Source organism: Benincasa hispida, chromosome 3, assembly GCF_009727055.1.
Source record: "Benincasa hispida cultivar B227 chromosome 3, ASM972705v1, whole genome shotgun sequence".
Taxonomy (NCBI): domain Eukaryota; kingdom Viridiplantae; phylum Streptophyta; class Magnoliopsida; order Cucurbitales; family Cucurbitaceae; genus Benincasa; species Benincasa hispida.
In genome coordinates, this window is record NC_052351.1 from 22,515,472 (window position 1) to 22,587,560 (window position 72,089).

Here is a 72,089-nt window from a genome sequence, read left to right on the forward strand (position 1 = left end):
ATTAAGAGCATGGAGATGGATGATCACATCACGGAAGAGCTATTGATCTATGTTAATAAAAAGATTTGGTGGTGGGACGATTCAAGAATTCTATTGACCGTAAAATCGTTGAACTAGTGAAACACTGTAAATCAGTCAAGGAACTATTGGAATATTTGGATTTCCTTTATTCTAGGAAAGAGAATATTAATAGAGTGTTTAATGTTTGTAAGACTCTATATCAACCTGATCAAGGAGAAAAATCTCTTACAAGCTACTTTATGGAGGTTAAAAATATATGTGTGGAATTCAATGTCTTGATGCCAATCAGCACGGATCCAAAAATTCTAATGGATCAACATGAAAAGTTGTTTATCATGAGTTTTTTAGTGGGTCTTGCACCTAAATATGAGATGACCAAAGATCAATTGTTGTCAAGCTAAAATATCTCATCGCTGGAAGAAGTTTATACTCAAATACTTCGTACAGAGAAGACACAAGCAATTATGTCATCTGATTCTAGTAGTGCTTTGATTGGGCACACAAATGATTATAGAGGTAATAAGGGGGTTGAATCAAATAACTCTAAAAGTCATCCCAATAACCAAAGATCAAATCCAGGAGGTGTTGTTTGCTATTACTATCATAAACTTGGTTATACAAAATATGAATGCAAAAGATTGATGAATAAGGGTCAGAGGGTGTCATCTGCACTTGTCACTTCTACTCTTGTTAATCTTGACAAGTCCATACGATTTCTGCATAGGAGTTTACTAAATTTCAACAGTATCAAAAGTCATTAAGGGCATCATCTTCTACTCCCATTACGGCCATCATAGAGACAGGTAATATTTCTAAATGCATTCTTTCCTCCATGTCAAAATGGGCTAGCACCAGAGTCAAATGGGTCATTGACTCTGGTACTACAAACCATATGATAGGTAACCCTAGTTTATTCTCTAACCTTTATACATTTATCTCTTCATCTAATGTCACTATAACTGATGGAACCTACACTCATGTTTTAGGATCAAGAACCGTCCATCTTACTGAATCAATTTCTCTGTCATCAATTTTAAATTTACCACATTTTTCGTTTAATTTAATTTCATTCAATAAACTCACTCGTGATCTTCATTGTTGTGTCTCATTTTTTCCTGGTCATTGCTTATTTCAGGATCTTACGACGAACCAAACTATTGGTAAAGGGCGTAAATTTGGAGGTCTTTACATATTTGAACCACAAACACCTACAACCATCACATGCTCTAGCATGTCCTCTCCCTTTGAAGAGCATTGTCGTTTAGGTCATCCATCTATCTCTATGTTGAAGAGCCTTCATCCGCAAATTCAACATTTGTCTTCTTTAGATTGTAAGTCATGTCAGTTTGCTAAATTTCATTGTTAAGTTTGTATCCTTAAGTCAATAAACGAGCTAGCACTCCTTTTGAATTAGTCCATTCTAATGTTTGAGGTCCATATCCTATATTGAGTCCAAATGAGGGTTTAGGTATTTTATTACATTTATTGATGACTATTTGCGTGTTACGTGGTTATATTTAATGAAAAATCGTTCTGAGTTACTTTCTCATTTTTGTAACTTCCATGCTAAAATTCGAATTCAATTTAATGGTGCTCTTAAAATCCTACAGAGCGATAATGCTAAGGAATATTTCTCTCATGCACTCAAGTCTTATTTAGATGCCCATGGCATTCTTCATCAATCTTCTTGTGTCGATACTCCATCTCAAAATGGGGTTACATAACGAAAGAATCGTCGTCTCCTTGAGACAACCAGAGCTTTGATGTTTCCAGATGCATGTTTTAAAATCCTTTTGGGTTGATGTTGTTTCCACAAGTTGTTTCTTAATAAATCGTATGCCCTCTTCCATTCTTAAGGGTGAAATATATTTTCGTACTTTATGCTCCAAGCAACATTTGTTTCCCATTCCACCCAAAATATTTGGTTATACCTATTTTGTTCGAGATGTTCGGCCTCAACATACCAAGTTGGATCTAAAGTCCTTAAAATGTATTTTCCTTGGTCATTCATGTGTTCAAAAGGGGTATCGATGTTATTGTCCTAGTCTAAATAAATATTTTGTCTCTCCTGATGTCACATTTTTTGGACATCCCTCATTTTTTTCATTGTTGTCATTCTCTTCGAATAAGAGTCAGGGGGAGCATAAGGAATTAAAGGATGATTTCCTTGTCTATGCAGTTATTTCTCCTTACAATCCTCTTCCTGATTCATCTCTACCTGTGGCTAACTCTACTCTTTTGTTGGGATTGGTGTCCTAATTCTCCCGGAGTCTCATAGTTTGTAAACTGTACACATTGTTATGAATAAAATAAGAGTTATTTTATTTGGCATTTACTCATATTCAATAAACAAAGCTCCATGGTTATTGTATTTAAACTTAAGCATGTACATGAGATATACAAGTAGATCATGCCTTAAGTGATAACCTAAAAAGGTCTGTAGTATAAGGATTAAGGAGGGATATCTGATCCTGGTGACACTATGGATACAACCCGTTTTGTAGAGGTTTACAAGTGTTGTGAACTACTACAGATGGTAAATCCTGACCATTCATATGGAGACATGCGAGCGGGGTTGTCCTATGCAAAGAGTTTGTATAAGACCGAACCACGAGATGATTCGTCTTTTTATATAACGCCGTTGATACTTGAGACTTACATCTCACCTAAACGACCATAGGTGACATGACCTTAATCTCTGTCTCTTATACACATCTAGATGTGTATAAGAGACAAGTGTTGTGAACTACTACAGATGGTAAATCCTGACCATTCATATGGAGACATGCGAGCGGGGTTGTCCTATGCAAAGAGTTTGTATAAGACCGAACCACGAGATGATTCGTCTTTTTATATAACGCCGTTGATACTTGAGACTTACATCTCACCTAAACGACCATAGGTGACATGACCTTAATCTTGAGCATTTTGGGAACTCTTGCCTTTGAGAGCGATCCTTTGATTCGTATGGATGAGAATGGCCAGATTGCCAACTCAACATGCTTACCTTTTTAGGGATTTGTCTTATTTGGGAGTTGGGAGCTCAGTTACACAAAATGAAATTCACTTCTTCCCTGAAGCAGGGGTAAGTAAATAGATTGCTCCCTCAAGGGTTGATTCCGAGTCTTGAACATAGTGGCCATAACTTCTTTTTGGAAGAGAGAACTCAGTCATAGTAGGACTATCACTTATGTTCATTAGAGGAATCAACGGTACTTCAGGAGTTAGATGTAACCACAGGGGCATAACAGTATATTGGCCCAACTGTATTTACGAGCGATCTATGAAGGGTTATCACACTATTGATTGGTTGATATGGACACAAAATATATTTGTAGCAAGGAGAGTGCAAATGTCGGTTTTTAGTGGAGTGTCTGGCAGTTAACAGATGGTGGATCCCGTGACTAAAGAGTTTAGTCCGTTATTCACGTACCGTTGGAGCTTCAAGCTATAGGTCTATAAGGTCCCATTTGTAGCTCAATAGATTCAAGTTGAAAATCAGTTCTTGACATTGATTTGAAATGTTCAAATTGACAAGAAGAAATTCGATTATATATGATATGATTGGTGTGATGTATGAGATACATCAAGTAGAGGATTAATGTAAATGAGATTTACATTAAGTACCACAAAATAGGAAAAAAAAAAAAAAAACTATAGTTTACATGTTTTATGAGATGAAATATTAAAACTATAAATTATAAATATAATATGGTAAGTTGGGCTTACCATATTATATTTATAATAGTATTNTACATGTTTTATGAGATGAAATATTAAAACTATAAATTATAAATATAATATGGTAAGTTGGGCTTACCATATTATATTTATAATAGTATTAATTTTTGAATAATTATATTTTTTTTTCTCTAATAACCAGTTGAGAGTGAAGTTATTGATGGTTTTATGGTAACCGTGAGATAAAAGAAAAACAGTTTTCTTAAATTTAGAATAGTTGCTAGTTGATATTCTTGGAAAGGAACTCACAGATAACTATAGGTTATAAATATAATATGGTAAGTTGGAACTTACCAATTTGCTAGATCGCTCTTCGTTTCTAGACGATCGAGTACTCATTGTCTATACGATAGACTAACCTTTCTCCCACTTACTCGATCATTTAACTCGGTCGTATACATCCTCTTTCTCTCTACCAAATTCATACAGAGTCCACAGCTTCTGGATTCTCACTCCGAGAATACCAAGGTTACTGAGTGGTACTATCGAGGGTTGCCGTTCGAGGACCAGATAGTTCATGAATACACTGGGTGTACGTTGCTTCGTGATCGTTGAGACTTTGCTGGGATCCCTAACCAATATAGATCGAGGGAATACGTGAAGAAGAGTTATTCAAAGGTATGTCTCGATTCCCTTTGTTTTAGTAAGAAAACATGTTGTAATTTTCTCTATAATGCATAACTATTCTTGTATGTTTGTGCTGTAAGAAAGCATGTGTTTATTCTTTCACAATAGGCTTGGAAAGATCTTGCTTCCGCTCACTGGTTCTCTTAAATAAGAGTTCCTTCACTTATGGCGTTGACTATGCTAATACTTTTTCTCCTGTAGCAAAAATGACATCTATGAGGTTGTTTATGAAGGAAATCGTGCATGAGGATTTCTATGAGCAGCAAAAAGATCATTCCAAATTATAATCATTTATGAACTTTACAAATTACAGTCATAAACAGAAATATGCGGTTATGCAAACATTACAGAAATTACAACATGATACTACAAATAATCAAGGAGAAATCTACACATATTTGTAGACTCATCGCTAAGGTCCTTGATCACGAATGCTCAAAGTAACCTCGAACGCTCGAACAACACGACCGCTACACTACGACACCTCACACTCGAACTCAGCGATTGCCTCGGTCACGAACACCCAACAGCACGAACGACCTCTACAAAAACTCAACGGTGTCGAGTTGAATATGACACCACCAAGAAGGCTACCTTGGTATTCTCGGTGTGAGAATCCAGAGGGTGGGCTCTGTGTGGACTTGGTATGAGGCAGACGACGGAGGATACAATAATCGTGTAAAAGATTGAGCAAGTGGGAGAAGACTGAACCTATCGTATAGGTCGATGCCCAATCGTCTAACAAAAGCTAAGCGACTGTTTAGCTCATCGCTTAGCTGTGTATCTGTCGCCTACAAATACTACACAATCGTTTAGCTCGCTCCAAGTTGTCGCTTAGTAAATCCTATTTACTTGACAACTTCCATGTGATTATTTTTCGAGAGAGAATCTCAAATTCAAAAAATTTCACACTACTAAAATTATGAAAATAATTTTCTTTTTATCTCACGGTTACCATGAAACTACCAATAACCTCCCACTCAATTAGTTATTAGAGAAAAAGAATTAATTATCTAATAATTAATATTATTATAAATATAAATGATAATCAACTTATCATACTATATCTATAACCTATTCTTTTAATATTTCATTTTATGAAACATATAAACCATAGCTCTATATCTATTCCATGGCACTTAATGTAAATCTCATTTATATTAATCCTTCGCTAGATGTATCTTATACATCATACTGATCATATCATATATAATCGAATTACCTCTTGTCAATTTGAAATTTTCAAATCAACACCAATAACTGATCCTCAACTGAATCCATTAAGCTATCAAGGGGACCTTATGGACCTGTAGCTCGAAGCTCCAATGGTATATGAATAACTGACTAAACTCTTTAGTCACGGGATCCACCATCCGTTAACTGTTAGACACTCCACTAAAGATCGACAGTTGAACTTTCCTTACTACAGATATATTATGTGTCCATTTTAACCAATCATAAGTGCAACAACCCTTCACAGATCGCTCATAAGTACAACTAGGCCAATAACCATTATGCCCCTGTAGTTACATCTAACTCCTTAAGTACCACTGATCCCTCTAATGAACATAAGTCATAGTTCTACTATGACTAAGTCCTCTCTTCCAAAGAGGAGCTGTGGCCACTGTGTTCAAGCCCTGGAATTAGCCCTCAAGAGAGCAATCTCTTTACTTATCCCTGCTTTGGGAAAGGAGTGAATTCCATATTCTGGATTGAGTTCTCAGCTCCCAGATCAGACAAGTCCCCAAAAAGGTAGGCATGTTGAGTTGGCAATCTAGCCACTCTCACCCATACTAATCAAAGAACCATCCTCAAAGGCAGGAGTTCCCAAAATACTCAGGATTGAGGTCATGTCACCTATGGTCGTTTAGGTGAGATGTAAGTCTCTAGTATCAACGACGTTATATACAAAGTCTAGTTATCTCGTGGTTCGCTTATACAAACACTTTGTATAGGATACCCTCGCTTACATGTCTCCACATGAATGGTCAAGATCTACCATCTGTAGTAGTTTACATCACTTGTAAACCTCTACAAAGTGGACCATATCCGTAGTGTCACTAGGATCAGACATCCCACCTTAATCCTTATACTACAAACCTATTTAGGTTATCACTTAAGTCATGTCCACCCGTATATCACATATACATGCTTAAGTTCACATAAGATAACTAAGGAGCTTTGTTTATTGGATATGAATAAATGCCATAATGAAATAACATTTATTTTATTCATCAAACAACGTGTGTCATTATAAACAACGAGACTCCAGGAGAATTAGAACACCAATCCCAACAGTTTATCTCTTTGGCTTCGATCAATCATTGGCCTTTACATCAACTTTATATTAAAAATGCATTTCTTCATGGTGATCTTTAAGAAGAGGTGTATATGGAGAAACCACCGGGATTTGTTGCTCAGAGGGAGAATGGAACGGTGTGTCGCCTTCGTAAATCTTTATATGGATTAAAGCAAAGTCCACGGGCTTGGTTTGGTAAATTTAGTCAGGTGATTGAAAGCTTTGGAATGCGGAAGAGCACGTCAGATCATTCGGTCTTTTTTAAGAAACCTGATGGTGGTGTCATCTTGTTAGTCGTATATGTGAATGATATTATGATTACTGGTGATGATGCTTTAGGTATTCAATCCCTAAAGACCTCTCTTCATAGTAAAATCCATACAAAAGATTTGGGCATGTTGAAATACTTCTTAGGAATTGAGGTAATAAGAAGCAAGAAAGGAATACTATTATCTCAGAGAAAATATGTACTTGACTAAAACAAGGAAGCTAAGGGCTAAGCCATGTAGTGCCCCAATGATGCCCAACTTAGAGCTTACAAATGATGGAGAATCGCTAAAAGATCCTGAAAGATATATGAGGTTAGTGGGAATATTTAATTACCTTACAGTGACTCGACTCGACATAGCCTGTTCAGTGAGTATTGTGAATCAGTACATGTCCCTACAGTTGATCATTGGGTTGCATTGGAATAGATTCTGTGTTATCTGAAGTCTGCTCCCGGGCATGCTTTATTATATAATGATTATGGTCATACTAATATTGAATGTTTCTCAGACGTCGATTGGGCAGGATCTAAAGAAGACAGAAGATCAACTTCTTGTGTTTTTATTGGTGATAATTTGATTTCTTGGAAGAGTAAAAAGCAAAATGTGGTATCACGTTCAAGTGCAGAATCAGAATATAGAGCAATGACACCGTCTGTGTGTGAATTGATTTGGATATATCAACTTCTTGTTGAGTTGAGATTTTGAAATCACCACACTGACAAAGTTGTGGTGTGATAATCAACAGCACTTCAGGTGCATCTAATCCAGTATTTCACGAAAAGACTAAATATATTGAAGTTGATTGCCATTTTGTATGTGAGAAAATTCAACAAGGATTGGTATCTACATGATATGTGAAGACTAGAGAACAATTAGGAGATATCTTCACGAATGCATTGAATGGAACACATATAGATTATCTATGTAACAAGTGGGCATGATTAACATATATGCTCCAACTTGAGGGGAAGTGTTATAGTTCTATTGTTAGGGTTTTCCATTATTGTAAATATCTTTTTATATTTGTCCTTTTTGATGTTTTGTACATTTGTATATATTCATATATTTGATAAATGAATAGAGTATTCTGATTGTCTTTCAAAGCTAAGAGTTTTATGGTAAACATATGATCATACATCCGCTCGACTCGATAGTTTCCTCTTTCCATGTAACAAGGTTCAAGTTTAGTATGTCGGCCCATTGTTCAAACATGACAAATAATAATAATTACTATGAGAATACCATAAATTTATTTTCATAAATAATAATAAATCTCACATTAATGTTTATGGATTCTGCTCCATTCTTAACAGCATTATAAATAGAGAGTATAATTTTGAACTTTTCGTACTCTGCAGTACTATAAATTTTTCAGTGGATCCAATTCTATGTTTTCCGCTGGCGAACTTCAATAGTCTTTGACCTATCTAAAAAGTGACGTAAGTAGATATGCTTCTCTGAAAAAAAAAAAATGCTATCATTAAATAACAGATCTTTATAATCTGTTGAAAATTGTTGGACAGTGCATATTAACGACAAACAATCCATTTATTTCTTAGAACGTGGCTTGAATTTCTTATTTCTCTCTCCCTCTCTTCTGCAGATCTATTTAAAAATGCGAATTTGTGGAACTCCGAATCATTATTATTTTTTGGAAAAATGTTTTTTTAGTCAATGAATTTTTAGGACAGATGCAATTGGTCTTGTGTTTTCAATTTAGTCTCTCAAGTAAATAGGTTTAAGAAGTCCTCTACATTAATTAAATATATTTTTATTACATTAATACATTTTATAATTCAAAAAAAGAAAAAAAAAACTCCCTTTTCTATTATTTTTTAAAAAAGTCCACCAAATGATTGATTTAGAGGTTGGGAGAGGAGAGAAAATGGGAGAGAGAAAAGAGAGGTTTTTTTTTTTTTTTTTTTTTTTTTTTGGTAATTATATAATAAAAATATATTCAATTAATAAACATATTTGACTAAATTCAAAACTCTAGACCAATTACACCTATTCCCAAAAATTTAAAGACTAAAATCGTCATTTTTTCTTATTCTTTCTTTTCTTAACAATGATAGGATTGTTGTACTCTTCTTATTTACACTTGGCATTAAGCTGGGAAAGAAAATCAATATTAGTATGATTCTACATATTCTAGAAAAAAAAAGTTAATTCATAAATTTAGTAACTCTATAATTCATAGATCTACAAAAATAGCAGTTAGATTTCTCCAATTTTAGGTTGATCTCAATTAATAAATGGCTTATTGTTGTACATCATCAACCATAAAAACATTACTAAACATGTAAATCATTTATTTATTTTATTCTTTTTTTTTTTTATATATATTTTTTAAAAAAACTCCAATTATTGAATTCAATAACTCAAGTTCTTAAATGGTGATTAACAAACTTGAAAACTTTTAGTTATATTTTTGAACATTCATAACAATCATTAGTTTTTTACCTTATGAAATATTTATAATCATCTTTAAACTTTCAGAAATATCCATTTAATGATTAGGCTAGCTAGTCTAGACTATCTATTTATAGACCCAAACTACATACAAATAGCTCAAACTAAAGTTCCATACAATGGTAAATAAAAATTTGATTAAATGGCCTGTCAAATTTGGACTACAAGAAAGAAACAAAAAGTTAAGAGAACAGAATAGAGAACAGAATATCGCATTGAGAGTTTATACAAAGAAAATACATGTAAGTGAGAGAATTCAAATGTCAAAAATAGGATTTAAACTAATATTTTATATCTAAGCATCATATTTCAGAATATCACAACTCTCATGCAAATCTTGAACCAAATCCGAGCGAGAGGAAACAGAGACAGCTGAGGGAAATCAGAATCCTGATGGAAACGTACAGACTAGTTTTTATTTTAGAAAACCAAGATCCGAACTGAATCAGAGATTTCTAAATAATATAAACCAAAATGATGAAGCCTCATGATAGACAACTTGGAATACGGTAGTTAGCTAAGCTGCACCTTTAACCTTTAGTACATCCACATTCTTATTATTCACATACAACTTATAATTGAAAATAAAAACTATATATCTCTTCATTTACAAACCTAAAATCTTGACACTATAGACTGGAAGTCTGAAATCAAGCTCCATGATAGAGTTCCAGTTGCAGGTAAGCTGCAGAGACGGATGCAAATTTCGTCGATATCTACGTTCCTACATTCTACTTTGTATTTGGTTCACAGGCTCTTTATAGCTGTGTAAGCAGAGAGATGTATATCACAGCACTCTGCATCCCAAGAGAAGTCCTTCGTCATAGCATCAAATACTTTGTGATTCCACTCAGATGGATTGTTATTCTGTATACAGTCACAGCGAACAAATAGAAATAAGGTATTCAGCATTGGATAGCAGCTTCAAAATATAAAAGTTCCTGAAGAATTATTTTGTATGATGTTTTATAGCTCATCTAACACTCACAATTTCATCCAGGGCTTGGCTGAAGGACAAGTATCCGAAGGTAGAGTTAATGAACATGGCTAATTTAGTAGTCTCGTAGTCATGATCTGGAAAGTGCCTGGCATTTTTTTTATCACAAGAAATGAGCAAAGAGGCACGATTCACATACTTCCAAATTTCAATTTACTAAAAACAGTTACCTGAATCCATTATTGTCATTGGAGGTAATTGCAATCGGCGCAGCTCCATACCTCAGAGCCTTCAACTACATTATCGAAGGAAAAAACCAAAAAAAAAAAAAAGAAAGGATCAGGGTGTCTGATTAATCCTCATGCTCTATATGTTAAGCGATTATAGAATCAGAATTCATAAATAAACGTAAAGTTCCTGCCCTCCAGGTATTGAGCCACCTTATGGGTACAAGAGACTTGAACTTCAATAAATGGGATGAAACTTCAAGTTAATACATTTTCACTTAACCTTCCAGAATAGATTGGACTGACAGGGGAACCCAAGTGGATCAAATCTAGAGGTCATTTAATTATCCCACTATGGTTATAGGAGTTGTGTATTTTCTATAAATGTCCAGACAAAAATCTTTACCTTTAAACTGACCTAAGGTCGAAAAATATCGAAACACCAACCTTACAACACATATTTCCTCTTCCTCTTCCTCTTCCTCTTCCTCTTCCTGAAGAGTACATTTATTCCCTCTGTTTGATAGAGAGCTCTTGAGGAAGGCAGCCTATACGGGTAAACGGGATCTCTTTCAAAGAGGTCAAGATCACAATAAAAACTGTCTAGAAATTGGATTTCGGGGGTGTTTTCTCAGTCAATTTGACACTCTCCCACTCGCCAAGCTCAAAGGCTAGAGATTAAAGGCTCCTGTGGAGAAGATTATTTTGGGGCCTGAAGATCCCAAAAAAGAGAAATTCTTGCTTTGGTCCCTCTTTTATTGAAGTTTAAACACAGCAGGAAAACTCCAAAAGAAAATTTCCCCACTGAACAATCTCCACTCAGTTTCCTGCTTATGTAAGGAAAACAAAGAGACATTTGACTGCATTTTCATTCATTGTTCGTTTGATTGGAAAGTTGGGCGTTTGGGTAGCAAGATTTTGGGATGGATATGTGCCTTCCAGAGAAGGTGGAGCACCTTATTCTTTTTTTAGATAAGAGTAGAGCACCTTATTCTAAATCCCTTGGTGATCCTCATTCGAAAGGCAACACAGATTCAGATTCTTTAGGATGAGGGGGTCTTTTTTTTTTTTTTTTTTTTTTTTTTTTTTGCGTCAGTGTACAGCAAACTAGCACACTTCATATGGGATCTTTTGGGAGGGGGTTTCCTCTGTCTTCGGTCTTTAGGCTTTTGTTCCTAATTTTGTATATAAAATAATAATAAACTATAGACATAGCTTACAACTGAATTGGTTGCAAATAATCAGCACTCTGGATCAAGAGAAGACTTGATTACTTACTGGCACTTGCAGAATAGGATCGTGAAGAGAATGACAGAGAATAATGTCGGAGCCTCCAAAAATGAGATGTGACAATGTCTCATCATGTCTGTTTATGAACCTCACGTTTTCATCCTGCAATAATAGATAGTTCCTAAGAAAAGTTATCTGGTTGAACAGTTCAAAATTGTGTCAGTTTATCAAGAAGCAACCAAAATTCAAACCTATTACCAGAATCATGCACTATATCATATATGAGGAATTAGTCATGTCAGATAAGAGTAAGATTATCGTAGTATCACTTTTGTTTATACTTACCTATTATGTGTGGTGCCCAATATATTATTTGATTCGTGAGATGAAAGGAAAACACATGAGAACGATGAAAAGCAAGTACCTCAATTTTTACTTGAAGAGATTCTAGTTCCTTGTGTCTACTTGTCACTTCCCCAGTCATCATGAAAATGAACTATAAGAAACCGTTTAACACTCATCATCCCATAAGATGATTTGTACGAGAAAAGAACGAGCTTACAAAAACTAGATACATATATATATTAACCAACAGAACTGAGTGCGTCCATAGAGTACAGACCATAAATTTCCACTAAACTTCAAATCAAGCCTATCAGCAAGTAAACGGTTTCAATAGAATTCAATGTAATTGAAGGGAGGAAATTACAACCTGGACACCCATTTTGGTACCATTCTGAACAATTGCTTTCAGGTTCTCCGTGTCAACATCTGACACATCTGACAAAAAGCATCCAACCTGATGGGGAATGGGAAGTGGATTAGAGATACATAATGCAACATAATGCAAAGGGTAATAGTTTCTAAGCATCTAATAGCTTCGGTATTCAAGCAAAGAGCAAAAGAAACAATACAGCATGAAAATAAAAGCAGTGAAGTAAAAAGGGAAAGCTGTCTGCAGGTCAATAATAGACCATTAATCTCTCCTAAATTAAGGTCAGAAGATAATGTTGGAGGAAATGATAGAATGAGGTGTTACAAGCATAAATATATGCATGTGGATGGGTAGTATGACGATAGACACCCATACATTTTTGAGTATGCAAGGAGAAGAAGGGTGCGGAAAGAAGAAATGAGGTAACTGCGGTAACTGATAATTGACTAGGGAATTGGTTGGTAACACGCTGATGGTAAGAGCATTCATAGGCTCATAGCTCATTGAAAACCGACATCCATTTTTTCAGTTTACAAGTTGGATATCAAATTTTTTTTTATAGAAAGTCAATTTTGTTGGAGGAACAGAAAGGAAGGCTCTCAAAATCCTCGGTAACCTGTGCATTCTTTCAAGCACTATACGAATATTGGAATTGAGTTGTAACACAATGGTACCTTTGAGGAATTTTGGTAGAAGATTGGCATGAAATAGTAGCAGTATATAGAACAGGATCATAATTGAATGTAATCGAGAAACTATTGACAGGATATGAATTCCGATGTAGAAGATATGGCAAGCTCAGAATGAATTGATGATAATATTGGGCTGTAGAAGTGTAGATGAAACAAGAATTTCCAAGCAAGGAGAGTTACCGACTCCTACTATGCCCACAGAATTCTTCTGGCATGTACATGATTAGTGAAGTTCCAGAGTTTAAGGCAAAACAAAAGATATGCCTTTTTTTCATGGGAGTGAAATTCTTATGAATGACAAGTAGAGATATATTATTCAAGAGCAATTGGGACAAGAGGGGGAAATTGCAATTGATTTTAAACTACCTATAAAGCCCAATCCTCAAACATTGCATAAGAAGGGTCTTTACTTTTGATACAAATAAAAAGGTATTTTAACGGGGCTTCTTGCCAGAGGAAACAATAAGGCTACTGTTTCATGACTATTTTGAATTTTCACTAATGAAGATAGAAAAATTCCACGGGGCATGCAACAATGCGATGCTTGATAGCTTGGGGATCCCACATTATGGATGATCATTGAGCAAACATCGTCACAAGGTTATTCAGAAGAAAACATAATTTAATTGGTCATTGCACCTATTACATATAACCTCTATAATGAATCTTACAACATTCATGTCTATCAATTTGGGCTTTTCAATGAAACCCGGGCATAATTAACACTGAAATTCAATATATTTGAGCTTTCTCGATAGAATCTTAGACAGTATTAACACCAAGATTCAATGTATATCTCAAATCTTACTCAAATTTTCGTAATATTTGATCTTTTCCAAAATTTAAAAATGACAATGCAATCATCTTGAATCAATTTGCAAAATCTATTTTGGTAACTGGAAAATCCATTTGGAATTTTGGGAATTTATACAATTGTGAAAACATAAATTATGCATAAGATTTGAAAAATTACGTAATAATTTGATATAATATTTAGTAAAATAACCGAATTTAGAGAAAATTTGAAAAGATATAAGATCTGGTATAAGATTTGGGAAGATTACATACAAAATTAGCAAATCTCGGTATGTAATCTGACGAGATGTACCAAGAAGGCACAAAACAGTCGATGAGTTAGAAAAAGTTATTTTTTAACTAAATCTCGGTGGTAAATCTCGGGGACCGAGAAAAACTATTATAACGGGTTTGCAAAAAGATTGCTAGTTTTGCAATGCTAAAAAGTTATTTCTGACAATTTTCCTACTAAATTGTTTTTTAGTATCAGAATAGAAAGCAATATAATATTCTGACTTAGAGACCTATAGTTCCAGAGAACATTCCATTCCAGAGCCTATTTGAGCAATAGGAGGATACTCACGGTAATAAAAGAAGAATTCTCAGCTAACCCCAGTTTTTGCTGCAATGCGATTTTGCATACAGATTTTCCTTTCATATCATCTGCACTATAATTTTCTGAAAGAATTTTATCTTTTTCAGGATCCCAAGCCAAGCTGTCAAACCCACAAGGAGCAACAAGCAATTTTTCCCTGCAATAAAGCAATAAGCAACAAGCAGAAACTTGAAGGAAAAATAAATAGAATCATCCAGCATAGCATTTACGTGCAGGAGTAATCAGTTGCACTTTGACCTAGTAACTAAATAATAGGTAGAAGCTATCAAATAGAATTTATAAAATTATTTGAGAGATGCAAAGTAGATCCTGAATATGAAAGGGGAAAAAATTGTGTGCCTGTGTGTGAGAGGGTAAAGACAAGGCAAGCACTTTGAATGCCTAAGAGATGTTTAGTGTAACGGTCATGCTTGTCCAGGGCCTGTTGCCCATGGCCGCATGCCCAATCCAACCCCCTTCTAGCATATTTTCATGTCCTGTATTGTATTAGTTTAGTTAGCTTGCTTTCTTTACATTTTCATTGTAAGTGACCACTCGCCCTTTTGCATATGCAAGGGCGCCAGTTGGCTTTTTGTTCAGAATGCACTATATGGGGATAAGACTAACCATCATTTCCTCATACCCGGAGTAGTACTCTATAAAGCCGTTGTTTTGCTTATTGCTTTCTAGTCTACTACAATCTTTCTTTCTTTATTCACACTCACAAATCTTCTTACGAAAACCTTTTCTCCAAACCCGTTTCTAAAACCGTTTTCCCTAAAACGGGGGTGGAGGTTGCAAGAGGCACCCGGTGTGCCATCGCAGTCCGTAATCGAGTTTGGCTGGCTTGTTCGTGAGCGGGAACAAGTGCCGCACAATCGCTAAGAGAAGCTTCCGAAAGAGCGATTGTGACAGTTGGTATCAGAGCCAGGTTGGCTTATAGAGGGAAGATCAGTGATCATGTCGGCGACGAAGAACCTGAACAAGTCCCATGTGGACAGATTGGTAGAGATGGAAGAACAAATGCTCTACCTGAGAGAGGTCCCAGATAATGTTCGTTTCCTTGAGACTCGGCTACAAGAAGTTGCCGAGAAAGCGATGGAATTGATGCGGTGGTAGGCCGCCTAGACGGATTACCCGTCAGAGAATTGATGATGAGGGTAGAGACCCTCGAGACAAAAACAGTACGGTCCGGCAACTTTGAACGAGGCGATAGCTCTCGGGTTCTGTTGCCCACATAGAGGAGCGTGTCAAGAGCTGGACAGCTCCCAAAAAGCAATACTTCAGATGGTAACCGACCTATCTGAAGACTTTCGATCGGCCCTGGATGTCGTCAGAGCCGAGATAGCGGATGTGAGTGCGAGGGTGAATTCTCACCATCCGACGGTAGGGAACCAAGCCCCACCTGGGGGCGCAGTGGCAGTAAGCCGAATAAAAATCCCAGAACCGAAACCCTTCTGTGGGGTGCGAGAAGCGAAAGCCCTGGAAAATTTTATCTTCGACCTTGAGCAATACTTCAAGGCGACGAACACAGTGACTGAAGAGTCGAAAGTCACAATAGCAACGATGCATCTAATTGAAGATGCAAAACTGTGGTGAGATCACGATTTACAGACATACAGGAAGGACGTTGCACTATTGATACTTGGGATAGATTGAAACAAGAACTTCGCTCCCAGTTCTTCCCTGAAAATGTTGAGATCTTGGCTCGACGAAAACTCAGAGAGCTAAAGCAAACAAGTAACATCAGGACTATGTAAAACAGTTTGCAGGACTCATGTTGGACATACGAGATATGTCCGAAAAAAGACAAGGTCTTTTGCTTTGTGGAGGGGCTGAACCGTGGGCGAAGCAAAACTATATGAACAGAGAGTACAGAATCTCCCCTCTGCCTATGCGGCAGCTGAACGACTATACGACCTTAGCACTGACTCACAAGATGTGAGGAAGCAATCAACTACCTCAAATGAGGAAAACAGAAACAGTCGTTTCCAGTCCTCCCAGGCCTGGGGAGGAGACAAGAACACAGGGGGGATCGTAAATCATCCCAACCGAGATCAGGAAGCAACTGGCGGGGGCCGCCACAACAGCAATAACAATTACAATCGCCCCCTGTCTTGTTTCATATGTAGGGGCCACACAGGCGCGTGAATGTCCAAATCAAATGCGTTCAATGCTTTTCAAGCCACATTAGCCTCTACCTCCGGAGACGAGCCGAACTAGAGGGAGACGGTTAACCGAGCCAGCGGCAGAAATTGAGAATCCCAGGATGGGGGCATTGAAATTTCTGTCTGCACTCCAGAAGAATATGGGAAAGGCGACGAGCCACAGAGAAAGGTCTCATGTATGGACGCTTGGGTCAACCAAAGATCGGCCAAAACCACTATGGTTGACTCTGGGGCTACCCATAACTTCATGGCGGAAACGGAAGCTCGCCGCCTGAAACTTGAATTGGGAAAGAGATGCAGGAAAGATGAAAGCTGTGAATTCCGCAGCCCTACCGATTTCGGGGATAGCGAAGAGAACTCCGGTAAATTAGGAGACTGGAAGGGCCTCGTCGACTTCGTGATTGTCAAGATGGATGATTTTGATGTGGTACTGGGGATGGAATTCCTACTTGAACATAAAGTCATACCAGTGCCCCTCGCCAAATGCTTAGTCATTACCGGATCTACACCGACCGTAGTCCAAGCCAGTATCAAGCGGCCAAATGGAGTGAGAATGATCTCAGCCCTCCAATTGAAGAGGGCCCGGCCCACGACGAACCCACGTTCATGACCATCCCAGTAGAATCGGTTGAGTCCACTGAAGAGGAGATCCCCCAAGACGATCTATTTGTCTTGGAAGAGTATCGGGACGTCAGGCCGAAAAGCTTGCCCAAGTCCCTACCCCACGATGGGGATTGACCATGAGGTTGAGTTGTTGCCAGGGGCAAAGCCGCCTGCCAGGGAGGCATGTCAGATGGCCCCGCCCGAATTGGCTGGGCGTCGGAAACAGTCAGACGAGTTGTTAGGTATGGCTCAGCTTAGCTTCAATATCCAGCAGAGTTCGCGATCGGAAAGGCGGCCCTCGAAGTGTGCGACAGACAGCCACTCAGGCCACACTTGGTGGACCACCCTTATGCAGGCAAAAGTCCTCAGACACATAACTTCACTAAAGAGTGGAGCAAAACCCCTGAGATAGCTCGCGCCTACCTAGAAAGAGCGTCAAGGAGAGTGAAGAAATGGGCTGGTAAGAAGCAGAGGGCCCTTGAGTTTCAAGCTGGGGACAAGGTCCTGATCAAGCTACGACCGGACAGTTTCAGTTCCGAGGCCAGAGAGACCAACGGCTAGTAAGGAAATATGAAGGTCCAGTGGAGGTAATTGAGAAGGTCGGGAGAACCTCATATAGGGTTCAGTTACCCTCATGGATGAAGATTCATTCTGTCATCGGTGTGAACCTCCTGAAGCCCTATCATCCCGAACCCGAGGGATGGACAGCGAACATGCTAAGGCGCCATCAGTCACGATGAAGAGTTTGCTTGAGAAAGAAGTTGCACAAATCTTGGGTAAAACGTACGCGCCGTAGTGGAAGACCCAGACGAGAACTGATAGAGTTCTTAGTGAAATGGAAGGATCTCCCCGATGAAGAGATCAGTTGGAGAGCGGGCCGAAGACTTGAAGAATGCAGCTCCGGCCATCGCAGGTTTGAACAAGGTCGGTTGACGGGACGTCAACCAATTAAGTGGGGGAATGTAACGGTCATGCTTGTCCAGGGCCTGTTGCCCATGGCCGCATGCCCAATCCAACCCCCTTCTAGCATATTTTCATGTCCTGTATTGTATTAGTTTAGTTAGCTTGCTTTCTTTACATTTTCATTGTAAGTGACCACTCGCCCTTTTGCATATGCAAAGGCGCCAGTTGGCTTTTTGTTCAGAATGCACATAATGGGGATAAGACTAACCATCATTTCCTCATACCCGGAGTAGTACTCTATAAAGCCGTTGTTGTTGCTTATTGCTTTCTAGTCTACTACAATCTTTCTTTCTTTATTCACACTCACAAATCTTCTTACGAAAACCTTTTCTCCAAACCCGTTTTCTAAAACCGTTTTCCCTAAAACGGGGGTGGAGGTTGCAAGAGGCACCCGGTGTGCCATCGGCAGTCCGTAATCGAGTTGGCTGGCTTGTTCGTGAGCGGGAACAAGTGCCGCACAATCGCTAAGAGAAGCTTCCGAAAGAGCGATTGTGACATTTAGCATCCTTTGGTGTTTCCTAAGAGGCGGTTGTATTTCCTCAAGCAAAGTAAGGAGCAGTTATTTTTATATTATTATTATTATTTTTTCTCTTCCGTTTGAGAGTTTGAAATTTTACCATTTACTTAAGCTTCTTATTAATGATATATAATTAAATTTACCTTCTCCCATCAGTTTAAGCTTTTAGATCAATCAGGTGATTTGAGATGGTATTAGAGTAGGTGATTTAGGGAGGTCCTGTGTCCAAACCCTTGCAACGTTGTTTCCTCCCCAATTAATATTCATTTCCACTTGTTGGGCATTCCCTATATTTCAAGCCCACAAGTGAGAGGGGGTGTTAATGTTATATAATTAAATTTACCTTCACCCATCAGCTTAAGTTTTAAGGTCAATCGGTGATTTAAGACTTCTTCTACAATCAATATATGTTTGCTTTGTGTAAACGGCTATTTAGGTCCAATGATTCGGGCATTTGAATATTGATTGCACTCTTGTACCACGTTTATTTTTCAAATGATAGAAAGAAAGGTGGGGGAGGTTAATATTCAGAAGGGAGGGAAATGATTTTGTAAGGAAGCTAGTGTGGGGCTCTTGGGCAGTTATTTTGTAAGAAGTATGTGCATATATATCTGATATAAGAATGTGGAAGGTAAATTGGAATTTTAGCATCTTTAAGAGATAATAGACCTAGTGTTGTAAAAAGCCCTCTTGGGAGCGCGCCCAGGCGCGTCTAGGACCGCTTCGCCTTAGAAAAGCGAGGTTCACAAAATTAGGCACGCCTCAGGTTACGCCTTTTGTGAAGCCCCAATGATCAAAGCCCCGCGCCTTGGGGCTTTTCAATTATTTTTAAAAAATAGTAATAATTAAGGGTTTTCCTTCTTTATTAGTTAAAAGAATCAAGTTTACCAAACCAAAATGCAAAATTTCTTGTGTTTGGAGTCCCTTTTTTTCCATATTTCCACTTCAATTATACTCTCTCATTTTAATATAATATATACAAAATAAAGTCCACACCTTTTTGTGCACCTTGTACCTAGGCTCCAGAGGGCCATTGAACCTTAATGCGCCTTGCGCATTTAAAAGCACTAAATAGACCTCTTGAATTGTCCATGGCCCTATTTTTTTTTTTTTTTTTTCTTTTCTTTTCTTTTCTTTTTGGCAATATTAGAGAGCGGCATGCCGGTGGTAGTATCTGTATCGGTTGTCTACTAAGAATCATTTATCAAGTTTCAATCAATTAGAACAAGGAAAATTAGTATGAAACATAATTCAAGAAAGCACTCAACCAATCCGGCTTTAGGAATTGCAAAAGACTACTACTTTTTTTTTTTCTTTGAGATATAATAGACTCCCACTTACTTGTGCATGTTTAAGGTAGTTTCCAAACCATGACTCAAACTATGAATTATACAGCCTTTTGAATGTGTGGATGACATTATTACAACTTTATTGGAGTAAACCATTCCACCCTGCAAAATCAGAAGCAATATATTACTTATTACATGATACCAGGCAATGACAATAAGCATGATATATAATAGACACATTGAATATGAATCAAAGATTTAAAATGAATAAAGATTAAAGTTATGGCATAGCTCATGGAGGTTCAGTTAACAATACCTTGTTTCTGGCATGTCTTCAATCACCTATCATAAGCTTTCAGAATTCAACCTACCTCCATTAAGCGGCATGCATTTCTTTAAAATAACTATTGATTGATCCAACATTTCATATTATATATCATTCAACCATACTGAACTTTCCAGTGCCAAAAAAACCGCAAGAAGTTCGACCTGGGTTGTGAAACTACATGCATAAATAATGATGCTCTATTCTCAACAGCAATGAGGTCTATGAATAACTCTTCAAGAACTTAATACAAAGAGAATATTTCAAATATTTTTCTCACAGGTAAAACTGACCGGTAACAAGACAAACAAGAGCAAGACTATAATTACACCTAAGAAAATAAGATTGGCCTTTGCTAAGAAATGCATATACATTCCACATTCTATACCTTCATTATGTTTGCAAGATGCGTATTGGAATTGTCTTGCAGACGATCAGGGCGATGAAGCCTTGCAGGATCAAGTCCACATAGTGCTAGTTTCTCCGGTTGTACAAGAAACTAGGATATTTTTCAAGTTGGACAATTTTAGATAAACATCTTGGAACCCACAGTTTAAGAACTGCAAAAACAACATAACTTCTGACTTGCCTGTGCATGGATGTCGTGACACGTGAATAAGATTCTAGAACCTTCAAGTCCCTACAAATATGGTTAGCATCCATATAAGGAAGGACAATATTTAAAAATTAGCAGAAGCTAAGTAGCTAAACGTTTATAGATTATTTAGCTAACAATCTCCTTTTATCTTAGTAATTTCCAGGTCATAAACCAAACAGCTCAGCTGTATATAATGGAACTAAATGAATAATAAGGTAAAAAAGAAAAAGGAAAAAAAAATTGCTTTACGTTTTTAATTCAAACCAACATATTACTTCAAGTATTTCATCTGAAACAATGTGATGATATAACTACCTATCCAGCCAAAAAGCTCCATGCAGACTAAATTAGAAGATACGTGCTCCAGTATCCATTAATTGAGAATAAATCCACGTAAGATAACAAAATGGTGAATTGACCGGTTTGCTATTTGCCACAGCAATTGAGTTTTCTTTCTTGGTGTCTACCAATTTTAACCTGGAATTTCCAAGAAAATCCACTACAGCAACAGAAAGTCCCAAAGAACTTTTATTGGCCAAGAAAGGGTTTAGATTAGTATTCAGCCAACTATCAAAAGATCCCTACTGTATAATCTAAAAAATTGCTGTTTTCTCAAAATCTGAAGTTAGGGAGCTCAAAAGATCATCTATCCTGACCTTTGTCTGCTCCATTTTATAAATTCCCACTTGCGTATTTCACCATTTACCTTGCTCAAAAACCTTTTATCTGGCTTCATACTTCCCTTACTGCTATTTTGAGATGCATGAAATTTCAGCGGAACCAACTTCTATCCATTAAAAAGGCATTAATAACTCAAAACTGCAAATTAGTTTTGAGTTGGTATAGTCAATTCTTAGTTTCTAGGAAACATGGCTGAAGTTATTTTTAGTTGTAGCCAAGTCTAAATTCCTATTCTTATGAAGTTGGTGGGATTAGTTGCTAACATTGTGGAATCTGTTTTTAGACTTAAATGTGTATTTATATGGAGCATTTTAAAATGAAATGAATATACTTCCCATTTTCTCATTTCTCTCTAAATAGTTAGAACTACAGTGGTATCAGAGCTGAATTCTTAAAGGATTTGTGAGTGAGAGTGAAATATTCCTAAGAGAAACCGAGTGATACACTTGTGAGAATTGAGTGAGATGGAGTCAGGACCAAGCAATCTTTCTTCATTAGCCCCACTTGGTGAGAATTAAAGCATGGGCTATCAGAATGCAAGTCTACATGGAGGGTTGTGATTATTGGGAAGCAATTGAGCAATCCTATGAGATTACTCCACTTCTTGATAACCGAACAATACATCAGATCAAGACTCACAAGGAGAGGTCACTAGGAAGGTCAAGGCTCGAGCTTGCCTATATGTAGTTGTGCTCCCACCATAGAATTATGGCCTTGAAGTTGGCAAAGGAGATCTGGGAGTTCCTCAAAAGTGAGTATGAAGGTGATGATAGGATGAAAGGCATGAAGGTGTTGAACAATGTGCAAGAATTCGAGAGAATAAAAATGAAGGATTTTGTGTCCATTAAAGAATACTCAGATAAGTTGATTGGGATTGCTAACAAGGCAAGAGCATTAGGAACCTAATTATCTAACAATAGACTGGTTCATATGATTCTGGTTTCAGTACCTGAGAGATATGAAGCAACCATTGCTTCTTTAGAAAATATTAAAGACATCCCAAACCTCAAGGTGATAGAAGTAGTCAGTGTTTTGCAAGCACAAGAGCAGAAGAGGTTGATGAGGCAAGAAGGAAGCATTGAGGGGGCACTGAAAGCTAGAGGGCAGCAGGTAGTACATGCAAGCACTGTGGCAGCAGAATCATCCACATTTTAGATGCTAGAGCTCAGAATCATCCACTGAAGATGGAAGAGAGAATAAGTGGAAAGGGAAGAAGGGAAGTGGCAGCAGTAGCTTAGAGTCTACTGCAAAGGATGCTGGTAGTACATGCAAGCACTGTGGGAAGCAGAATCATCCACATTTTAAATGTTAGAGAAGGCCAGATGTGAAGTGTAGAAGGTGTCATTTATTGGGGCACAGTGAACGATTATGTAAGGAAGCAAAAACTCAACAGCAAGAAGGAGCACATACTGCAGTACAACAAGAAGAATATCAGCTCTTTGTGGCTACTTATTTCTCATCAATCACTCAAAGTGATGGTTGGTTGGTTGATAGTGGGTGTACCAATCACATGACAAGTGACAAAACGTTGTTCAAGGACCTTGACAAGTCATTCAAGTCAAGGGTGAAGATAAAAAACGGTGAGTATCTAGGAGTAAAGGGGAAGGGCATAGTGTCAATAGAAAGTTGTGCTGGAACCAAGTTGATTACTGAAGTGTTGCTTGCCCCTGAGATTGGATCAAAACTTATTAAGCGTTGGTCAATTAGTAGAGAAGGGATTCAAAGTGTTGTTTGAGGAAGGAAAGTGCCTCATTTCTAATTCCAATGGGAATGAGTTGTTCAAAATAAAGATGCAGCACAAAAGCTTATTGTTGGATCCACTTGAGAAGGAGCAGATAACTTTCAACTGTCAAGTGAATGACACTGAGTTATGGCACATGAGGTTGGAGCATTTTCATCAGAAAGGGTTGCAGTATCTGCAGAAGAATGAGATGGTCGTAGGAGTACCAGTTTTAGAGGAGCTGAAAACAAATTTTAGAGCTTGTTTAACAGGGAAGCAAACAAGGCTGCTATTCACGAAGTCACAATGGAAAGCAATTGAGAAGTTGCAGCTCATCCACCCTGACTTGTGTGGACCTCAACCAACTCTTTCACTAAATAGTAGCAGGTATTTCATCATCTTTATTGATGGTTATACCAGAATGTGTGAGATATATTTCATGAAGCATAAGTCTGAAGTAGCTGAAGTGTTTCTGAAGTTTTAGAGATGGGTTGAGAATCAAAGTGACTGTAAGATTCAGGAGGTGAGAACTGATAATGGGACTGAATATACATCGCAAAGGTTCAATTCATTTTGTGAAGAAGCTGGGATAGAGCATCAGCTCACCGCTCCATATTCTTTACAGCAAAATGGAATCAGTGAGAGGAAGAACAGAAGTACTATAGAGATGACAAGATGTTTATTGCATGATAAGAACTTGCCAAAGGAATTTTGGGCTGATGCAGCAAAGACAACAGTCTTTCTATTGAATAGACTACCTACGAGCGTAGTGGAAAAGAAAACAACTTATGAAGTTTGGCTTGATACTAAACCAAAACTGACACATTAAAGGTGTTTGGTTGTTTGTGTTTTTTTTATGTTCCACAGGTGAAGAGAGACAAGTTGAGTGAGAAGGCTGAACCAAGAATCTTTGTACGCTATAGCATGGTGTTCAAAGCCTACAAGATCTATCAACCTCACACAGGAAAGATGGTGATTAGCAGAGATGTTTAGTTTTTGGAGGATGAGGAGTGAGACTGGACAGAAGAAGCAGAGATAGAAGCTAAAAGAGATGCGAAGTGGATAGAAGCAATGAAGGAGGAGTTGAGTATGATAAAGAAGAACATAAAGAAGAACAATGCATGGGAGCTTATGGAGAAGCCTGCAAACAGGAAAGTGATTAGAGTCAAATGGGTTTTCAAAACCAAATTAAACCCAGATGACTCTGTGAAAAAGCTCAAGGCTGGGTTAGTGGTGAAAGGGGTATACACAAGTCTGAAGAATTGATTTTTCTGAGACTTTTGCACCAGTTACAAGAATGGACAGCATCAGGTTGCTACTGGCTATGTCAACCTAACATGAATGGAAGGTGTATCACTAGATGTGAAGTCAGCATTCCCAAATGGAGTGTCAAAAGAAAAGATCTTTGTTGAGCAACCAGACGAATTTATCATACCAGGATAAGAGCAGAAGGTTTATTTATTGAAGACGGCTCTCTATGGGTTGAAGCAAGCTCCTAGGACATGGTACAACAAGATAGATGATCACTTGCGGTGAACCTGGGTTATATGAAGAGTCTGAGTGAATCCACACTCTATGTGTAGAAATCAATTACTGCTATTGTGATTGTATCTCTCTATGTAGGTGACTTACTGTTGACAGGAAGTGATAATGTTCAAATAGAGATGTTCAAGCAAGAAATGATGAAGGTGTTTGAGATGATTGATCTAGGTCTAATGCATTACTTTTGAGGTATGGAGATCCAGCAAAGATAGAACGAAGTGTTCCTCTGTCAGAAGAAGTACGTAAGAGAGATATTGAAGAGGTTCAATATGGAGGAGTGAGAGTGTGAAAACTCCGATGATTCGAAGGAGAAGTTGCAAAAGGATGATGGCGAACAACCTGTCGATGAGAATGTGTACAGAAGTCTAATTGGATGCCTCATGTATCTCACATCCACTAGGCCTGATATTATGTACATTACAAGTGTCCTATCTAGATTTCTTCACTGCCCAAGCAAGAATCATATGGCTGCTGAAAAAGGATTATGAGATATCTAAAAGGCATAATGTCTTTTGGGATTAAATTTAGTAAAGTTAAAAATTTTGAGTTGCAGACTACTCAGATAGTGATTGGGTTGGGTCATTGGATGATATGAAGAGCACCTCTGGCTATTGCTTCACTTTTGGCTCAGGGTGTTTCTCATGGTGTTCAAAAAAGCAAGATATAGTGGCTCAGTCAACTACAGAAGCTGAGTTCATTACAACGACGGCAACAGTCAACCAAGCTATTTGGTTGAAGAAATTGATGCATGACTTACATCCAAAGCAAGAAGAGAGTGTGAAGGTATTTCTGGATAATCAAGCCACTCTAGCCATTTCATTGAATCCAGTTTTTCATGGAAGGACCAAACATTTTAAGATCAAGTATTACGTTCTGAGAGAGATGCAGAAGGAAAGAGAAGTGCAGCTGGTGCATTATGTCACAATTGCACCTTCGTAAGGGCCTCGAGGCGATTGTGTGGTACTTGTTCTCGCCCTCAAACAAGTCAGCCAATCCAAATCCAAACAGCCGATGGCACAATGCGCGTTTCAAACAACCTCCACCCCCCGTTCTTTAGAAAAGGTTTTAGAAAACAGGTTTAAAAGAAAAGGTTTTCACAGACGTTTGAAAACATGTGTAAACAATGAACATAGTCCTACAGCTAGAAAGCAATAAGCAACAACACGACTTTATAGCATACAACTCATTGGTATGAGGATATGATGATTAGTCTTACCCCCATATAGTGCATTCTGAACAAAAATACATCCGTCACCCTTGCATATGGAAATGGACGAGCGGTCACACACTAAGAAAAGTACATAGAAAGCAAACTACCTAGCAAAAGGACATACATAAGATGAAAGCATAGTAAAACGAGGTGGAGGCGGACATGCGGCCATGGGCAACACGCCCTGGACAAGCATGACTGTGACACATTATAGCATAGAAAAGTAAATAGCAAATATCTTCACTGAGTCTTTTTGCTGGTCGTTTTCAAGCTCTTAGGAGCAAGTTAGGTGTTTGCAGTATTTGAGTTAGGAGGAGAATGTTAGCAACTCAAAACTGCAAATTGGTTTGAGTTGGTCTAGTCAATTCCTAGTTTCTAGGAAAAATAGTTGAGGTTAATTTTAGTTGTAGTCAAGCTTAAGTTCATATTCTTATGGAGTTAGTGGGATTAGTTGCTAACATTGTGGAATCTATTTTTAGACTTAAATGTGTATTCATATGGAGCATTTTTTAATGAAATGAATATACTTCCCATTTTCTCATTTCTCTCTTAATAGTTAGAACTATAAAAGGTTACATATCACTAGTATGGTGTGGGGCAAAGGAAAATTAATTTCTAAGATATATTAATATTTTTTTACAAGAAACTATCTAACATAGATTAACATGATGTCATAGATACAGAAAGGAACTACTATAGAAACAAAAATTTAGCACTTAAATCAATGTGAAATTATAATCTGAACCTAAAAAAATATTGGGAGAAAAGGATGTGGAACAAGAGTTACTAATTACAAGTTAAACCTGTTGAACAAAAATTTCCCAGAAAAGCGGTCCTATTATAGCAGTTTGCCAATTGTGTATGTGTAACACATCGGGCTTCTTGCTCGATTTCACAATATAGTCCAATGATGCTCGCGAGAAGTACATAAACCTGAAAACATGAGAATAACTAAATAGGTAATATAAAGAAACATGCCTTTGTTTCTTTTGTTAAAGAAAATTGTGTTCCTCAACGATAAGATTCATAATGAAGTTTTTCGACTAGAACATTTTGACATTTATATCGAGTTATATTCAATTAAATCCATGGATGGTTAGTGATTGTTGGAAACAGAACTTTTCATAATTGCCCAGATTATCTTGTTGGCTGGACGATGACCATTTTGGTACAGAATTCAAATCCTAGACAGATTGATAGATGCACGATACCAGTCTTAATGAAGTTCAATTATTTGTAGGGCATGGAATTGTCTTTTCCTTTTCAGAGTTTGGAATGCCAATAAGGTAGGAAGGAAGCAGCATTAACTTTTATACTCTAAGCTTCTTGACACAATTTAAAGTATGCCTAGAAATTGATATAGAAATTGATGTATGCCAATAAGGAGCATAGGCAGAGTTTGTACTCAGAGGAATGCTCAAAGGGAGTAAGAATGTCTTGGCAGCCATAAGCAGCCTCAGGCATCAGGGAAAACAATATGATGGTCAGGTCTACACACATACCGTTCAAAGTCATCAGAGTATCCATGTGCCTTCTCGCGGTTGAAAAATGATGAGTAATACAAAGGTTGAATGAAAGTAACCCCTATGCCTCGAACAACCCTATAGAAGGACATGAGAATGAGATACAAGAATTATATACAGTAGTCTCAAATTCCCATCCAATTTTAAATTTCAAGTAGCTTCTTCTTTTCTTTTTTCTTTTGTTCTCTTTTAATTTCAATCGGACTCACCCGGTCCATATCCTGTTTCCGTGTAGTTGACCATTAAAATACGAATAGTACTCCACCTCAATCTCTCGCAGCTCTTGAACCTCATTTAGGTTCATGCTTCCATACCTTGAAAGTAACATGTTGAACTTAAACTTTGCCATCCATCTTTGAATAAGAATTAAAAGAGTGAAGATCTATCAAATTTAACGATGCTCCTGAAATTAGAAAAACACAATTTGATTTCTCTTATAAAGAAAATAATTCGAACAAATGGGCAATTGGACAATAAGCAGACTTCCAACAGTAGCCCGCTTTGTACCACTATGCTTCACCAACAGGCTTGTCGGTAAATATTTCATGTCATTCAAGAACTAAAACTTCCTTACTTTAGGATGCTGAGGTCACTCAAAGCTCCAACCAACAATTTCAAACCATAAGATACACATGGCTCATCATAGACACAAATCCAACTGGGAAGAAGATATGACTAGCAGGAGATTGACTTCAAAAGAAATTGTTTAGACAGACCAAATATTTACTTTCCAATGAAAGGATTAATGGTTGGGCGCAGCTCATGTCGTTAAAGTTTCACATTCCCGTTTTACCTATGAGTTAATATTGTATTTACCAAAGTCAGGAGGACAAACATTTCATGGATGATCGCAAAGCATAAATAAAATTAAGGCACTTCAAGGAAATTTTTGGACACCAGAAGGCATGCACCAAACGAAATAGTAATTTTACACAGACATACTGAAAAACATAGCAGGTCATTTAGACTAAAGGGCTGCGGCAGCTGCCTAATGGTGTTGGTTAACATTAGACAAAAGGGAAAATCAACAACAAGAGCTAGATTCAATGAAAAGGCAATAATTGCTTCCTGTTTGCCTCTGTTCCTTACAAATAAAAAATGGAATCCTACATTGGCGTGGAAGCAATAAAATTTGCAGTAATCATGCATCTAATGGCAAGAATTGATGAAACCAATTAACAAAAGAAAGACCTTTACTTTGGTATGATAACCTCCACCAAGTTGCCCTTTCTTTGTAGAGCCCGAGATAACCCTGTTACAAATGATGCCATCGCTCCAAAAGAGGCTATTGGAGCCATTTCAGTACAAATGTGAACAATGTGAAAACCCTTCCTGAATTGAAAAGAGTACTGGGAATTGGTAGATTATAATAATAAGAAGAAGAAAATGACTTGAAGAGGGTAGGAAAGTGGAGAGCATGGAAGATTAAATAAAGAAACTAGAAGTGCCTGAAGAGTGTTAGTAACTCGACACTTCAATTGCTAACAAGAATCTCTCTTGAAATTATTGTGTGTACATGTTATATAGTTTTCAAGGACTAAGTCGTCAATATATCGAGGTTGTATGAAAACCTTTGAATTTTCAGTATTTCTGTGTCAATTGTGTTTTCAAATGAAAATTAAGAAAGTTTACCAGCTTAGATGTATTGAACCAGCAATGGAATAGAATACTCTGTTGGTTCTTAAGCAGCAAGCACAAAGACAAAACACATCCTTTATATGTTTAGAATATTAAAAGTCTTGATCCAGTTTCACAGTTTATAACATTATCTTTAGATGGTGAGTAGAAAAAGGGAAAGATGAAAATGACTACAAACTCAAGTAGATAAATTACTTCTTGCTTCTGTAAGAAAACTGACGTAGCTCTTCTAGAAGCTCAGCATCTTTCTTCTGCAGGTTATCTGTGAAAGCATCAACTATGCTAACTTTGTGATCCATTACCAGCCGTCTCATTTTAGATGCCTCTTCACAGCTAATCATGCCAGTGAGAACCATAGAATCAATTCGAAGTAGCAAATCCCAGCATACTGATGCCTGATCTGGTTCAAACGACAGCCCATGAAACATGTTACAACTTCAATCTTCCATTTATCAGTTACCCTACTTTTTTTAACCAGTTTATCTCATTAGATTAGATGACAAACTTTTGAAGTACAAATAACAGAGAGAGAAAGAGAGAGACGAATAAACAAACAAAAAAGGGAAAGAAATATTGTCCACCAGAAAATAAAGCATCATACTGCCAATATGAAAAAGAAGCACAAAAATAAACACTTTGGAGTAATATTGAGTATTAGTTACATCAGTCAATTATATTAGGCAGGTACAATAAATTGGGCCGTGATTATTTTCACCTTTTCTGTCCAAAACCTGCTTTTCTAACTCTAATTCCTCGATCTTTTTAAGCAGTAAGTTTTTCTCACTGACGGCTTTGTTCAGCTCCTCTATGGCAAGGACACGTTGTTTATCCAAGTACAAGATATCTGAGTAATACAATCCATGTGAGAATACAAACAACAAAAGGTTAGATGGTATTCAAAGTATATGAAACGCCAGTTTTGAAGCAACTAATTTAAAAACATGAAATAGTTAAGGAGATACTCTGCTGAGCTTCTCTGAAGAGTTGCCAAATTTCGCTGTTTTTTGCCGGTAATTCACCATCTGACGACTGAATGCTATGTTTACCATCAAATGACTAACGAGCAAAGTGCAAATAAGAGCTATCACATTCAGCAATGGTCAAATAAATAGACATACATGAAGCAGTGAGGCCTTACCTTAGCCATTTGTGCACCCCCACGTCTTTCCAACCTAAAGTTAGGTTACAAAAACTCAAGCTTTCATGGATAATAAAGCTACTGAAATACGAAAAGTACCAAGGCATAAGTGCCAAGGAAAACCAAAGCCAAGAATGTTTAAGAAAAATTACTCCGATTGCGATGTAACCAAGCCGTTAAGATCTCCATCTCCACTGAAATAAATAAACAGCATAAATGGTCAAGAAGTCAAACATCACAAAGCCGATCAAAGAGGGAAATTAAATTGTTGTCTGACTCGGAGTAAGAACATTTTCAAACCCTGAGTATAGCTTCAAAAACTATCAAAGAACTCAGGAAATTGTTCACAAAGAAATGTATTTCTTATCAATAATAATCAAACAGACCTTTCCGATAATTTATAGGAAGACTGAATGGATTAAACTAATATAAAAGAAAATTGTTAGAAGGCATAACAGTAAAAAAAAAACAAGAATTCTAACGAACTAATGAACAATTATATCAATATACAATCAGTATATTATTGAGCTGATTTAACATAGCTTGACTGGTTAAAACAAATAAACAAGGGGTTAGAGTTGAAATCTCACGTCAAAACACATGTTGAACTCAAAAATAGAAGAAAACGGAGATTTTCAAAATAGAAAAGTATGGAAAACTATTTACACAAGATAGCAAAATTTTAATCTTCTTTGATAGAGGCTGATAAAAGTCTATCATTGTTTATCAATGATAGAAACTGATAAAAGTCTATCACTAATAGACGTTGATAGAAGCTTATCACCGATAGACGCGGATATAAACCTATCAATATTCATCAGTGTTTTCTTTTTTACTATTTTCGTAAATAGTTTGACATTTTTTCTATCTATGAATTTTTTTTAAAAAAAAAACACCCAAAGCTCAAATTAGCTCTTACATATAAACTTTCAACTGGAAAAAGAACAAGAAAGGCATATTTGATATATTAGTGTAGCTTTAACAATCTATTTCGAGAATACGTTGTTCTCCTGTACTCGGAGTGTTTCTCTTTTCTTTTAAATTGAATACACCATCCACGTCAAACCTCCAACTCAACAAACTGAATAGGAGAATTTAGCTTAGAACAGCGTAGCAGGCATAAGAATCGCATGCAACTCAGCATGATTACAATAATTCCATAAAATTAACTACATTCAAAAAAGAAAACAAAATAAAACAAAACAAAATGAATTGGAAACCGGAACAAGAAACTCACCTTGACCTTGAGCAACAGAGAGTTCGGGCTCCAGCTCCAGCAGATTTCGTGTAGGAAGGAATATATTTTGGAAAGGGAAGACGAGGAGAGACGGCAATCGTCGTTAATGCAGGAATAACCATTTTTCTCAGCCTCCCACGGTGTATGGAAGCCCACAGTGACGGAGATCTGAATAGCAAATGCCGGAGTTCAGCTATAGCAGCTTGTGAGCTCCGAATCCAATGAGCAATTAAGAACCAAGCAGAAGACGATGGAATTTGGAAGTTTGGAACGTGAACTTCTTTTTTCTTTTTTCTGTTTTTGGTATTTTTCCTTTTATTTATTTATTTATTATTTATTATATTGTTTCTAGTAAGAATATTACTTTCTTTCTCTTGTGGGGTGGTGGGTAAGGATTCTGAAATCACATTCCTTGATCTTACAAATTAATTATTTGTTTTAAAGACAAAATTGTACAATTTTCAGTATTACGCAGTACGCACGGCACACCTCTTGTCAAGTGAAACCTGTCAATCACTTCCACATTACATCTTTATAAAAATTAATTGTAGAGTAAATTATATCATATCAACTTAGCTCTTAACATGGATTCTCTTCTTCGGTTGTACTAAAAAAAAGAATCTTTTTTATTATAATAAATATAAGGGTACTGATATAAATGTGAGGGTAAGCATTTACATCACAACTATTTTACTTTTAAAATACAATCCATTGATGCAATTAAGAATGTGAGGCATGTTTAGAACCAACCAACTATAGTTTTAGATTTGGTACTCAGCGGCCAGCACCAATCCTTCTCTCCCCACCAACGGTTCAAACTTCAAATCCTCTAACGAGAGAAACCAAAACAAGAATCATCACCACCACCCCATTCACTTCACCACAAATTATCTTTGTTTTTTTCTTTATTTCCCAAAAAAAAAGAAAAAAAAAAAAAAAACAAACCAAAGCATCATGAGCACAGACACTGGAATTATTGAAATGGAATGTGAATTGGATCGCCATAGGAGCCATCGGGTAAATACAGGGTGACTTCAATGTTGTTGGGAAGTTAAAAATTAAATTTTGCAATCTACAAAAAGGAAATCCCCATAATTTAAGCAACAGCTTTTTGCACTAAAGAAAATGAAATTACAACAAACTGTGATTTGAGGCGAAGCGGGGACTTCTTCGATGATTTCATCAAATTAACAAATATTAAATCTAGTACCCATATAAACCTTTCCCAAAAGAATATATCACTAACTGCTGCCCTTCGCTCTTTTAAGCCTTTTTATTCTCGCACGCCTCTCCCGTTCTTCTTCTTCCTGGATCAGACGAAGTTGCTCTTCATCCTCCTTCCTTGCTATTTTTGCACTGTATTGCAAAGTAAATACGTAAATATACAATGAAGGAGAAACCCAAAGTTGTAAGAGAAAATAATATACTGCATGAGTAGAGTATGCTTTACCTTCTTTTCTCCTCCATCACAATATCGTCGAAATTGGCCTCCATATCGCTATCATCATCATCACGGGAAAATTTTGCAGGATTATATCTGCAGAGAAGTAAAAAAATGGAGTGTTGGAATGAAACGATATCAAAATATACCAAAAATGAAAGTTGGAAATAATCCTAACACAATTACTGTGTATGCAAAGAGTCAGAAAACTATTGCATCTTACATGATAAAAAATAGAAAATCTCATAAAAATCAATAGGATATGCATGCTCATGACAACACAAAAACATGCATCAAACCATTTGTCTGGTGTCATGGAGACTTCTCTTCTCTGAAATTGACTACTAAATACGAATGAGATCAGTGAGTAAAAATTTATACCCGAACATTTTTCTAATTAGACTAATCGCTTCATCACCCTCTGCATCATCCTCCTCATCAGAGTATCGTCTTGCAGGCCTCTTCTTCGGTCGCTGATCATTCACAGCCAGACGTGATGGAACTTGTCTTTGTGTCGGTGCCTTACTAATCTGTAAGTTCATCGCAAAGTTGGTTAAGAGTTGTACATCCAGCACCAGCTAAGGAAATTATTTCTAAACAAATTGGACGTGAGTTTAGCATGAGAGGACATATAACCTGAGGTCTTGAAGATGATACTGGCCGACTCGGTGCTACTTTGGCCTTAGCAGGTGGGCGCATGTCATTCCTCTTATCTTCTAGCTTTTTTGACGGCAATGGCTTGTGCACACCAGGTGCAGAATTCTTTGTACCTGGTAGAGAAGGCTTCTTCTGCATGACAGCAGATGAGGCTTTTGGTGCCACCATTGGCCGACCAGGACCATTTCCATTGTTGCTATTACCTAGTGGCCGGCCAGGACCATTCACGTTGCTGCTATTACCCATCGGCCGGCCAGGGCCATGCCCATTGTTGCTATTTCCAATTGGCCGACCAGGACCACTCCCATTGTTATTTCCCATTGGCCGACCAGGACCATTTCCGTTGCAGCTATTACCCAATTGTTTCTTAGCCTTCATCATAGACAAATTCGGATTGCCAGAAGATCCTGACTTGTTTTTGGACTGCATTTGCCCATTGATAGGAACAGATTTCTTATCTTTATGACCAGCATGAATATTCTGGCGAGGATTACCAAGAGGCTGCTTACTTTTCATGGGAACCTGAGCTGAACGTGCCTCTAAAACAGGACCAAAGAAACAAACAATGAGTTCTCTCATTCTATGTAGATTCTAATTTTTTTTTCAAAAACAAAAAGAAAAGAAGTCTCTAAGTAAAACCTGACACAGCTATAATTGACATGATCTAACAGCAACATACCAGTACTTGGAGCATAAACACTTCTTGAGGACTCTTTTGTAGGAGCAGGAACATTTGCATCCTCGGAAAATAGAAAGGAGTAGTCCCTGGTGTCCTTTAGCTTTTGAACTTTAGTTTGCTTCTGCATGATAATCCATTATATCCATCAAATCCGACAATGTTGAAGAGAGAGAGAGTATAATCTAACAAAGAAATGCCAAAGTACCTCATTTACAACCTTCGGTGGAACCCTAGGTTTGGAGGCTACACTGTTTGAACCTTGGCTCTTCTTATTCTGCCAACACATGGATAATCATCAGGTTTAATATTCTTCAAAGACCGTTAATAAATGCTCTTGAAAGATAAAATTTCAAATGCATGAGATTGAGCAAAATCCCTCTTCCCGTATTTGATTCTTCCAATTGGATGAGTTTTCCAGTCTACATGAAACAGCCAGTAGAATAACACGAAATGAACAAATTTTCAAATAATTCTCACCCATGCATCTTAGCAATAACAAAATGTTGAATGAAATTCTTTGCAAAAATAATTAAGCCATGCAACCATGCAGAGTACATACCATGAAATATACAATGCAAAACATTATATAATATGCACGTTAAAGGTAGCTGAGCAATAAAAGAACTAAAACACCATCTCAACAATCAATGTTTAATTCATTTAATTATAAAATATTTATTTGCCCAAAAAATATAATTTCTTTCTCCTATTGGTCTTTTAAACACAAATAGACAAAAATGTAACTAGGAACAATATGGAGGTCATGATACTTACACCATGAACGTGGTCAGAAACCCTAGATGCCAAGTGCTGGTTTTCTAATAATGACTTGCTTTCTTGAATTACTCTTTGAGAAATGACAGGTTGAGAAGGTCCAAAGAATGACCCAAAACTGCAGCAATTAACACAAAAATTTCAAGCATTAACACCCAATTTGAGATGTTAAAAAGTGTAGAGTTGGAATTAATATGCATTTTGGGTTCATAACAAAGAAGAACAATCTTTTCACTGCAACAGCAACCAACTGCTGGCATGGCTTTATTGGGAATAAAAGGAGAAGAGACAGAAGAGACACTTGAAAACCTTACACAGATGTTTTTGAAGACATAACAGCAATCAAAGGACAAAAAAGTAATAGACTTTGATTTATATTACGAGGACGGGAAAAGTATTCTTTAGGGCCCTTATCAGTTATCATGCACCGTTATAAACATTATTACTTTATACTAACTTCAACGATATAAGCTACCAACGGGAAAACATGGTAAAATAAATCCACAAACATGCTATAACCAACCCCATCATGAAGAGCTTCAGGCTGAAACTTACTTGTCATAAGGAAGCTTCTTCCTATCATTGGACTTCAAGTGAGAGCTGCCGTCTTTTTTCGACTGCCTTCTAATTTTTTCTTTTAGTCTTTGCCTTAATTCAAGATATTCTATTTCTTCCTTGGTAGGCTTAGGGTCCTCCACCTCTTCATATTCCTCCTCCTGTTCTTCATCCATTTGATCATCATCTTCATATTCGTCATATTCTTCATACCCCTCATAATCTTCCATGGAATGTTCCATCTATGCTACACAACAAGATCAATGGTATAAACTTTCAGAATGTCTATTTTTTAACATCTTTCAAGATGGCATCTCCATGTTTCTAAATCAAGCACGAGGGTTTCAAAAAAATCACACTTGAAAATGCAAAATACAATAAAACAAACTGAATTTATAATGAAAACAAAATCCACAGCCAGGGTATAAGTATAAATAAATTTGTCGGCTAATGACATGATATTTTATGGAAATATAATGCAGCTTCTTCTGAAGCTGAATGAGGAAATTCTCCACACATCACAACGTGTAGGGTAGTCCAAAATCCCATCAATTTTAAAAACTTCGAACACAGATAGAGGTTATTTTTGCACGTCAAGAATTAAGATCATCTAATCGATGTTACCCTAATTTTCGGATCAAAATGACCTGATCCTTCGTTGAAATACGATTTCTCCCTCCGACGCTAAAAAATAATAATAATAACCCTTGGCCAATTTTATCATACCCAAAACAAAAACAGTACTTGAAATCTACAATCTAATCAAATCAAAAAAATCGAACTTGGTTTTGCGATTAACAGCACCGAGACAACAACGAGAACAATCGCACAAGAACGAAACCCGTACTAAAAAAAGCGAACGAAAGAATGGATTCAAATCAATCAAACCCTAACCAAAAAAAAAAAAAAATCGAAATCATAATAGCAGATTTCTGAATCCCAATCAACAAACATCGAAACCATCGAACGTATGACAAAAACATCGCAAAAATAAATAAATAAATAAAAAGAAAGAGAACGAATTGAAATTCAACGAATCGGGTAATCAAAATCAGATCGAAATCGAACCAAAAAGAAGAGAAAAAAACCTGAAAAGGATCTAGAGCGGCTGGAATCGGATGAAACCCTTATCAAAATTGAGCAAAAAGAAAGGGAAAACAGCGGGAGGGAAGGAGAAAGCGCGAGATCTGTAGATGGAATACAATGGCGGACGGAAAAAAGGGGGTTCAGCGGGGGGGAGAGAGAGATATAATAGAGAGCGGAAGGAGAAGGGGCGAGAAGCAAAGGGGTCATTACTAACGTGCGCAGGGGGCGTCGTGACCTATTCATATTGTGGTGAATTCGGGGGATCGACTATGCGGAGGCCTCGTTAGTCCGTTTAGGAAAATGAGTTTCCAAAGTCCATTATTAAAGCCAAAAAGATTCCTTCCTTTTTTTTCCTTTTTTCTTTTTTCCTATTAACTTTTCTTAATTAGAACTAACAATTCATCGTCTTCCGCGTAATTTTAGATTTGACGCCCTTTCTACCCTTTTTTCTCCTCCCTTATGTTTGCCCTCCAAATTAATTACTAATCTGCGTTTAATTTACGCGGGATGCTCATCGATTGATGCTTCGTGTTTTTGGGCCGTCTCACTTGGCCCAAACGTATACGTCTTTGGACCTTTCTCTCGGCCCATTTACAATAATTGCATCGTCAGTCCATGACAATCCAGTCTTGGTGCTCGCTCGGCCTAAAACGTGTTAGGGTCCAGGCTCAGCTATAACCGGGTAACATTTTAAAGGTTAATAATTAAGTAAATGACAATATTTTAAAAAAATTATAAATATATCAAAATCTAAAGATGATAGGCTACTTTTGACAATATGAGATAGACCCGAGCTGGATCTAAGATTTGTTATATTTATAAATTTTTTAGTATTGTGTTATATCTATTACAGATACTTTAGCCTTGATTGTTATATTTGTTATTGTCTCCATAACTTAACTCCTATTGGCTTAAGACATTATTTGAGCCCAACTTGGCTACTTTAACCTTCAATAGTTGAGTCTATGATTCTTTAGAAAATTATAATACTCTCAACATGAACGTAATTCAATTGACATAGTATTTATACCATTGATCTTAAAAAAAAAAAAAAACTTAGATAAATGATATTGATAATTTAACATTTTGCCAACATGAACGTAGCTCAACTAATATAGTGCTTCAACTATCTAGTTTTGAAGAAAATTTGATCAAAGCCAATCTTGTTTGTGACAAAACTGACCGAACATTACATGGGTTTAAAAAAAATTGATAAGCTCACATCTAAGTAATAGGTAATTTATAGGTAATCATTGTCTTTTTTCTTTCTTTCTTTTTTTAATTTTTTGAATTTTGATTTCTCACCTTCATTCCCCTATTCTATTCTCATATATTTATTTTGATTCTCCTCATTCTTTCTCCCCTTATGGTCATTTGTGAACCAAACCTAGTTATCTCCCACCACTGCAACTGTCTTATTCTCTCTTTTCTTTTTCCTCCTCCTCTCTCTTTCTCTCCCTTTAGAGTTTAGATACCTTTTTTCCGTGTTCATCTCCCCAAATTCACCAAACCGGCGACCATCGACGTAGTCAGCCAATCGACATATCCAATCCATCTCAATAGTTCAGAACCAATAAATCCGTGGTCAAAATAGGTTTGAGTCTTCTTGATCTTAGATTAATTATGAGATTAAAAAAAATCTTTCTTATCGATTTTTTTAATTAGTTGAAAATTACTAATCCCAAGCTATTTACTCGACCACTCACAAAGTGCAAAGAGTAATTGATTAGATTCGTAGACAATGTTGTCAATTATTAATATTTGGCATATTTTTTTTTAATAATAATGGAACAATTTTATTCTATTTGTAAGAACAAAAAGAAGCAGATTGATTCTATACTCGATAAATACCAATATGTAGTGATAGATTGGAATTGATCCTATTTCATCCGAACTATGGATGAGATCCACCTAAAGCACCATTAGTTTTAGCTCATCAAACGAAGTAGCTATCCACAGCTTTAGCATGACAACTATAACATCACGCCATGGTAAACTACCAAAGCTTCTACTGTAGTGTAGCGCCTGGGCTCAATCTTCCCCTTGTTGAGTTGCATCCCTCGCCGCATGTTCAATTGGAAAGTCTGGCAAAGATGCTTCCAACTCCTGTTCCCATGGTTTGAGGTTACTTAGACAAAGATGAATTCTGCGCAATCAAAGATTGACATAAGATCCCATCCCTGAAACAGGAAGAGTCGTTTGCTTTCCAATTGCTACATTCAGTCATAAGGCCAATTTCCTTAATGTGAGTATAACATAGATTGTACAACTCAGCCCAATCTTGCTATATGAAAATTTTGATTGATCTTCGACTTATTAATTGAATTTGACAATTTGATATTATTTATGTATTTAAATAATATATATGATTACAAGCTTTTTTAAGAACTAAGTTTTATTACAATTTATTGGATTTGTATTTTTAAATTAATTGTAGGTTTAGTCATAATTTTAGTCTATGAACCTATAAGCATGTGTCAAATATATCTCTCTATTATAAATGTTTATAATACGTCGTCATTTAATTTTCAAAAGTTATTTTGAGTGGTTGCTAAACATTTTAATTTTCTCAAAATTAAACACTAGAAAAGCCAATCTAAACACTGAAAGAACGAAATTCTATAGCGGAGGCGTGTGAAAGCACGTGCCAATGTAATTTAATTTAATTTGAAAAACTTAAAAAAACAAGGAAATTATAGAAGAACAAAATAAACATTTATAAATTACAACATGCTTCTGGAGAGAAAAATATGAGAATAACTAACCCTTGAAAACTTTTCTTTTCGTAATTCATCACCCCAAAATCTGAACAGCACGAATGCAAATCTTCCTTGAACTAGAAAATTCTTCTCACAAAAAAACAAGTCAAGAACAGAGAACATCACCACTTGGTTTCCTCGCTATTCTCCGAATAAAGAATCAAGGATGTATGGACTCCTTAATTTGGTAGAGAGAAGTGATTTTGTGTGAGAGAGGTTTATTAAGGAAGAAGATGAAGAATGCAGAGAAAAGTCTTTTCTCTTCCAAGTGATCTATGTGTTGGATTGAAATTTCTGAAAATGAATCTTCTCCCTCCTATTTTACTTGAGAGCGAGTTGGTTGGAGATAGAGTTAAAACTTCCCTCCATTAACTCACAGTAACTCCCAATGGGAGTTATTATTTTGAATTTAAATAAATTATATATCAAATCAAATTTAATATATAATTAAATAAATATTAATTAAGGAATTAAGTAATTAAGTAGTTAATTAATTAATTATCATATATTTAATTTAATTTGAATCATATTCAAATAACAACATCACACACAACTTATATTTTTAAAAGAATCTCATTCATATTAATTCTAACTTATAGTTTTAATACAAATGTTATTCATATTAATTTTGATCTAGAGTATCATATGAATTTTATTCATATAATTAATATCATAATCTTGTTCAAATAGTTATTATTCACACATAATAAAGTATAATTTCGAATCTTATTCAAAATTAACTTTATGTTATAATGTATTTATATACATTATATTAATTGTATCTTATATAATTAATCTCTTTATTTAATTTGAACAGTTTATATTAATCCAAAATTAATTGATTCTTGTTTTACTCTTAGTGAGTTAGCAAGGAGACCATATGAATCTACAGATTAGAAGTTTTGATGATATAAAATGAATTAATTAAACCATTTAATTAAGTTAATCGACATTCATTAACTGCAGGTCACTCCACTAAAGACTCACAGCTTGACCCTTCATGAATGGATCAAATTACCATTTTACCCCTGTAATTACATCTAACTCCTTAAATACCATTGATTCCTCTAATGAACAAACACTTTATAATCCAACTATAAACCAATCCCTTTCAGGCCAATGAAAGGGTAAAGCCTCAATGTTCAAGACCCAGAATTAGCCATTAAAAAAAGTAGTACTTCTCCTTTCTTTCATTAAATCAATAGGGAACAGGATAAACCGGAAATAACCTAAGTTAACCAAGAATAATAATAATAAGATGATAAAACAAAAACAAATTTTAAAAATGGAATCGAGAGATTGAGAGAAATTATGACAAATTTATTAAAGAAATAAGCTTTTCTTAGTGTGAATGGAGCTGGCAGTCAGAATTCAAAAAGAAGGAAAATTAACAATTGGATTTATCTAAGGAGGAGCTAGCGGGGAGGGAAGAATTCAAAAAGAAGGAAAAATTAACAATTGGATTTATCGAAGGAGGTTGCATTTAGTAAGAAAATTTTAGCATTCTCAGCACGATTTGGCTTTGAGTAGCTAGACACATTTCGTTGGAGATGGCTAAAGTCTAAGCTAGACGCATCGTAGCACGATTTGGGCTTTGAGTAGTCAGACACGTCTCATTGGAGTTGGCTAAAGTGTAAGCTAGACGCATCGTAGTACCAGATGTGTATTGAAATTTATGTCCTAAAACTCGTGATTTGTAAACAATAAACTTATTCTGTAAATCGATAAAGTTGTTATTGAAGTTTTGATTCAATAAAGTTGTTATTGAATATATGAATTGTTTATTTCATTTTAGAAATAAATCAATAAAAGATCTAGACCTTCAGGTTATTTCTTGAACACAATCCATTTGTATGTCTATTACATATTGTTCAAGTTGCATTGAAAAACCTCGGATCTTAATTTATTGGATTTTGAATTATGCAAATCATAGAATACTTTATGAAGGAATCTCGACATGAGGAGATCCTTGAGAGAAAGCGGATCGTCCAAATTCCTTAAGCAAGGAAATGATTGTTGAAGATGTACTGAAACAAATAATAGACAATTGACTGTTGTAGTTATGTTTTTTCTTAACCCATTAAAAAAAACAAGTATCCAATCAATTTAGTAAAAACACATATAATCAAAGAATCCTAATTAAACTATTGATTTAGTTTTTGCAACGATACTATAGAGGTTTATGGCAATAGCCACCGAAAGGTGATCAACTACCTATCCCCTAAATTGAGACAATCTTAGCTAATTACTAATACCAGAATAACTCTTATTCTTATAATTCTTAGCTACCGTGGTTAAGTTAAGGACTCATTAACTAGTTTAATTCATCTCATAAAGGGTAGGTCAACGCAATCTCTCAAACAGTTGCGAGTTGTGTCATCTGTGGAGAAGCACATCCGATTGAAGAATGCCCAAGGAATCTACAATCAGTATGATTCACAAAGAATAACCCTTTCTCCGATACGACAACCCTGGGTAGAGAAATCACCCCAATTTCACGTGAAAAAAATCAACAACAAAGCTATCAACCTATGGCGCAAAAGGAAGGGCCACAAGGATTTTTCCCGCGAACAAACGGTCTACCGCAAAATCAAGCCAGCAGTTCGCATGCACCCTAACCTTCATCTTTAGAGAGCTTGATGAAGCAGTATATTGAGAAAAATGAATCAGTGCTTCAGAATCAAGCGACGTCCATCCGAAATCTTGAAATTCAGATAGGACAGATTGTGAGCGAACTAAAAAATAGACCGCAAGGAGCGTTGTCGAGCTCAACTGAGCTCCCTCGCAACTCTGGGAGTACAGAAAAGGAACAATGCCTAGCATTCTCCTTGCTAAGCGAAAAAACAACGGTGAAAGTAGGGGAAGAACCCATCATGACCAATTCGAATGAGGTGAAGACCAAGAACCCGTTGACATATGATTCAGAAAATCCCAAGAAAATAAACCCAAGAGTTGCGTCCACCTTCAAGTCTCTAAAACACGAAACAAAAGTACATCTACCACCATTCTCGCAAGGATTGAAAAAGAAACAGAATGCTGGAGAAAAAATTGCTACAGTGGCAGTAACGCAAAATACTATGATCCCACAAAAAATATGCAACCCAGGAAGCTTCACGATACCATGGTCAATTGGAGGGGTTTACATTGGTCGAGCACTATGCGATCTCGGAGCGAGTATAAACTTAATGCCGCTGTCCATTTTCGAACGATTGAATATGGGCAAACTAACGTCCATGACGGAGACTCTTCTGCTTGTGAACAGATCTCGAATACATCCCGAGGGAGAGTTGAAAGATGCTGCAGTCTCAATTGACAAATTCATCTTACTGGTAGACTTCGTCATTCTGGACTATAAAGCGGACGAAGATGCGCCCATCATATTGGGACGACCATTCCTCTCGATCGGACGCGCTCAAATTGATGTGCACAAGGGGGAGATCGTAATGAACGTCAATGGGGAAAGCCCAGATTGAGGCAGTCAAGATCCCAGAAGACCGAGAAAATAAGAAAAAGCCACCTTGGATATAAAAAGCCCAGATTGAAGTAAGCAGTCCCTGCATTACTATGTGACTCAAACTCATTAGAGACGCAATTCTTTGGAATATCCTTTTTCCTATCAATGATTCATGAACTTTCGTTACCTTTCTTTTATCTGTTATCGTATATTTGTCTTTTTGCTTCTAAAAAAAATTAATAAAATAAAATAAAAATGGCGCCGCGATCGTGGTAAACGATTTTGCTAACTCTGTCTTTTATTTTGACCCTCTCAATGCTTTCTTTTCAACGATCGTGGCGAACGATTGCAAAGGAGCTATACGAAAGACGCAACTAGCTTATTCCACCATCGTAATCGAAGAGAACAGTTTGCCGCAAAGAAGGATGCGTTCACAAATAATACGGGCGATAGAGCAAATTTGGGGGTTGTATCTTTCCTTGACTTTGTTTATTCCAAATTTTGCTCTCTTGCATCGCATTTTAACTTCGATAATTTTATCATCGCATCCTCTTTAGTCGGCACAATCATTTATACATTGATTAATTTAGTAAGTCACTGCATTATTTCTCTTTGCCAATTATGATTTCAATGATGAAACGCATGCCTCTATTTTTTCGTATATACTAGAGTCAACTTAGGACAGTCTACTCATGAAATATTTTTAGAAGTTAGTGGTCTACCAGCTTTCTTGCAAACTAACTTTTACAAAATTTCCTAAGAGCATCGCATGAATTATTTCAATCTTTCAGCAATGAGGACATTGCTGCCTTTAAATTTAGGGATGCGATATTCATTTTCAACCTTACTATTTTAGGCATCTTTAAAAAAAAAAATCATAACGTTGCAATCGGATCCTACTCGTAGTTGGATGTCCACATGACACATATGGGGGCAAGCCAAAACAAGGTAGGAATCGTGATCAACGCATAAATAAATGATCGCAACTCCGCTGTCAAATGGGCATGAGTTTAGATTGAGAAAGAGCGCCTTGTTCGTAGTTGGATGTCCGCATGACACACGTGGGGGCAAGCCAAAACTAAGGCTAGGCACTTGGATCAGCTCAAGATCATAGAAAAAAATATATCTGAATTATGCAAGGATAAAAATCATTTGAAATTACCCTAGTTGAAAAAGTTTTATTTTTATTTTTTTTATGAAATAAATCATGCGATGTCTTGGAAACAAGTAAAGTATTTTTTAAGGTTAAACTTGCGGTCCCTAAATTTTAGAAATATTTTAAGAAGAAACCCAAATAAGAATTAAGTTTGGTACATAGGATTTGAATAAGGCAGCCTTGAGAAATCTAGGAAAGTAGAAGGTGGTCGACTTTCTAAAGAAAATCTCTAGTCTATGCTTAAGGACAAGCATTGTTTTAAATTTGGGGGTATGATAACGGGTAGAAATGCACGTTATTACATCACAAAGATATAAAGCAATGCAGGATTGTGACGGTAAAAATATATAATATTGCGTCTAAAAGCATTAAGTTTACAACATTGCGGTCGCATGCGTCCATCGCATTAAAACAGCTAACTTATGTATTTTATGCAGGAAAATGCGTTGACGCAAGGTGAAATTGCAATCCAAGGAAATTAGCATCCGAGCACATAAGAGATTGCGATCGCAAGGCTATGCGATCATATGCATTTGCGAAGATCTGCTCAAGAAGGTAGCCACATAGAGCCGGCGCATTAAGGTGAAAACTTAATAGCTTAATAAATAACGATGGGACAAAAAGTTAATGACAGTCGATTCCGAATTAAGTTGACAAGCCGTTAACGACATACTGTAACAAGTACACTCAAATTTTCAGTGACAAATATTCGACGCATTAGACAGAGAATTAATGACATCCCATCAGTGCAATCATTCGAGAGAAAAAGCTCTTCACCCTGAAGCTCTATAAATACCGAAGGCCACCTTCATTAAAGAAGTCAGAGAATTCACCATATAGATGATAGTTAGCCTTTGTTCGTAGTTTTCATATATTTAAAAGGCGGAGGCGAGTGAAGGGAGAATACACCGAGAGATCGTCTTGGTTAACTTGGAAGAGTGCCGGGAAGCATCGAAAACAGAGAAAAGGCCAACTCTTGTGGAAGCAAGAACATCTTTTGAGCAGAGTAGAGAAAACTCAGTGTAAAAGCCTTGGGAAGCAAGACATTGCTACCAGGCTCTCCACCCTTATCTTCCATTGTCATTTTATATTCTGAACTTATTTATAAAATGGAAATTACATCTCTATATCCGTCCACTATCTTTACATTACGCATGAGTAGCTAAAATTGTTGAATGGGTTGAGAAGCACTTAGCTAGCATAACCTGGGATCTTCACTTTATGCGATCATCTTGTATTATGCATACGTTATTCGTCATTTAGAGATACTCGGGAGGGTAATCTAAGGATAGAATCTAGGCTTGGAAAATTCAGATTAGAATCTAGGCTTGGGAGAGTCAGATTAGAACCGCATAATCAAGAGATAAAAGCTTAAGAATAAGTTCTGTTTGCTATTAACGCATCATATGCATCCTAGAGATAGGATATGATTGTATGCGGTCACCTTGTACCTGTGTGCATCATTCATCATCGCATAGGCAAGAAGTAGAGACTTAGGAATAAGCTATAAAGACATCATCGTATACATCACATGCGTCTTAAAACTAGGAGCTATCGCATTTGTATTGGAAAATGAATTGTTGTCACATGTGTGTAGCATGATTGCATAGCTTAAACGCAATCCCAGGAAACGCTAGCTAAAGACCTTCTCAACCTGTTCCTCCGCACACTCATTGTATCTTTCGCATTATTAGTTCTTTTCTCAATTCTGCCACATAAACTTCATACTTTAAACAACATACCAACCAATTAATTGAATTATTTGTTACTGCAAGGTAATAAAAAATTACCATCGCATACTGTTTCCTTAGTCTCTGTGGACCCTTGGCTTACCAAGCAACTTAGTAGGGTTTATACTTGGATCTTGCTAAGAAAACTTGTATGCACAATGCATATTCCACCATCGCATTTTACACCATTATTTCATCGCATTAACCACACATCACCAGTCTATATGCAAACTCATTGCATAGGATACCCCCACTCTCATGTCTCAACATGAACGATTTGTGGATCATATCGTTTGTAGCACTTTACAACTTCTTGTAACAACTACAGAGTGGGCCGCATCTAATAGTGTTACAAGGATGAGATACCCAATTTCATCCATATACTTATTAGACCATTTAGGCTATATATTGTCAACTTAATCCTGTTTATGTTACTACACAAAGTTACAGCATTCAGACTATAGCCAATGATGCGTTTATTGGATTTTCATAATAAGATGCAAAATCAACAAGTCATTATTATTGATAAGATATAATGTTTAACACGAACTGCGAGTTCTAAGACATTCCCAACAATCTCCCACTTGGACTAAAACTCTAGTGAGAACAAATATATACAATATAATGTCGAGATACATAATGGGAAAAATACAATAAACTAGGGCATCTACAATACCATAGACATTCTCCCACTTTCCCTAGATTACACTACTCGGAGTCCTAGTCCAACTAGATGGCTCTCGAAAACTTTAGCCGAGAGGGCCTTCGTGAATGGATCAGCAAGGTTGTCTTTAGAGTCTATCTTTGTGACGAGCACATCTCCTCTATGTATGATCTCCCAGACGATATGGTAATTTCTTTCAATGTGTTTTCCACGCTTGTGACTCCTAGATTCCTTGTAGTTAGCAACTGCACCACTGTTGTCACAATACAGTGTGATAGGTACGTGCATATTTGGAACAACTTCCAAATCAGCTAAGAATTTGTGTAGCCATATTACTTCCTTAGTAGCTTTGCATGCAGCCACGTATTTCATTTCCATGGTAGAGTCAGTGACACATTTTTGCTTGATGCTTCTCCAAACTATAGCTCCTCCATTAACAGTGAAAACTGATCCTCAAGTAGATTCTTGGAATCTACGTCTGTCTAAAAATCAGAATCAGTGTTTCCCGTAAGGATCAAATTCTTAGGTCCATACACAAGCATATAGTCTCTCGTTCTCCTAAGATACTTGAGGATATTTTTTACAGCGGTCCAGTGACCGTGTCCAGGATTAGATTGGAACCTGCTGACGATTCCAACTGCAAAACATATGTCGGGACGTGTATATAACATAGCGTATCAAACTCCCAACTACAGAAGCATATGGAATTCTATTCACCTTCTCAACCTCTTGAGGTGTCTTAGGATATTGATCCTTTGACAAATGAATTCCATGCCTGAAAGGTAATAAATCTTTCTTGGAATTTTGCATATTATACCTTGACAACATCTTGTCAATATAAGATGCATGAAACAGTGCTAATGTTCTGTTTTTTCAGTCTCGAAAGATCTATATTCCTAGAACATACTGAGCATCACTCAAATCTTTCATTTGGAACTATGATGCTAACCATCTTTTTATATCAGCAAGAAAACTTGTCTCATTCTCAATGAGAAAGATATCATCAACGTATAGAACTAAGAATGCTACAGTTTTGTTGACTATCTTCTTATATACATAAGGTTCTTCAACGTTTTGTTCAAAGCCATAAGATTTGACCGCAGTGTCAAATCTTATATTCTAGGATTTGGACGCTTATTTCAATCCATAAATGGATCGATTAAGTTTACAGACTTTTTGTTCTTGTCCTGTTTCGACAAACCCCTCTGGTTGAGACATAAAAATACTTTCATCAAGATAGCCATTCAGAAAAGCTGTCTTGACATCCATTTACCATATTTCATAGTCATGATATGTGGCAATGGCAAGAAGTATTCTTATTGATTTAATCATGGCAACAGGAGAAAAAGTTTCTTCATAATAAACTCTTTCTCTTTGGGTAAAACCCTTTGCCACGAGCCTGGCTTTATAGGTCTGTACCTTGCCAGTTTGGTCTCATTTTCTCTTGTAGATCCAGTTACAACCTATAGGTGTAATACCTTGTGGTTGATCTACAAGTTCCCAGACTGAGTTGAAGTACATAGACTCCATTTCATCCTCCATGGCTTTTATCCATTGTTCCCTATCAACATCTTCCATTGCCTTTTTAAAGGTTAATGGATCCTCTAAACCATCATCTTGTATGATGTTTTGAATTTCTGTTAAACCCATGTAGTGTTCAGGTTGTTTAATAACCCTCCCACTACAATGAGGCATTCCCAACTCTTGGGATGGACGTGACGGGACAACAACTATTATTGATGGACCAGCTTGATCAACAACTCTTATTGGTTTTTCTGTAGTATCTTTAGACAGTTCTTGCAATATTAGTTTACTGCGAGGTAGATGATTTTTAATATGATCCTTTTCCAAGAAAGTTGCATTTGTCGATACGAACACTTTATCTTCTTGGGAATCATAAAAGTATCCTCCTTTTGTTTCCATGGGATATCCTACAAATAGGCATAATTTCAAACGTGTTTCGAATTTTTTAGGATTATGTACCAACATGTGTGTTGGATAACCCCAGATGCGAAAATGACGTAAACTTACTTTGCGTTCTTTCCACAATTGATATGGTGTTTCTGAAACACTTTTGGATGGAACGACGTTCATAATATAAACTGCAATCTTTGCATATCCCCAAAAGGATTGAGATAATTGAGCATAACTCATCATAGACCGAACCATGTCCAACAAGGTTCGATTTCTTCTTTCTGCAACACTGTTTTGTTGTGGTGTTTCAGGTGCCGTGAGTTGGGATTGAATTCCATGATCTACCAGATAGTTCAGGAATTGCAAATCCATATACTCACCACCTCGATCAGATCGAGGTGTTTTAATTCCTTAACTTAACTGATTTTCAGTCTCAACCTTAAATTCTTTGAACTTTTCAAGAGTTTCAGACTTGTGACTGATTAAGTAAATATAGCTATATCGAGAGTAATCGTCAATAAAACTGACAAAGTACTGATATCCTAATTGAGCTTTAACATTCATCGGACCACAAAGGTCTGAATGTATAAGTTCAAGAGGTTCTTTGACATAAAGACCTTTGTCAGAAAAAGTTCTTTTCGTCATTTTTCCCTCAAGACATGATTCACATGGAGGTAGGGAACTGTCTTCTAACTGATTTAGATGACCGTTTTTTACCAATCTCTCAATCATGTTGAGATTAATATGACCAAGCCTGAGGTGCTAAAGATAGGCGTTAGGAGAAATTTTTTGCTTTTTATTATGAGTTTCAACCGTTTTAAACATCTCTATATTTAAAATGGTTTTTGCTTCCGTTGGTTGTAATATGTATAAGTTTTTTGCAAGTGTAGCAGAACAAATATGAACACCTCTTGAATAAACAAACACTTCATTACATTCAAAAGATACACTGTACATATTCTCTAAAAGACAAGAAATGGAGATCAGATTTCTTTTCATCTTAGGTACAAAGAACACATTCTTGAGTAAGATAAAAGAATCTCCAAAAAACAACTTCACATCTCCTACTGCTTCAGCTGAAATGACTTCACATGTGCCCACCTTGAAAATCATCTCATATTTAGAAAGTCTTCTCCAAGAACTAGTTTCCTGTATAAAAGTACAAATATGATTAGTGGCGCCTGAATCTAATATCCAGGTAAGGTGAGAATTTTCCACTATACATGTTTCAACAACTAGTAAATTATATTTACCTTGTTTATTCTTGTCTACTTTCTTTTCAACCAGATATTTTGGGCAATTACGCTTCCAATGCCCAACCTCTCCAAAATGGAAACATTTTACCTTGGGAGTTTTGTTTTTGTTTTTCTTCGTAGCGGTTTTCTTTTTCCCTTTTCCTTTCTTTTTCATATGTACGGTTTTATCCTTAGAAGAAGAAGAAGGACCAACTTATCTATCATCAACGGGTTTCATACCAGACGTAGACCCTTTGTAAAACTTTTTCGGTTTAGAAATAACATTTATTTCTTTTTCTTGCGTTTGAACATTGATTGATAAGTTTGCAATTCATTCAACAACGTCGTTAAGTTATAAGTGATTTTGTTCATGACAACATTTGTCCTGAACGATAGATAGCTCTCAGGAAGAGATTCCAGTATCATGCTCACTTGACTTGTTTCGTCTATCATTGCCTCGTGAGCCTTCGCGATGTTAAAATGGACCATCAAGTCGAGAATGTGTTCTCTTACGTTGGTCCCATCCTTCATACGTGTCACATACACATATTTGATAGCTTCATTCTAACAGACGATGACGGTTGCCCGAACATATCCTGTAATGATGCCATGATCTCACGAGCTGTGGGCATGACCTCATGTTTCTTGTTGAGTACATCAGATATACTCGTTAAGATATAAGCCCGGGCTTTTTCATTTTCCCTTACCCACCTATCATAAACATCCCGAACATTTTGGGTCGGCGTTGAACTGGGAACTGGAGGACGCTCCTTCGTTAACACAAACCTCAAATCATCTACTATTAATATTGTATTGATATTTAATTTCCAATTCGAGTAACCCTCTCCGTTAAATTTGTTAGAAGCAAGCAGTTGTATAATCGAGTTTGACATTGCTGAAACATTTTAAACAAACTCTATTAAATATGCATCTAAATCCATTTTAGCAAAACTAATAAAGTACCCAATAAATATTTATTTATTTGCAATGATATTTAAGTGATTTAGAATAAGTGCTACCGTGGGTTTAGATGCATATTTAATAGAGTTTTGGCATAAACATGTAAACAGATAACTAACTATTACAAACAGCTTCATAACCGTTTTTGAACCGCTCGAACCGCTCCAAGCCGAACCCAAAACAACTTGAACTGGGCTGGATGAGTCTGAACCGGACCAACAAAGCCTGAATTAGACCAACCAAAACCATTTGAGGTTGAACCAAATTGAACCTTAAGTAAATCGGTTGAACCGACTACCCTCGGTCCAACCTTAATGTGCTGCTAAGGCCAATCATGTAATGCTTGGAGGTAATCGTCTAGTATCATCGCCTTGGGTTGAGAGGAAGTACACGATCGCATAGTGTTTCCTGAAAGCTAAACGATCGGTTAGCTCTATCGCATAGGATTAGATGATCGCTTAGTTCCATCGTAATGTAATCACTTAGCTCCATTGCATAGTACTAAGTGATCACATAACACTATCGCCAGTGCATTCAAGTCATCATTTAGTATCTGCCACAGCTAAACGATCACTTACCTCCATCGAATAGAACATCATCGCGTCATATAGCATTTATCTACACGATCACTTAGCTCCGCGACCAACGATCGCTCAGTGCTATCGTGTAGCACTTCATTGCATCGCTTAGCGTGCATCGTTGCTAAACGATCATATAGCGCCATCGTTTAGCAAAATCAACGTATCATTTAGTTTCCACGACAAAATTAAACGATCGCGTAATGCTATTGTATAGCAAATAAATGCATCGCTTAACTCCTGCAGGTACACGATCGTTTAGCGTTCAACATCACAACGACCAGCGCATATTACTAAACGATCGTTTAGCTTTTCTTCTCATCGTGTAACATCTGGATCTAAACGATCATTAAGCAATTGGACCTCAGCAACAAATTTGAGCAGAAGCTGAAAATAATGGAACAGCAGCTCGACCTCCTTCGTTTATTTCTTCAATTACATCTTAATTGCAACTCTAATGACTCCAAATAAATTCCAGACTCTTGCTAACACATAAATACTCATAAAAAAAGAGCCAATTACAAATTTAATTGAGAAATTAAAGAGAATTAAGATGCCAAAACTCAGAAAACCATAACAGTGCATCAGTTTTATATATCTCATGAAAAAACACCCACCTTGCCAAAATTAGACCGAATTGAAAGCTTAAAAGATGCTCTGATACCAACTGAAAGAGTTAAATAACATGCAGCGAAAGTATCAAGGATCCATAAGCTTCAAATTCACTATTTTTAGCATAAACTAAAGTATGCTTTTCTAAACAGTGGGTTTTAATACCATACCTTTGAAGAACTCTCCAAGAAAATGGGTGTACAATAACAGTCTTCTCTTGATATTACCGTGAACCACCTCAAAGCCTTCCCTACTATGCTCTTGGAGCTTTAGGCAGAGTTGTGGGACTCAAGAATAGCTTGAAGAAGTGAAGAACCAAGAAGAGCTCACAGCAGTAGATCAAAGAAGACAGTCTCTTCTCACAAAAAAATTTTCTCTCAAAATTTTGCATTCATCCCTCTCAAATGACTCCAATATTCTTTATATATAGTAGATGAACATGCAAAGAAATGGAGTGCATGACTTGCAACTCATGCTTGGAGAATCAATGTAGAGAGGATAATGGCCTTTGTGTGAGCATGAAGATGAAGGTAATAGAGAAAATTGAATCTCCATTTTATGCCACCATGCAAAACGATTTTTCATTTTTCTTTTAAAATATAAAATGATTTTAAAACCATTTTAATTCAAAATTGATTTTCTTAAATTGATTTCATAAATTAATTTAAAATATTAATTAATTTAATATCAAATATTAAATTAATTTTTGCACAGTAATCATCTTCATATATTTAAATATATATTCTCTTGTTTCGTTTAATTTGAACGTTTCAAATTAATTTCTCAAGCTACCCTAAAAATTATCCATTTACGAGCTAGTAGGGGGACCTCGCGGACTTACAGATCATGGGCTTCAAGATTAATCGACTAAACTCTTTAGTCCGATCTAACCCCCATTCATTAACTCATATGACACTCTACTATAGCACATAGTTGAACTCCCCTCACTGTAGATATATTATGTCTACTTAATAACCATAATCAGTAAGTCGATCCTTCACAGGTTGTTCGTAATCACAGCTAGGTCAAAAATACCATTTTACCCTGTGACTACATCTTGTTCCTTAAGTTCCTACTGATCCTCTAATGAACAATTATTTCATAATCTTTATGAATCAAATCCTTTCTCTATCACGAGAAGGCGGGGCCTCGTTTGTTCAAGACTGGAGTCAATACTTAAGAGAATAACCTATCTGCTAACCCTAAATAGGGTAAGAGTGAATTCCATCTTGCAAGGCTATGTCACCAACTATTCAACCGGTCTTATCCCTAAAATGGTAATCCTATTGAGCAATGATGTTGAACTACTCTCACCGTTTGCAGATCAAAGGATAATTCCAAACAAACAGGAGTTCATAGCTAGCTCAGAATTAAGTTCGAGTTAACCTAGGTTATATAATAAATGAAATATTCAGTTTTAACAGTAAATGGTCATTATAAAGAAAAGTGACTATTTCTGTGGTCTAGTCTATATGCAAACTCATTGCATAGGATGCCCCACTCTCATGTATCAACATGAACGATTTGTGGATCACATCGTTTGTAGCACTTTACAACTTCTTGTAACAATTACAGAGTGGGCTGCATCCAATAGTGTTACCAGAATGAGATACCCAATTTCATCCATATACTTATTAGACCATTTAGGCTATATACTGTTAACTTGATCCTGTTTTTGTTACTACATAAAGTTACAGCATTCAGACTATAGCCAAGGATGTGTTTATTAGATTTTTATAATAAGATGCAAAATCAACAAGCCATTATTATTGATAAAATAGAATGTTTAACACAAACTGCGAGTTCTAGAATATTCCCAACAGTAAAGTGATACAAATGATCTGATCCTAATCATTCATGTGGAGACATGCGAGCGGAGGTATCCTATACAGAGAGTTTATATAAGACCGAACCACGAAATGCTTAGTCTCTTTATATAACGTCGTTAATAATAGAGATTTACATTTCACTAGGATGACCATAGGTGACATGACCTAAATCCTGAGTGAGTTGTGAACTCCTACTCATGATGGCAGTCCGTTGATTTGTATGGGTGAGAATGGCTAGTTGCCAACTCAACAAGCCTACCATTTTGGAGATTTGACTGACTAGGAAGCTGGGAACACAACTACACAAGATGAAATTCACTCATTCCTCGATACAGGGGCAAGTAGATAAATTACTCCTTTAAGGGCTTATTCCGAGTCTTAGACATAATGACCACACCCTCTCTTGGCCCGAGAGAAACTTGGTCATAATTGGACTATGACTTATTGTTTATTAGAAGGATCAGTGGTAATTAAGGAGTTAGATGTAATTACAGAGACAAAACGATATTTTTGGGACAACTATACTTACGAGCAATTTGTGAAGGGTTATCGCGTTGTTGATTGGTTATATCCAATGGACACAAAAAATTATTTGTAGTGCGAAGAGTGCAGATATCGGTGTTTAGTGGAGTGACCAGCAGTTAACGGATGTTGGGTAATTTAATTAAAGAGTTTAATTAATTATCAGAGTACCATTGAAGCTTCAATCTACAGGTCCACCAGGTCCCCTCTGTAGCTCAACGGGGATTTAATTGAGAATTATTGGATTAATTTGAAGTGTCAAATTAATTGGGGGAATTAATTATATATGATATAATTAATTAAAATTGATTATTGTGATATAATTAATATAATGTATGTAATACATTATAATTTAAGGTAATATGAGAGGAATTTGAATATGATTCAAATACTAATTATATGAATGAGATTCGTGTAATTAAATTTAATATAAATATATTGAGAGAAATTAAATATTTGGATATGATCCAAATATCAATTATATGGATGAGATTCATATAAGTGAATTTAATATAAATGTGATTTATATAAAATGTCATGTATTGTTAAGAGAAAATAAAATCTATAGGTTATGTTGTATTTGATGCAATGTAAAACTATAGACTATATATTATAGGAAAAATCTCATAAATAGAAAAATCCCAATAATATTTACATTTTATAGCAAAAAGTTCTAAAAGTGTTTATACTTTAAGTGTAAATATTTTCAAATATTTTTTTATATTTAAAAAGACCTCTATGTTATATTTGATATAACATATAGTGTATATATATAATAAAGTAGTTATTATATACATATATTATTATTAATTTAATTGAAATTAATAAAAGGGAAGGAGTTACAACTCCCTCCCCCGATTATCTCAGTTATTTTATGTGGGATCTGATTGGAGATTCATCTTCTTCCTCAATTATCTCTGAGAGAAGAGTTCTCTTTAAAAAAAAGAATCTAAAAAAGAGAAGAAAAATTCTTCTCTTCCTTCTCCTCCTCTCCATCTTCTTCTTCTTCCAAGGATTTAAGCAAAGCCCAAAACTCTTGCTTGAATCATTTATCCCAAGAGAATACAGAGGGTTCTCAAGTGGTGGTGTCCCTTTTGAAGAAGGAGATCCGCGTGGAGAAGGAGATCCGTTCGTATTTTGTTCGAGGGAGTTCTTGAAGAAAGGGTTATTCAATGGTAAGCGTTTCTAAAACCCTAAGTATTTTTTTTATTTAAAATATGCTATAATTTATGTAAATGCATATCTTGTTCTTATTTTACTGTAAAACTTATATTCAATGAAAAATGGAAATTGGGACGATCTTGCTTCCGCTTAAAGGATATTTTTTGAAAATTTCCTTCAATTGGTATCAGAGCAAATTTCATTCTTTTATTAAATCGATTTTATAGTGATGGGGGGTTTTATATATTCTGCATTCTTTTTCATATGATGAATGGTGATGAATGTAGTTATTTGATGGATGTTTCGAGATAGGATACTTAGTTTTAAGACTTTATTTGTTTACAAATTTGGATTTTAAAGGCCTCTGCATTTTTTGGGCATTAATCTTGCTATAGAGTCTTAATTCATAAATTCGAGTCATTCGTGCTGTTCCTGGGGAGCTTCAAAGAAGAGTTGTAGAGCACTGTTTCAATGAAGAAGAAGCATTTCTACAAGATCGTGTAGCTTTTGCTAAACGATCAAGCTAATGCTACAAGGTCGTGTAGACTTTGCTACACGATCATGTAGCTAATGCTACAAGATCATGTAGAATTTGTTATACGATCGTATAGCATTTGCTACAAGATTGTGTAGATTTTGCTACACAATCGTGTAGCATTTGCTATAAGGTCGTGCATCCATTTTGCTACACAATCACTGTAAAGAGTTTGCTGAAGGGCGGTTCGATTCGAGTGATTCAAGGCCTGGTTCACCTGTTTCGAACCAGAAAGCTCTTTCTCATGTAATAGTTAGCCTTTTAAATTTCCTTTTAGGTGTTCTATCCCGATCCATTAACTGTTTTTTTAATATACATATGATGTACGTTTTTTCTTATATGTCATATTGTATGTTATATAGAATCAAAACTCACCATAGGTTATGTATTTATTTTCATGTAAAATTTATATTATAAGTTTTATGATATATGTATATGCATGATTTAATTTTATAACATGCTTATGCATCATATAATATAAGTGTTATACTATATGCTTGCATGCATAAATAACATGGTTATGCATCATTTATATTATGATCATTATAATATATAGTTTGAATGTATGCATGTGATATATGTTATTTAATTTCATTACTTTGTTATGTATAAGTGTTATATATATGTAGTAATGAAATAACCATTGTATGATGCATGACATTACTTTAGATAATCTTATAAATATTATAATTTTATAAAGTATGTCAATCAATGCAATGTAGGTTTTAATTTATTTTATTTATTTTACAAGAGTTGTAAATAAATGAAATTAGAAATTAAAATCAATAACTAAAAATTGCATGCAAACTTAGGTAAAATCATTTTTTTAAAAAATAGTTTTAAAATATGATTGAGATAGACCTAAGTTCACAAATTTCTAATGAGATTAGAAATCAGATTTTTATTTTTCCAATCAATTTAATAGGATTAAATTGATTTCAATAAAAGATTGAATTTGTAGCAAATGTATCTATAAGGGACCTTTTATCTAAGGCGGGTTCTGGCTAGGCTGGGATACTTAAGATGAGGGAAACGGAACACCCCTACTTCGGAACCTACCTAGAAAGGTGAATTAGATAGATTTGCTACAAGCATGCAATTATTTATTAACATTTGTTAAAGTGTTTAACGAATATTAATAAAAAATGTTCAACTTTCCAAAGTAAATGTTAATTTTGGGCAAATTTAAACAATCACTTAGTAAAAATAATTAATCGTATTTTTCCAAAGTAAATTAAACCCTAGGTTGTTAAAATACTCAGTGGGAGAAAAAGATGTATATGATACGTCATTTTTCCACTCAGTTTCTCCCTTAATATTCACACCATGAGACTTATGCTTGGCCTTGAGGTGCCCTGGCAGCATCCCCTTTTGGATAATGTTTGCATGGGTCAATATCAAGGTGAATGGAGAAAGTATTTTTAGTAAGTGGGAGAGGGATGTGTGTCAACATGTCCTACGATCTCTTTCATTAGTTTTCACCGTGAAACCTTCTTGCACGGCCTCGAGGCGCCCTGGGAGCACCCCCTTTTTGATGATTTGTGCAGTAGGTCAATATCAAGCTGAATTCTAGAAATGGATAGGATTGCTTTAGTTTTTTTCCCTAATCATTTTTACCTTTTGGTTGGCTTATTGGGACAGAACTCTAGGATCTAAACTGAAGGGTCACACTTACGAGAAATTATTAAGCAAGTTAATGATTTCTTGACCGAATAAATGATGACTGATTGTTATAGGAATAAGAGTTATTTTGGTGTAATGATTGGTTGAGAGTGTCTTAATTGAATGAAGGGATAACCGAGTACCCTTCGGTGGCTTTTGTCCTAAATCACTGAAGCATCATTGCAAAATTAGATGTCAAATGGGATTCATTTAGATTTTATTAAATCTCATTGGGTTTTTTTTAAGAGTTATGCTAAAATTTAATGTAGATCAATGTGTTTCTTTTTCAGTAAATATGTCCAATAGCGTTTTTTCATTAGTTGCCTTTTCTAGTTTGAGCGATTTCAGTTACACGACGTGGAAAGAATCCATTAAAATGTTTTTCATGGTAAACGACCTCGAAATTGTCATGATTGAGGATTGTCCTCAAGTCCCAACCCCTTATGCACCACAAAATGTTCGTAATGCATATGAGGTGTGGATGAAGGCTAATTTGAGGGCCCGATTTCACATTTTTGCAAGCATACCTGATGCATTGGCCAAAAGGTTTGACAACATGGTCATTTCACATGAGATCATTGAATCAATGCAAGAATTGTTTGAATGAAAGTTCTTACGATTCGAGCAAAACAGGATTGATGACAATGATATCAGTAGTGTCAGTTCCCAAGATAATCTCCAATCCATATTAAATGTCAAGGGACCTATGAAGCACAGATACTTCATGTGAGGTAAAGAATCAGTATCAAACACGTATCAGATACCGATACTTTCAGATACTTCCCAGATACGTATCTGAAACACGATTTGACGTATCTATACTTTCAGATACTTTTCAAATACGTATCTGACACGCAATTTGACGTATCTATTTCTTTGCATTTTTTTTTAAGAAAAAAGACAAGTAACTCATCTAATCTTTTCCAATCTAAAATTAGGCAACCTATTTAAAAAGCTCACTACTCGAGTCCAAAACTAAAAATAAATAAATACATAAATAACGGACCAAACCCTAGACTAGAATCATCTAATCCTCCATCTTTACATTTGAGTCCCCACAAAGTCCACCAAAATATAAACTATTTGGATATCTTTAACAATAAATTCTTTATTTATCTTCATACTTCTCTCTTTAATCTTCTTCTTCTTCTTCTTTGCAATATGAGTCACTTTTCTATTGCATTTTATTAACTATTATACTTCAACATCTTAATGTTGTTGTTTTTTTTTTTTTTTTTTTTTTTTTTTTTTTTTTTTTTTTTTTTTTTTTTTTTTTTTTTTTTTTTTTTTTTTTTTTTTTTTTTTTTTTTTATTGTATTTTAGTGTTTGTATCTATTTTGTGCTATTGTTATTAACTTGTATGCTAAATTTATCTATATCCTAGATTTTTTTAAAGAAAAAAATTTATCTTCAACGTATCAGTATCCTCGTTTTTTAGAAATATATATATTAAAATATATATATATAAAAATGACGCATCCTTAGACGTATCCGTATCTTAGTTTTTTAGAAATTGACGAATTGTCGTATCCGATCGTATCTGTGTCTGTGCTTCAAAGCAAGGGACTAGCAGAGAAAGCAATCGTTGCTAACTCTGATCAAGTTCACCGACGAGGATTGTCCTCTGAGATGAAACTTGGAGTTTATGAGTTGGGTTCTAGAGTTGATCCCATTACTCTCCAGAAAAGGAAGAACTCCAAAGAAAATAAATCTGATTTATTTGTCTTGGAGACGTGCTTAGTAGAGAATGATGATTCTGACTGGATAGTTGATTCAGGAGCTATTAACCACGTGTGTTCTTCCCATCAAGGATTTAATTCCTGGAAACAATTGGAAGCTGGAGAGATGACTCTTAGAGTCAGTACTGGTGAGGCCATTTTAGCTGTTGTTGTAGGCAGGTTTAAGTTATTTTTGGACAAGAAACGATATATGTTATTAGATAACGTATATGTGATGGAACACGAGACATACGCAGCGTAATAGGGATCTAATTACACTCTAATTGTTTTTAATCAAAAGGAATTTAGCATGCAAAATGAAGGAAAAACAGTAAATTAACTTACCTTTGAAGCTCCCGAAAACCGCTTTTTCTCACTGAATCTCGACCAAAACTCTTTCGTACCACTACTAGAGTTGACCTACTATCCTCTAGACTCAGAACCGGATTGTGGGCCCCGATGGATGAAGAAAATCGAGAGAGAGAAAGATATGGAAAAAGAAATGGATCTTTGGGTTGGGTTTGGGTTATGAATTTTCCTCAAAGGAAAGAGTTTTTTTTTTCAGTCCAAATTTGAAAAACAAATTTGGCAAAATGGAAAAAAAAATGGCAAAAGTCTTTAATCTATAATTGAAAGCCCATTTATAGAAAAAAAAATCATGCAACATTTGCATGAAACAAATCCATAAAAATCCAATACCTAGAATCCACTATCTAAGTGTGCTTAATGTCTCCACTATAAGCCAACACCTAGTCCACTATTTTGTTAGTAGAATTATCTAACAAAAGTTTGGATTTTTCTACTAACTTTTGTCAAAGGAAAAAATAGTCATTTTGTCAAAGTCAAATTTTGACCTAAAAGTCCACATTTTGACTTTTATGATTTTTCCTATGTTGACTAATTTTGACCTCCTGATCATGAATCCGCATTCATTTTCTCGAAATTCAAATCAAATTTGAATATAACGTCGGTCAAATTTTGACTTTTCAAAGTCAAAAAGTCAACTCTTTGTCTTTTTACATCTTTGACCATTTCCATTATTTTCGAGCTTCCGAATATAAACGTATTCATATTCTTGATATTTAAATCACATTTAAATATTAAAGCTGTATCTCTAGACTGAACACCGACTACTATATCACATATACGTGTCGGTTTCTCTCTCTTCACCTAATTCGAACAATTCGAATGATTCTATCATACTATTCTAAGTTTATTCCATATGAGTTAGTAGGGGAACGTAATGGACCTACAGATCATGGGCTCTAACAATCCAAGATTAACCGGTAAAACTCTTTAACCTAATTAATCAACATTTGTTAACTAACGGGTCATTCCACTAAAGTCTCGTAGTTACACTCCCCTCGCTGTAGATATATTTGTGTCCATTTGATATAACTATGGTTAGTAAGCTAATCCTTCATGGGTTGTTCGTAATCTCAGTTCGGTCATAAAAACTGTTTTACCCCTAACACTACATCTTATTCCTTAAGTTCCACTGATCCTCTAATGAACAATTAGTTTAAGGTCCAACCTATAAACCGAACCCCTTTCGGGCCAAGGAGAGGGTGGGGCCACTTGTTCAAGACCTGGATTCATTACTAAAGGGAATAATCTATCTACTATCCTTATAACGGGTAGGAGTGAATTTCGTCTTGCACCCTATGTTTCCAGCTATCCACCTGATCTTACCCCTGAAATGGGAGGTTTATTGGCCAGCGATGATGAGCTGCCCTCACCTACGCAGATCTAAGGATAATTTCGAGTGAATAGGAGTTCATAGTTAGCTCAAGATTAAGACTAAGTTACCTAAGTCATCAATTAACGAAATAGTCAGTTTTATACATAAAACGACATTTAGAACGTAAAAAGGGACTATTTCATGGTTCAGTCTTATGCAAACTCATTGCATAGGATTCCCCCACTCATATATCTCTATATGAACGATTTAGGATCACATCGTTTGTACTAACTACAAAGTGGGCCGCACTTATAGTGTCCCCAGAATAAGGCGCCCAATCTTATTCATATACTATAGACCATTTTGGCTATATATTTGAACTTGATCCACATTTATGTCACTACATAAAGTTCAAACTACATTAAATAGCCTCAAGACCTTAGTTTATTGGATTCAAGATTATAATTTCAATAACAACTTTATCGAAAAACAAAACATAATATGTTTATTAATTTACAAACTACGAGTTTTAGGACATAAAATCCAAAAATATGTAGTTCCTCATATCAAGAGGAACCTAATTTATGTTTCTGTCTAATTAAAGAAAAATATTCCATATCCTTTTCTGAGAATAAAGTGTTTATTTTTAAGAGTAGAATGGAGTTAGGTTTTGGTTCAATGGAAAATAACTTATATGTACTAAGACCGTTAGTCATAAAAGTTGTGCTTAATACTAAAATGTTCAAAACAGCAACAACTGTAAAAAGACTGAGAATTTCTCCTAAATAAAATACTCATCTTTGGCATCTAAGGTTAGATCACATCAATCTCAATAGGATTGGGAGGTTGGTAAAAAGTGAACTTCTAAATGGTTTAGAAGAAAACTCTTTACTAGTATGTGAGTCATGCCTTGAAGGCAAAATGACCAAACGACCTTTTACTGGAAAAGGTTATAGAGCCAAATAAACCTTGGAGCTTATATATTCAGAACTCTGTGGTCCAATGATTGTAAGAGCACGATGTGGGTATGAATATTTCATCTCTTTCATAGATGATTACTCTAGATTTGGGTATCTATACCTAATGCAACATAAGTCTGAAGCTCTTAAAAAGTTCAAGGAGTACAAGATTGAAGTTGAAAACTTGTTAGGTAAAAAGATAAAAACATTACGATTTGATCGTGGTGGAGAGTAAATGGACTTAAGATTCTAAAACTATATGAGAGAATATGGAATCACGTCCAACTCTCCGCCCCAGGTACACCTCAATAGAATGGTGTATCAGAAAGGTGAAACAGAACCCTGTTGGACATGGTTCGGTCTATGATGAGTTATGCTCATCTTCCTGACTCGTTGGGGATATGCAGTAGAGACTGTAGTTTATATTTTGAACAACGTTCCCTCAAAGAGTGTTTCTGAAACACCTTTTGAGTTATGGAAAGGTAGTAAAGGTAGTTTACACCACTTCAGAATTTGGGGATGTCCAACCCCAAAAATTTGGAACCTTGTTCAAAAGTGTGCCTATTTATAGGTTACCCCAAGGAAACAAGAATTGGATACTTCTATGATCCAAGTGAGAATAAATTCTTTGTATCGACAAACGTTACCTTCTTGGAAGAAGGCCACATGAAGGATCATAAACCACGAAGTAAACTTGTTTTAAGTGAGATTTCTAATAAAACATTTGAGACTTCAACAAGAGTTGTTGAACAGGTTGATAGATCAACAAGGGTTGTTGATGTCAGTTCATCTAGTCATCCATTTAAAGAGTTGAGATTGCCTCGACGTAGTGGGAGGATTGTGAATCCACCTATACGCTACATGGGTTTAACAGAAGCCTAAAACATCATAACTGATGATAGAGTTGCGGATCCATTGTCTTATAAACAAGAAATAGAAGATGTTGACTAGGATGAATGGATTAAAGCCATGAATCAAAAAATGGAGTCTATGTACTTCAATTCTATCTGGGAGCTTGTAGACCAACCTGACAGGGTAAAACCTATAGGTTTAAATGGATCTACAAGAGGAAAAGAGGTGTACATGGAAAGGTACAAATCTTTAAATCTAGACTTGTGGGAAAAGGTTATACCCAATTTGAGGGAGTGGACTATAAAGAAACTTTCTCACCGGTTGTCATGTTAAAGTCTATCAGGATTCTCTTGTCCATATCCACATATTATGACTATGAGATATGGAAAACGGACGTTAAGACTACCTTTTTGAATGGTAATCTTGAAGAGACCATCTACATCATTCAACCAGAAGGATTCATTGAAGAAAATCAAGAGCAAAAGGTTTGCAAGCTTAATCAATCCATTTATAGACTGAAACAAGCATCTCAAACTTGGAATATAAGATTTGATACAGTGATCAAATCTTATGTCTTTGATCAGAATGTTGATAAGCCTTGTGTTTACAAGAAAATCATCAACAGCTTAGTAGTTTTCCTTGTGCTGTACGTGGATGATATCCTACTCATTGGGAATGACGTAGGTGTTGGATTGATTTCCTAATTCTCCCAGAGTCTTGTTGTTTTGTAAAGATACACATTATTTAATGAATAAAATAAGTGTTATTTAATTCTTGCATTTACTCATATCCAATAAACAAAACTCCTTGGTTATCTTATGTGAACTTAAGTATGTATATGTGATATACAAGTGGATCGTGCCTTAAGTGATAACCTAAATAGGTCTATAGTATAAGGATTAAGATGAGATACCTGATCCTGGTGACACTACGGAAACGACCCACTTTGTAGAGGTTTGCAAGTGTTGTAAACTACTACAGATGGTAAATCCTGACTATTCATTAAGAGACGTGCGAGCGGGGGTGTCCTATACAAAGAGTTTGTATAAGACCTGGACCACGAGATGACTAGACTTATTATATAACGCCATTGATACTAGAGACTTACATCTCACCAAACGACCATAGGTGACACGACCTCAATCCTGAGTGTTTTGAGAACTCCTGCTTTTGAGGGCAGTCCTTTGATTAATATGGGTGAGAGTGGCCAGATTTCCAACTCAACATGCCTACCTTTTTGGGGACTTTTCTGATCTGGGAGCTGGGAACTCAATCCACTAGATGGAGTTCACTCCTTTTCCGAAGCAGGGATAAGTAGAGAGATTGCTCCCTTAAGGACTGATTCCGGGGTTTGAACATAGTGACCACAACTTCTCTTCTGAAGAGAGCACTCAGTCATAGTAGGACTATAACTTTTGTTCATTAAAGGGATCGGTGGTACTTAAGGAGACAGATGTAACAGGGCATAACGGTTATTAGCCCAGCTGTACTTACGAGCGATTTGTGAACGGTTGTCACACTGCTGATTGGTTAAGATGGACACAAAATATATCTGTGGTAAGGAGAGTTCAACCGTCAGTCTTTAGTGGAGTGCATGGCAGTTAACAGATGGTGGATCCCGTGACTAAAGAGTTTAGTCAGTTATTCACGTATTGTTGAAGTTTCGAGCTACAGGTCCAAAAGGCCCCCTTGGTAGCTCTATGGATTCAGTTGAGGATTAGTTCTTAGTGTTGATTTGAAATGTTCAAATTGAAAAGAGATATTTTGATTATATATGATATAATCGGTATGATGTATGAGATATATCTAGTGGAGGATTGATGTAAATGAGATTTACATTAAGTACCATAGAATAGAAAAATCACTATGGTTTATATATTTCATGAGATGAAATATTAAAACTATAGGTTATAAATATAGTATGATAAGTTGGTTATCATTTATATTTATAATAATATTAATTATTGGATAATTAATTTTTTTAATAACCAATTGAGTGGGTGGTTATTGGTGATTCATGGTAACCGTGAGTTCAAAGGAAAATTCATTTCCTAATTTTAGTAAGTTTTGACAAAAGATCAAAAATTGATTTGAGATTTCTCTCGGCAAAAAGAAACTTTCGATGTTTGTCAAGTAAATACCGATTTACTAAGCGACGACGTGTTTTAGTAAATGATCGTGTAGTGTTTTGTCGGCAACAGACACTGAGCTATACGATGAGCTAAACGATCGCATAACTTTTGCTTTAGACAATCACTTAGCTATAGCTAAACAATTGGGCATCGACCTATGTGATAGATTCCCGTCTTTTCCCACTTGCCCAATCGTTTAAACAATTGTTCTTTCCTCTTTCATCTGCCTCAAACCAAGTCCGAACAGAGCCCACCTCTAGATTCTCACACCGAGAATACCAAGGTAACCTTCTTGGTGGTGTCATACTCAACTCGACACCGTCAAGGTTCTGTGGAGGTCGTTCGTGTTGCTGAGAAGTTCGTGATCGAGGCGATCGCTGAGAGCGAGTGCGAAGTGTTCGTGCAGTATTGTGGTCGTGTTGTTCGAGCGTTCGAGGTTGCTGTGTTTGAGCGTTCATGAGCAAGAAGCATGGAGACGAGTCTACAAATGTTCGTAGAGTTTTCTCCTTGTTCATTTGTAATTGTTCATGCTGTAATTTCTTTCTTAATTGCATAACTGTATATTTCAACTGTAATTTGTAATGTTCTTTCATGATTGTAATTTGGAATGATCTTATTTCTACTGCTCATGGAAATCTCGGATTTGATTTCCTTCAGTAGGTTTTCTGACTGATGTAAAGAAATGGCTAGCTGCCCAATTCCAAATGAAAGATTTGGGAGAGGCGCAGTTTGTTCTAGGGATCCAGATTATAAGGGATCGTAAGAACAAAATGTTGGCCTTGTCTTAGGCATTGTATATTGACAAGATGCTTATCAGATATTCGATGCACAACTCCAAAAAGAGTTTATTACCTTTCAGACATGGAATTGTATTGTCTAAGGAACAGTGTCCTAAGACTCCTTAAGAGGTTGAGGAAATGAGACGAATTTCCTATGCATCAGCTATTGGTAGCCTTATATATGCAATGTTATGCATTAGACATGACATTTGCTATGTAGTAGGGATTGTCAGTCGATATCAGTCCAATCTAGGCTTAGATCGTTGGATGACGGTCAAAACGATCCTCAAGTATATTTAGAGAACGAAGTACTATATGCTCATGTATGGAGATAAGGATTTGATCCTTACAGGATACATAGAGTCTAACTTCTAGACTGATCGAGATTCTCGAAAATCCACATCAGAGTTAGTGTTTACTCTGAATGAAGGAGCTATAGTATGGCGAAGCATCAAGTAAAGATGCATTGCAGACTCCACTATGGAAGCCGAATACGTAGCTACTTATGAAGCTGCTAAGAAGGTTGTTTGGCTTAAGAAGTTCCTTACTTATTTGGAAGTTGTTTCAAATATGTCTTTGCCTATCACACTTTATTGTGATAACGATGGTGTTGTGGCAAATTCTAAGGAATCTAAGAGTCACTAAAGAGACAAGCACATAGAACAAAAGTATCATTTGATTCGAGAGATTGTGCATCGTGGTGGCGTGATTGTGACGAAGATTGCTTCGGAGCACAACGTTGCTGATCTGTTTATAAAGGCTCTCACGGTTAAAGTGTTCGAGGGTCATCTAGAAAGTTTAGGTCTACGAGATATGCGACATATTGTTTAGGGCAAGTGGGAGATGTTATTGGAGTATAGTGTATGCCCTAGTTTATTGTGATTTTGTACTTTATTTGTATTGTATATTAGGTCCCCTAAGCTTTAGGACAAGTGGGAGATTATTAGGATTGGTGTCCTAAATATCTTGTAATTTCATAGTTTGTAAACTTTGTATAAACATATTGTTGTTAATAAAATAAGTGTTGTTTTATAAATATATACTCAATCTAATAAACTAAGATCTGAGGCTATTTCATGTAATTTAAACAAGTATGTAGAGACATACAAACTTGTTTACATAATAATCTAAATAGTTTGTAGTAGATGGATAAGGCTAGGTACCTTATCCTTGTGACACTATGGATACGACCCGCTTTGTAGGTGTTATAAGTGTTCTAAAGTGCTACAAATGATATGATCCTGATCATTCATATGGAGACATGTGAGTGGGGATATCCTATATAAAGAGTTTGTATAAGACCGGACCATGAAATTATTAGTCTCTTTATATAATGTCGTTAATAATAGAGACTTACATTTCACTAAGATGACCATAGATGATATGAACTGAATCCTAAATGAGTTGTGAACTCCTACTCATGACGGTGGTCCTTTGATTTGTATGGGTGAGTGTGGCCAGATTGCCAACTCAATAAGCCTACCATTTTGAGGATTCGTCTAACTGGGGAGCTGGGAATACAACTACACAAGACGAAATTCACTTCTTCCTCGATGCAGGAGCAAGTAGATAAATTGCTCCCTTAAGACTGATTCCAGGTCTTGAACATAGTGACCACACCTTCTTTTAGCCCGAGAGGAACTTGATCATAGTTGAACTATGACTTATTGTTCATTAGAGGGATCAGTAGTACTTAAGGAGTTAGATGTAACTACAGGGGTAAAACAGTATTTTTGGCCCAATTGTACTTACGAGTAATTTGTGAAGGGTCATCGCGCTGTTGATTGGTTATATCCAATGGATACAGAAATTTATCTGTAGTGCGAAGAGTGCAATTATCGATCTTTAGTGGAGTGATCGACAATTAATGAATGTTGGGTAATTTAATTAAAGATTTTAATTAATTATCTGAGTACTGTTAGAGCTTCAATCTGCAGGTCCATAAGGTCCCCTCTGTAGCTCGACAGGTATTTAATTGAGAATTATTGGGTTAATTTGAAGTGTCAAATTAATTGTTTGAATTAATTATATATGATATAATTAATTAAATTGATTATATATGTGATATAATTAATATAATGTATTCGATACATTATAATTTAAGGTAACATGAGAGAAATTTGAATATTATTTAAATACTAATTATATGAATGAGACTCATGTAATTGAATTTGATATAAATATGATTTATATTGAGGGGAAGTAAATATTTGGATATGATCCAAATATCAATGATATGGATGGGATTCATATAAGTGAATTTAATATAAATGTGATTTATATTAAATGTCATGCATTGTTAAGAGAAAATAAAATCTATATGTTATGTTGTATGTGATGCTATATAAAATTATAAGCTATATGTTATATTTGATATAACATATAGTGTATATATATAATAAAGTAGTTATTACATATATATATATGGGATAGTTGCAAATGTAGACAGTAGACCCAAAGTATTAACAGATATAACATAATGTAAAAAAATTGCAAATATGACCAAATTTAAATAGTTTATCAGTGATAGATCATATTATTGGTAGGAGTCTATCAGTGATAGACCATTGGTAAGAGTCTATCACTGATAGACTTTTCTATATTTACAATATTTTTTAAATGATGTTATACACTTGGTTATTATTCCTAAAAATGATACCAATTGCAATTACCTAATATATATTTTATTATTATTAATTTAATTGAAATTAATAAAAAAGAAGGAGTTACAACTCTCTCCCCCGATTCTCTTATTTATTTTATGGGGGATGTGGTTGGAGATTCATCTTCTTTCTCAATTATCTCTAAGAGAAGAGTTCTCTAGAAAAAAAGAATCTAAAAAAGAGAAGAAAAGTTCTTCGCTTCCTTCTCCTCCTCTCTATCTCCTCCCCTCTTCCAAGGATTCAAGCAAAGCCCATAACTCTTGTTTGAATCCTTTATCCTAAGAGAATACAAAGGGTTCTCAAGTGGTGGTGTCCCTTTTGAAGAAGGAGATCTGCGTGGAGAAGGAGATCCATTCGTGTTTTGTTCGAGGGAGTTCTTGAAGAAAGGGTTCTTCAAAGATAAAAGTTTTTGAAACCCTAAGTATTTTTTTTATTTAAAGCATGCTATAATTTACGTAAATGCATATCTTGTTCTTGTTTTACTGTAAACTTATATTCAATTAAAAATGGAAATTTGGACGATCTTGCATCCACTTAAAGGGTCTTTTCCAAAAATTTCTTCACTCTCATGATGCAACCTAATGGAGAAGATTGTAGGATACGTTGACACATGTCCTTCTCCCACTTATTATGAACATTTTCCTTATTCACCTTGCTGCTGACCCATGCAAACACTTTCTAAAGGGAGGTCGCGCCTAGGGCGACATGAAGTCGAGCATGGATCTCACAGTGTGAACTTTCAAGGACGTGAGAGCTAAAATTAAGATATATTCTATATACCAATTTTCTCCTACTAAAGTATTCTATTATTTTAGGGTTTTATTATGCTTAGCTAAAATTTCGGCTAATGAATTTATCTAAGTCTTTTTAGTTTGCTTAATATAACATTTATATTGATTGTTTCAACAATACTTGATTTTATTTATTAAACTCTTTAATAAAATCAATCATCTATTGCATGCTTATAAAATATTTGCCCAATTCACCTTCTAGGTCGGTTCCTAGGTGGAGGTGTTCTGTTTCCGTCAGCTTAAATACCTCCGCTTAGACAGAATATTCCTTAGACAAAAGTCCCTTATAGGCAATTATTTCATAATTGTAATCTTTTAATGGAATTCATTTTAATACTATTAAAACAAATTAAAAGATTAACCTATTTCTAATCTCATTAGAAATACTTCCAACATAGGTATAGGTGAATTAATTTTAAACATCTAAAATAATTTGAACCTATGTTTGCATGCAACTATTGATTATAGATTTTAGTCTATCCCATTAAAAATATAACACTTATATTTTAATGTCGTATTAAAACCTATAATTTGCAATCTAATGATGTCGATCAAATATAACGCTTACTAAGTGGTGTCATGCTCAATGCAAGGCTCATTTTCATTGGAAAAAAACAACCATTGTATTTACCATCCATGAAAAGTTAATCATCCACATTCATCAATCCACCATACATTATAATACTTATAACATTGTATGATGCGTGAAGATGCTTAATGTAATCATGCATCCTACACTTATATTATCATGCATGAGCATGCTAATTAAATCATGCATCCATAAAATATAACACTTACACTTAATCATGATGCATGACTATGTTTATCCTAAGGTGAGATTTTGAATCTATATGACATACAGTACGAAATATAAATTCAAAGCATTAATTTCAACATACATCTAATGCATAATAAATAAAATAACAAAATTGGATCAAATTTTGGCACCCTAAAATTAATTAAATTAATATAACTAGCTAATGTTAACCTAATTATTTAATAATAAACTAAACTAGGGTAAAATAAGGGCAAAATCACTATAGCTGCGTGCCTCCCTCCCTTGCGTCTTGGACGTTTGGAATGCAACAGTGCTTAGGAGAGAGCATCGTTGCACTCTGGTCTTCTGCCACAAGTTGCAATGCTGCGCTGCGACAGAGCACCGCGACACAGCGCTCAAAACATCGTAGCACCGACCATAGCGTTGCGGAGCTTAAGTCGGCACTTCGACCAGAAGCTTGCTCCGTTTTGGCTCAATTTTCCACCAATCTCTTATGCAACTCTTGCTCCTTGATCAAAACGAACTTACAAACTCGATAGCAAAATTAAATGCCCAAAAGTACATGGGCCCTTACACTTTAATCGCATTAAAACATAAACTAAATGCCAAAATTTGTAAACATCCAAATTCACAAACCTCACATTCAAAATTAGATTTAAAACCCACCTTTCTAAACTGATTTTGTTTAAAAATATGAAAAAAAATGCAAGAAATTAGCTCTGCTACCAATTATGTGGAATCGAATCTCAAGTGGAAGCGTTAGGATCGTCGTGCAATCGATTTTTACATTTTATGAGTAACAAAAACAACAAGCTAAATAGAGCATAAATGGGATAAACATCATAAAAGCATGCTTTAACGAAGGAGAAACAAGGGGGAAGAACCATTCTTATCTTTGTAGACTCTAGACCTCTTGAAATTTCCTCTAGCTTTTCAAACGAACGTCTCCTCCATCGATCTCGAACATGACCATAAAAATAACCTTGTTATTCTCTTTGGAATTCCAATAATTGGATAAATGATATCTAACAATTAGAAGAGGAAGAGGTAGAGAATTTTTTTTAAGAGAGTGAAAAGAGGATTTCCTTTTGGTGGCTAGGTTCAAATCTCACCAAATGAATTCTTACCTTAAAAAGGGCCATAAGGAGGAATTTATATAGAGAAAGGTTAACCCCCTTCTCCAAATCTTTCCTTTTCTACCCTTTTGCTAAATTAATCAAATAACCTTCATTTAATTAATTAGAACATCAATTAAATAACCATATATAATAAATCCAATTTAATATATATATATATATATAGTTAATTAATAATATAAACATCACACGTTTATATGCATCCACCTCTCTATAAAATTTCTTAATCAATTAATTAATCATTAATTAATCAATTAAATAACTATATTAAATCATATTTAATATATAATTAATTAACATATAAATACCACATATTTATATGTATACAACTCTTTAGGAATCCAATTACCATATATCTAATATTTGAATGTCATTTAAATATCTCTCTCTCATATAATGTGAATTATAGATCACATCTATAATTAATTATATATTAATCACATTAATATACAATTTCCTCAATTGATTTAAATAATTCAAATCATTCCTCATTAATATCCTTCAGTGAGCTAACAAGATGTCCTTATAGACCTACAAATCAGAAGCTTCAACGATATAAGATTATTGAATAAACCCATTAACAAAATTAATCAATATTCGTTAACTATGGATACACTCCATTAAAGACCCACAATTGCACTCTTCTCACTATAGATTTATTTTCGTGTCCATTAATATAGATCAATAATAGTAAGTTAGTCCTTCACGAGTGTTCGTAACACCAATTGGGTCCAATTATCGTTTTACCTTTGGGTTACCTCTGTATTCTTATGTACTAATGCTCCTTTAATGAACACATGTTTATGGTCCAACCATTAAACAGAAACCCCTAGGCCAACGAGAGGATAGGGCCCTTTGTTCAAGT

The 72,089-nt window shown here is 35.7% G+C and overlaps 2 protein-coding genes across 5 annotated transcripts; both read right to left on the reverse strand.

Annotated features, from left to right (window-relative positions):
- Positions 1–9,820: 9,820 nt before the first annotated feature.
- Positions 9,821–32,077, reverse strand: LOC120073194 (probable starch synthase 4, chloroplastic/amyloplastic). Of its 2 annotated transcripts, XM_039025873.1 has the most exons (20): positions 31,773–32,077; positions 30,688–30,729; positions 30,536–30,569; positions 30,360–30,453; positions 30,113–30,241; positions 29,593–29,797; positions 28,957–29,091; positions 27,969–28,073; positions 27,739–27,837; positions 27,040–27,169; positions 21,075–21,125; positions 20,874–20,984; positions 20,213–20,322; positions 14,609–14,777; positions 12,536–12,622; positions 12,248–12,319; positions 11,872–11,985; positions 10,597–10,661; positions 10,418–10,514; positions 9,821–10,296 (listed from the first exon to the last, which is right to left on the reverse strand). In XM_039025873.1, the coding sequence occupies exons 1-20, from the start codon at positions 31,892–31,894 to the stop codon at positions 10,177–10,179; spliced, it is 2,091 nt and encodes a 696-aa protein (XP_038881801.1). In that variant the 5' UTR covers positions 31,895–32,077; the 3' UTR covers positions 9,821–10,176. The 2 variants fall into 2 exon arrangements, with proteins under 2 accessions (XP_038881801.1, XP_038881802.1); XM_039025874.1 differs by lacking the exons at positions 30,360–30,453; positions 30,536–30,569; positions 30,688–30,729; positions 31,773–32,077 and having other exon boundaries at positions 29,593–29,858.
- Positions 32,078–32,745: 668 nt separating this feature from the next.
- LOC120073196 (protein SPT2 homolog) lies at positions 32,746–37,262 on the reverse strand. Of its 3 annotated transcripts, none has more exons than XM_039025876.1 (9): positions 36,967–37,262; positions 35,879–36,120; positions 35,324–35,441; positions 34,755–34,823; positions 34,550–34,670; positions 33,850–34,409; positions 33,595–33,743; positions 33,223–33,309; positions 32,746–33,128 (listed from the first exon to the last, which is right to left on the reverse strand). In XM_039025876.1, exons 2-9 carry the CDS (start codon positions 36,118–36,120, stop codon positions 33,014–33,016), a joined length of 1,461 nt encoding a protein of 486 aa, XP_038881804.1. In that variant the 5' UTR covers positions 36,967–37,262; the 3' UTR covers positions 32,746–33,013. The 3 variants fall into 3 exon arrangements, with proteins under 3 accessions (XP_038881804.1, XP_038881805.1, XP_038881803.1); XM_039025877.1 differs by having other exon boundaries at positions 34,767–34,823; positions 35,879–36,125; XM_039025875.1 differs by having other exon boundaries at positions 35,879–36,125.
- Between the last annotated feature and the right edge of the window lie 34,827 nt (positions 37,263–72,089).

Excerpts from the sequence above, each read along its gene's own strand:
- LOC120073194 (XM_039025873.1), bottom strand. The coding sequence starts at position 31,894 with ATGGTTATTCCTGCATTAACGACGATTGCCGTCTCTCCTCGTCTTCCC. Across the intron at positions 12,320-12,535 it reads GTACCAAAATGGGTGTCCAG|TTCATTTTCATGATGACTGG; the intron begins GTTGTAATTTCC and ends GGTTTCTTATAG. Across the intron at positions 10,662-11,871 it reads ATCCTATTCTGCAAGTGCCA|TTGAAGGCTCTGAGGTATGG; the intron begins GTAAGTAATCAA and ends TCGATAATGTAG.
- LOC120073196 (XM_039025876.1), bottom strand. The coding sequence starts at position 36,120 with ATGGAACATTCCATGGAAGATTATGAGGGGTATGAAGAATATGACGAA. Across the intron at positions 34,671-34,754 it reads CACCGAAGGTTGTAAATGAG|AAGCAAACTAAAGTTCAAAA; the intron begins GTACTTTGGCAT and ends ATTATCATGCAG. Across the intron at positions 33,744-33,849 it reads TATCATCTTCAAGACCTCAG|ATTAGTAAGGCACCGACACA; the intron begins GTTATATGTCCT and ends ATGAACTTACAG.